The 72089-nt window shown below is 32.1% G+C and overlaps 2 protein-coding genes and 1 pseudogene across 2 annotated transcripts; 1 reads left to right on the plus strand and 2 right to left on the minus strand.

Annotated features, from left to right (window-relative positions):
- Window positions 1-24203: 24203 nt before the first annotated feature.
- Window positions 24204-27867, minus strand: LOC127279937 (uncharacterized). The gene is made up of 4 exons (XM_051302597.1): window positions 27619-27867; window positions 26229-26388; window positions 25349-25455; window positions 24204-24848 (listed from the first exon to the last, which is right to left on the minus strand). The coding sequence occupies exons 1-4, from the start codon at window positions 27863-27865 to the stop codon at window positions 24613-24615; spliced, it is 750 nt and encodes a 249-aa protein (XP_051158554.1). The 5' UTR covers window positions 27866-27867; the 3' UTR covers window positions 24204-24612.
- A 34-nt stretch (window positions 27868-27901) lies between these two features.
- LOC127279938 (uncharacterized) lies at window positions 27902-33914 on the minus strand. The gene is made up of 4 exons (XM_051302598.1): window positions 33825-33914; window positions 29629-29661; window positions 28808-28981; window positions 27902-28276 (listed from the first exon to the last, which is right to left on the minus strand). Exons 2-4 carry the CDS (start codon window positions 29647-29649, stop codon window positions 27902-27904), a joined length of 570 nt encoding a protein of 189 aa, XP_051158555.1. The 5' UTR covers window positions 29650-29661; window positions 33825-33914.
- A 2813-nt stretch (window positions 33915-36727) lies between these two features.
- Window positions 36728-38457, plus strand: LOC127279939 (52 kDa repressor of the inhibitor of the protein kinase-like; annotated as a pseudogene).
- The last annotated feature ends 33632 nt before the right edge of the window (window positions 38458-72089 follow it).

Consider the following 72089-nt stretch of genomic DNA (forward strand, 5'->3'; position numbering starts at 1 on the left):
AGTGGAGGCTTGTTAGAATTTTCAGTACCAAAATCGAAATTTGTGATTCTATTATTTAGTTCATATAAAGTAAAATAGTTTTTCTTATAAATGAAAGTATGTAAAATTGCTCTTAAAACATACATGCATACTCCCTCCAATAAGTCGTGCATTATGTCAACGGTAATGTTTTGGGTAATATGAAATCCGTTTATTTTATGAAAAGCACACAACTCTTTTATGCCAGTTTTTGATTCATCCGCTTTTTGAACGTCTTCTGCGTAGTTTTCTGAATTTCTCAATTCGTACTCATTGTAATTTACAATTTCTGCGTAATTGTCAGACGAAATTTTGCAAATTCTGCAACAAAATTTTGCTTTAAAAGATTCCACGAAACCACAGATCCCATTTATACCCAAATTGTCACCTAAAATCAAAATTAATTGGAATTTTACACGTTCAGTTGAGTTACCGTTTTTAATGAGAATGCCTACTTCTCTTAAATAATTTAATTCATCGATGAGAGATTTGAAAACTGTTTCGTTGTTGCTATTTTTTATCACTGGAATAAAAAATTGTGGAAAAAAGAATGCTATTTAAACGAGAAGCTATTCGAGGTGGTAAGCAAGCAATTGAGGCATAAATAATTCCAAACTTATTGGATCCACTGTGACTTCCTAGGGCATTCCCTACTTCTAGGTCGTCATAGAAGATGTAGAGTGGGAGAACAATTTCCTTTATAAATTGTGGTTTATAGATAGTCTTCCATAAGTCAGCTTGAATAATATTACTAATAATATTAGTTTCTTCAGAAATTTCCTTTATATATTCAATTATTCCGGTAAACATGCCAGGGATTTCCAAAAAAAGTTTTAAGCTTTCGCGAAGCTTTATCTGATAGCCAAAGACTGAAACTGAAACAAATATTTTCCTATTGCCTGCAATTGCACTTTCAAACTTTTTACCAATTGGAAATTTTTGTACTATTAAGCAAAACTGCAAAAATAAAGCATCGAGTTTCACTCATACATTTAAAAAATACTGGAAAAAATATTGATTGAATTAAACAATTAATTTAAATATAAAGTATACTTGTAATAATAACTTGAATAACACAGTTATCATATTTAATTATGGATCTATATGAATAGTAATGAATGTCAGTTTCATCTCACCTTCACATTCATTAGATGTAGATTGTCTTTTTGTATTGTCAGTCAAAATATCAGCGTCTTTCAATTCCTTCCTTACTACTTTGTAATAGTTGTAAATAGAACCTTTAGCAGATACTTGTTCTTTTCCGGATTTACTTTTCATGTACGGGGTGTAAAAAGAATCGCTGTCTTCGATAGGAAATAATTCTGCAAATTGATCCCTCAATTCCAAAAACCTTTCAGGCGTTATTCTGAAAATATAAAATATTTATAAAATAATTATTGTTTTTGTATGATAATACCATGTCACTAGACAATATTTATAATTAAAAATATTATATGCCTTATCTTACTTGTAACTAATTGGATCCTCTTTTAATTCGTTAAGCATAATTATATTCTTGAGCCTGCCATAATCTAGAAATTTTGATTTCTTGTACTTTCCGAGTACAATTAAACCCTCTAAACTAGAGCTTAACAAGTAATAAAGACCGTTCTTTTTAAAATCATTTTCTACGTTTAACGTAGCAATATCAGAATTGTCAACGACTATTGATATCGACGAGTGAATTAAAACTTCTGCTTCACATACCGAATTTTCTAATTCTACATGCAAATTTCCAGCTACCACTGATTCATGTATTTCTAATACTTCGTTTGACGGATTTTCTTCGTTTTCTACATTATGACTATTATATTCAATGCTGATTTGACTCGCACTTGCTTCAGCATGTTTTGAGACAAACTCATTTAAAATTTCGAAATTGTTTTTCAAAATTGAACAAATTTGGAATTCACTTAATAAAAAAAAATCGTCATTTCCACATGCTATCAAAAACAAAAAAAGAAATAATTATAATGAAACTAAATTCATTTTTCATAAATCAGAATTTGTGTTGATCATTTAACCTTTAAGTTCATGAAAATCAAACTACATTTATTTTGATTTTAATATATGATGAGCTCATCAATATATTGATGAGCTCTGTACCGGCATGAAATAAGGTTAGGTTATCAGGCATGGAAATTCTTACAATTTTAACCTATAATTACGGCCGTTAAACATTGTATATATAATCAATTTAAATAATACTTACTTTCAAACAGTGGTCGGAGATGTTCGAAGTTGTTATTTATAAAAAAATCTTCCATTTTTCATGAAATTTATATAGGCAAAGCCGGCTTTAAACATAAAACACGAATACTACACGTGACTACACGGTTGAGAATCCAGTATCTGTCGTTAATTGGAAGACAGATTCTGTACAAGTTAGTTCGCACCGCTGCCGCGCTATGTCATGGCAGCATTTGTATTACGGACAGACAGCAACCGAGTAAAACCAAGGTACATCTGTTAAAACACATTTCGTGCCGCTGGTGTACCGTGAAGTACAGATGCTGTACTAAATTTCTCTCAGTGTATTTGTAGAGGGATTCCCTCATTTTGTCTCGGTTCAGTTAGTCCAAACAAAAGTAAACTTCAAATTCTCTAGACCGAAATGTTGGGTAGTGTCTAAAAAAGCAGTCATCAATTCGCTCCAGTGAGGGGAAGTGACCTTCCCCCACCATGCGGACAAGGGCCTGCTTTTGAGCTTCGGAGCGAAGGTAGCTTTTTTTTAGAAATAAATAAATTTTTTAAATAATCACATTTTAAAGTTTTTTTCATGAAATTCAAAATCCTTATGTCATTACGAATTCATGCATATGTTGTTTCATTAAAAATGTTGATTTTTGAAAAGTTTATAATTAAAACACTTGTTAAATACATTTTATTTTATTCTACTCAAATAAATTGCATTTAATTCAATTTTTATTGTATTAGAAGCAAATAAATTGTATTCAATTAATTTATTTTAGTAGTGGAAGCAAATATCATTTAATTGATTACAATAATATAATAAATAATAATAAAATAAATTGTATTTAATACAATTATTTTAGTATTTGTAGCAAATAAATTGTATTTGCACATGCGTTTTGAACCTATATCAAACGTATGAACCCTGAGAAAGCTTTAAAGAGCGATCAAACGACCAGAGGAGGTAAATAATGAATTTACTCTTCCCAATTTGAGACACCAATTTTCTAGAATTTTACCTGTCTGAGCAAAAGTAACTGAAGTTGCCCCAGTCTCCTCGATTACAAAAAGGCCAAATAGGTTGAAAAGATGCACAGAAAATTAAAAGGTATTAAAATAAACTGCAAATACATGCACAGTGGTGCTGAAAATGCAGAGTATTATTTTATTTCGGCTGATCGTTGTGAGTGGCGGATTTCTGTTAGATTCATCATTCTGATTGGCGCAGAATTTATGATTGCGATTTTCAAAACTGTTTTAACATAATTATGACAATAATTATGATTAATTATATCAACAATTAATTAATAATTAATTAGTAATTAATAAATAATTAATTATATTTTTATTATTTTACTATTTGAAATTTTTTGTTCAAATTGTTATATATACATATATTAAAATTTATAATTATATTACTATAGTAATATACTACTTAAATGACTGTATTTTTCCAGATTTAATAAAAACTTCAAGATTTCTTGAATAATGATTTTATCAAATCTCAGATGCACGACTTTTTCAACTTTATCTGATTTTTCTCAATGAACAGACCTGCCGATTAAATTTATTTAATTTTATAAGGGATTTTTTCATTTTCCAGGAAAACATTCTATCAAAAAAAAGTGAAAAAATTGATTATTCTTATTCTATTGCAATTTAGGTTCAATTGGTAGGTTTTTCTCAAGGTAATATGTGTTGTTTCAAGGTGAAAAAATAATAGAGACGTGCCGATTAATTTTGTTTAATTTTATAAGGGATTTTTTCATTTTTCAAGAAAACATTCTATCAAAAAAAAGTGAAAAAATTGATTATTCTTATTCTATTGCAATTTAGGTTCAATTGGTAGGTTTTTCTCAATGTAATATGTGTTGTTTCAAGGTGAAAAAATAATAGAGACTTGCCGTTTAATTTTATTTAATTTTATTAGGGATTTTTTCATTTTCCAGGAAAACATTCTATCAAAAAAAAGTAAAAAAATTGATTATTCTTATTCTATTGCAATTTAGGTTCAATTGGTGGGTTTTTCTCAAGGTAATATGTGTTGTTTCAAGGTGAAAAAATAATAGAGACGTGCCGATTAATTTTATTTAATTTTATGAGGGATTTTTTCATTTTCCAAGAAAACATTCTATCAAAAAAAAGTGAAAAAATTGATTAGTTAGTTTTAATTAGTAATTTTTTTAAGGTAATAAGTGTTGTTTTGCAGTAAGAAAATAATAGAGACAACCTGTTTAATTTTATTTAATTGTATAAGCGATTTTTTCAATTTCCAGGAAAACATTTTATCAAAAAATATTTTAGATCATTGATTATTCTTATTCTATTGCAATTTAGTTAGTCTTATAGTCTAAGATCCCACTGCAAGATTTCTACACTCATCTCTTTTATGGATGAAATTGATTTGAAATGAAAGATTTTTTTATCCTGTTTCCGAAACGCATAGGGTGCCTAACCTTTTATGGTCCATTTTTTTGATACAATAAAAATTTCTGTGAAAATTTGTTGAAATGTTTCACTCATAAGTTTTATGAATGAAACTTGTATTAATGGAAAGAACATGAAAAAAATAAGAAATAAATGATAGGTTGCCTCATTTCCAATGGTCTCGTTTCCTGGCAGCCACTTAAAAATTTCCCACTTTCTGTTGAAATATTTCATTTATAACTTTTATGAAAAAATCCACCACCAATGTAAAGATTGATCATTTTTCTACACGATAAGAGTAGGTTGCCTAAAAGAATCTGGTCCAGAAAATTAGTTGCCACATATTAAAAATTAAAAAATTTATTTGAAAGGTGAGAAAAACCGCGCAACTAGATGACACGAACGCTGTTGTTGTGTTTCTTTGACGTATATAAATAATAAAATAATTCGTTGACAATTCATGAAATGATTACCGAAAATATTAATCAGCAATTACCACTTTTAAATAAAATTTAATAATTATAAATTTAATATGTCTTTGCATTTAGTAATATGCAAGACTTTTTAAAATAATTACAAACGACAATATATGGATTTTATTATCGCAATTTAATATGATTCTTTAATTATAAACAGTTTTGCTTTTTTTATTATTGAAAAACAATTTGTTTTTTATTTGAGTATTATATACGTTCATTTTGCATTATTCATTATCTTCTGACAAATTTTTAATATCAAATAACCTCTACGTATCAACAATTTATGATACGTTCGTCTTTTGTCACCTGTTTTACGTATATATTTTGCGCAATTTCTTCTCAACTTTCGAATAAATTTTTCAATTTTAATATGTGGCAACTAATTTTCTGGACCATATTCTTTTAGGCAACCTACTCTTATCGTGTAGAAAAATGATCAATCTTTACATTGGTGGTGGATTTTTTCATAAAAGTTATGAATGAAATATTTCAACAGAAAGTGGGAAATTTTCAAGTGGCTGCCAGGAAACGAGACCATTGGAAATGAGGCAACCTATCATTTATTTATTATTTTTTTCATGTTCTTTCCATTAATACAAGTTTCATCCATAAAACTTATGAGTGAAACATTTCAACAAATTTTCACAGAAATTTTTATTGTATCAAAAAAATGGACCATAAAAGGTTAGGCACCCTATGCGTTTCGGAAACAGGATAAAAAAATCTTTCATTTCAAATCAATTTCATCCATAAAAGAGATGAGTGTAGAAATCTTGCAGTGGGATCTCCTACTATTACAATTTTTAGATTAAGTAGAATAAAAGCAACGCATTTTATTTGTTTTAAAAATAAATCTTAGATAAAATTTAAAAAACATACTTGTACAGAATATTTCATACATAAAAATTAGCCATTTTTGAAATATTGCAAAAATATTACAATTGTTGAAGCACTCTCACACCTTTTTGGCTGCCTGCAGGTTACCATGGCATTGCATGAGAGTGAGTGCGACAGAAGATTTAAAATTTTGAATATTCAAATTTTCTGTCTCACTCACACTCGTGCGTTGCCATGGTAACCTGCAGGCAGGCAGGCAGCATAAAAGGTGTGAGAGTGCCCTTAACCACTTGAGTGTCATGGCGTCCCAATTGACGTCACGAGTGGCGCTGACAGAAGCGTCAAAAATGCATAAATGAGCACCTGGATATAATAACTCGCGCTACGCTCGACTGTACGCTCTCAAGCCAGTCAAACAAACAAAAAGGGTAAGAAAATTCAAAATTTTGAAAAGTACTACTTTATAGGAAATAAAAAGGCGCATCTTTTTCCTTTAACATTTTTTAAAAAATGAATATTTTAAATAATAAATACTAAAAAGTAAGAAATCTTGATTCAAAAATTTCATTAAGTTTTAAAACATAAATCATCGTATCTTTTACAATAATTAACGGATTTGATTAAAAATTGGTATACATACGCTCTTGGGTCTACTGAAGACGACAATATAATGACAAATTCAAAAATCACTAATTGTTTATTAATTTTTTAATATAAATAGAGATCTGTCGGACATCACGTTTTGTTCAATCAGCGACAGAAAGTCTAGAGGGAAGTTTAAAGGTTGAGATAACTTCCAGTGAGACATTTGTTTAATACTATATAAAGAAGATTTTTTGGAAAATTTTAAGCCGATTGATTGAAAACTTTGGAAAATATTGAAGTTTTAAGAAAGCGCGTCCAGCACGGTGGCGCATCATCCGACTCTGTGCATTAAATATGACCAGCTTTCCACAAGTGACGCGCTTTTGTTAAACTTCAATATTTTCCAAAGTTTCCAATGAATCGGCTTAAAATTTTTCAAAAAACTTCCTTATATAGTAATAAACAAATGTCTTACTGGAAGTTATCTCAACTGTTAACTTCCCTGCAGACTTTTTGTGACCGTAGGTAAGAAAATGTGATTTCCGACAGGTCTCTATTTATATTAAAAAATTAATAAACAATTAGTGATTTTTGAATTTGTCATTATTTTGTCGTCTTCAGTAGACTCAAGAGCGTGTGTATACTAATTTTTAATCAAATCCGTTAATAATTGTGAAAGATACGATGATTTATGTTTTAAAACTTAATGAAATTTGTGAATCAAGATTTCTTAGTTTTTGTTATTTATTATTTAAAATATTCGTTTTCCTAAAAAATGTTAAAGGAAAAAAAGATGCGCCTTTTTGTTTCCTATAAAGTAGTACTTTTCAAAATTTTGAATTTTTTTACCCTTTTTGTATGTTTGACTGGCTTGAGAGCGTACAGTCGAGCGTAGCGCGAGTTATTATATCCAGGTGCTCATATTACATGTTTACATATGAACGTTGCGTTTAGCCTTTTGCATTATCTTTTTTAATGGAGCAGTGACAGCTCTACATCTTTCCTGCATGTTGTCTTGGTAACATACAAGGGAGAGAGAGAGAGAGAGAGAAAGTGAGTCAGTGAATTAAAATTTGATACACTTCCTTTCCTATTCCTGTTGCTCCTGGCTGCGCAGGCAAGCAGCCTGCAGACCTATGACCGCGGCTTAAATGAGTCGCTTGAGTATAAAAAGATGCACTCCTCCCAACCTGCTTGAATTTGCTGCACGCGTGCAACTTTAAATTTTCTCTTCCTTTTCAACAAGTGTCTTGAGAAGAGGAAGACGACATTTTTATTTGATACCATACTATTGTTTTTAACGGTTTATTTTAAGTGCTTTGAAAAAAAATTATTTTTGTATTTACCCACATTTGGTACTTATTTGATAACATAGGAAGTGTACATACATAACTGAACATTATGTATAGAAAAAGATGTTATAAAAAAGTGTTAAATAGTGACGTCGAAAAAATATCTCGTACAACACTCTACAGAATCAAATCACGACGTGGGCATTATAGCACAAAAAATGATGTAAGTATATTTTTACAATTTTATTCTATTTAATATATTATATTACATAAATTATTATCGCCCATAAATTTATATATCAATACTGTTACTTATACGCCATTGAAAGAAATACATTTTTCGAACAAAAAAATTGAATAGGCTATTTTATTACACTGAAACCTAGGTTATACAGCCAAATGGCATGTGCGTCCGTATAATCTGAGAAAGTCACCCCAACGAAAAAGCAAAAACTTGCGGGCCCTACGAACAAATTAAAACTAATTTTTCTTTCGAAAAAATTCTTTAATGAAAATGTAAGTAATTCTAGAAGATGATTTCCATGTATACTCGTCATCGGCCACCTGGTTCTCCAAAAGTTGAGGATATTTTTCTAACCTCAATTATGAATGCCAAAATCATTAACAAATGATTCCAGCTAAATTCTCGGAGAAGATCCTTAACCACTTCACTGGCGTGGCGTCCCAAAATAATGGCGTCCCACGTTGCCTGGACCAGACTGGTGAAAACGTCGAAATGGCGTTCCTACTTAAACTCCATTTTGCTTCTTCATGGAGGAAGCTTTATACGTCGGGTTAGCGCAATAAGGTGCCTATTCAGAAAACAAAGCAAGAACGTCCCAATTCAGAAACAGAAGCAAAAAGGTGCCTATTCAGAAAAAGAGGCAAGAACGTGCCAACTCAGAAGTCATATTTTTTTTATCAATTTTTTAGTTGGCAACACCGTCAATATTTCAATATTCACTGTTTTCCTCTTTTATTAATTGCGTACATATTCTTTGAAATGTTGTTTAGGGTTAATAGCGAGTAGCAGAAAATTATTAGTAAATTAAATTAACAATTTCAAATACAAAAAATTGCTCTCATTCGGTCAAATATGCGCGATTTTAGGTTAATAAAGCTGCCAGTTTCGGCAAGTTTTTTATCTTTTTCATCTTTTTTATGAAATAATTTAATTTTGTAAACATCAAGCAACTTTGAATATATTTATTATTTAATTAAAAAGTAAAAAAATGTAAATTTATTTATTACTTTCATTTATTATATTTTATTTATTATTATATAATTTAAATATATTTAAATATTTAAATAAATAAAAAAAATTATATATGTAATAAATTCAATCATGCAATAAAGGGGCCCCATGCAATAACACACTGGGTACTTACTATAATTTTTCGCGCCTAGTGCCTTATTGCATGGAGTCCTTCAATTTATTCCCTTGATTTAATTAGTTATTATATTTGAAACAGCGAGAAATAATTACATTTATAAAGGTTTTTTCACATAATTTATTAAAAAGTAAATAACATAATTTTTAGATAACTTGAATTTACTTAAGCATAATATAACAGTATTATATCTTTATAAGCATAAGTATAACCATAGAACGTCTACAGGGGCCTACCAAGAGGCTGGGTAGCTAAATGAAATTTTATAAAATTGTTTTAAAAATCTAAAAAATATTTTTTATATAATAAATTAGGTTTTATACTTTGTACGTTTTTGAAGAGAAAATCGGTATAGTCTAGACAAAAAACAGCGAGTTTTATCGATTTTACATTAAAATCTACAAACAGTTTGAAAAATTTTGAACATGATTAAATATTATTATATTTAACAAATATTAATTAAATAATTCATTGTAAAAATAGTGAGAATCCGAAGGAATCAAGCCTTTTTCCATTAATTTTGACAAATCTTCTTTCTTTGATTTGTCTAATTGTAATCTATTTGTGTAACAAATGTCTAACTCTTGATTCTCATTGAAATTAATAAGCTTGACGTTAACTTCGTTGTCATAATCGTAAATGAATTCAATTTTCTTGTCCGGATGAACTTTCAGTTCGCTGAGAATGGAAATTTTGATTTTGTTCCAAAAATTTTTCTGAGCTAAATTTGAAAATGCAAAAATTTCGTTCTGTTGCATTTCGTGGACAACATATTTAGGCTCTTCCGTTTTTTCCTCTTTCATAATATCACACCACTGCGCTTGTGTAAAAATGGAGCGATTTCTAGCTTTTGATTCTATTCTTGAGTGCATCGAGTCTCCATCACTTTGTGTATGTCCTTTAACTAGATATCTGAAAATTTTTTACAGTTTATAAATTGAAAATTCCGTTAATAACAGTGTTTGACCACGAATTTGTGGCACAAAATACAGTTGAGACTACAAGCAAAGTGTCGTTTTAACACTAGATATGGAGTTAAAATAACAAACAAAAAATTTTATACCAAATAAAGAATAAAAATTGTTAGCTTTTTATTCTAGTGAGATAAAATAAAAACAACAAATTTTCATTCTATTAAACTATAATTTTAAAAATAGTAAATTTTAAAGTAATGCGTTGGATAAATTAGAAAAATTTTAATGTAAATTAAGCAAATATAAATACAAAAAATAGGAAAAGAACTAAGCGCAATTGCGCCTACATCTAGGGTTTCGTGGCGCTTTAAATTTTAATTAAAAAAAAAATCAAAAATAAATAATTTAAAAATAAATAATAAAATTTATTTTATAAATTTACCTAAAACATTAGGTAAAATGTCCATTCGATAATGTCCACTATTAAGACATGTCAACTCTTGGACATGTCAACTATAGAGACATGTCAACTATAGGGACATATCAACTACTGGGACATGTCAACTATATGGACATGTCAACTATTGGGACATGTCAATTACTGAGACAGGTCAAGTACTGGGACATGTCAATTGTAGGGGCATGTTAACTAATGGGACATGTAATGTCCATTCATGTAATGTCCATTCGGGAAAATGTCCATTCAGTAAATGGAGATTTGGGATCTGTGGGGTCCCAAAATTTGAATTTGGGAGCTATGGTGCCCCAAATTTTGAATTTTGTTAACTATAGAGACATGTCAACTATAGGGACATGTCAACTACTGGGACATGTCAACTATAGGGACATGTCAACTATTGGGACATGTCAACTATTGGGACATGTCAATTACTGAGACAGGTCAACAACTGGGACATGTCAATTGTAGGGGCATGTTAACTAATGGGACATGTAATGTCCATTCATGTAATGTCCATTCAGTAAATGGAGATTTGGGATCTGTGGGGCCCCAAAATTTGAATTTGGGATCTGTGGTGCCCCAAAATTCGAATTTGGAAGCTATGTTTGCCCAAAATTCGAATTTGGGATCTGTGGTGCCCCAAAAGTTTAATTTGGGATCTGTGGGGCCCCAAAATTTTAATTTGCGATCTGTGCCCTAAAATTTTATTTTAGGAGCTGTGGTGCCCCAAAATATACTACGGACAGACGGACGCCAAAGTGAAACTATAAGGCTTTCGGCCATGGGCCACGAAACCCTAAAAAATCTGACCTGTGTTGGATTATCATATTAAAATCGACAGCTGCTTTAACATACATTGAATACAAATGCAATTCCGATTTTGGCCGCCACAATTATCGCTGTAAAAGTGAAATTCTTTAATTCCATTTGCAGCCTTTTCTTTAATAAAGCGCCATAAGCAACTTCCGATTTCATTAGCGCCTCTGTTCGCATCAGTCTCATTCCAGACATTGCAAAGACCCTCTTTTGAAGCTAAATCAAAAATCGTAAAGTTGTAGATCGAAATTTTCCTTTTAAAAAAAACCGATGAAATTTGGCAATGAGGAACATTTAAAACTTTTTGCAGATCAAAAGATGCTGTGCAAATTGTATCATCAGTTTTAGCCTTTTCCTTATCTGCTACCATCAATTCCCGCGCAAAATTCTTTTTAATTATATGATTTCTGTGCAAATTTTCCATTTCGATTGGTTTTTCACCGGGTAAAAATTCAAAGGCGGCACATTCGTCGCACTGGTCCTTTTTAGGTTTATGAAAAAAAAGATTGTATTCACTCGTAAAAATATGCCTGTATCGATATTCTGAAACAACATTTGTGTCATTTCTGCTGGCCATCCATTCTTTATAATCGGCGTACATCTTTTCAATATTCAAATCGGGATTCAAGTACTCCCTAGTTGTACTATTTCTGCAATAATGGGATTCGACACGTTCATAAGTATCAATATGTTCATGAACACTGTTGGTCGCTAATTCTGATGTTTTGTTGGGCCTGTTGTCATGCTTTCCTCGCAAGTCCTCTTGAATGAATCCCCTCTCTGAATCTTTCAATTTGCTACTGATGGTCTCCAGCCAACGTTTACTGATTCCTAGTTTATAAAATATTTTATTTGAATACTTTATTGTAAATATTTTGTGATTAAAAAATCTGATTGCCAGAAAAAGTTCATTAATAATAAAAATAAAATTCTCTCACAGCAACAGATATTTTCGGACGCAGTCCTACGGACGTTCTAGGCATATCCCGAAATCAGGATATCTCTAAGATTATCTCCTGATATTCACGAATATATTCTAATTTCAAGAAGCCGCGGATATCCTTATGATGTCTGTAGGATACTCTACATATCAGGATGCTGTGAGAATTCTTTTACTTACCGAATGTTTGTAAATACATTTCTCGGCAAACTTGAATTCTTTCCATTGCAGTATTTAAAAAAAAATGACGTTGATTCAAACGTTTACTGATACATTCTTCGTTACAGTTTGCTTCCATATTTTCTTTTTGTGTGCATGAAATAGTGCGTGCAATATAGTCCCACTGTCTGCTGTGTTCTTCAATTTTCCAAAATTCGTCAAACATTTTTTTCCGATCAATAAAAGAAATTTTATTCTGGCACTTAAAACGACAATTTACGCATCCCAATCCAATCACTTTAGCATCAATAGAAGTTTTCCTTGCAGAAACACCAGCCATTCCAGAATTTGTTGCTTTTTTTGCAGGAACAGTTTTCCACTGGTCCGTATTTCTTTTTCGTTTTCTGGTTTTTTTATTTTCTACTTCATTTGCAGGTGTTTCAAATCATGTGAAATTGGTACATGGTTATCCAAATCTAATAAAATATAAATTTAAACAATTAAGAAATTTATAAGACAATTTGTATATTATTTTCACTTACCGTCGTGAGATATTCTGAAATTGTTACTAATATCAGTATAAACCCGGGGAGAATCGACACTGGCAGGGACTTGATGTTGCCCTTCAAAAGTTTCTCCTATACTGTCACCTTTTTTTAAAAAATATAAAATGTGTATAATTATATTTAGAGAAAAAATCTTTTAAGTTAATTATGATTAATATGATTAATTCTGAACTGTTTTTCTACTTACTGGAAATGACTTGTGCATTCGGTCTGTTTGATTCATTAAAGTTGCGAATAAGAATTTCTGTGCTTAGAATAAGCTGCTGATATTCTGTATCAGAAGAGAAATTATGGTCTGCAACTATGAATAAAAAACCGTAAAGTTACTATTAAAATTATAAAAATATAATAGATTTTTTATTAGCTTCAAAACTTGTAACTAACCTGACATTTTAACGTCAATGAACTAAACAAAAGAAATGCGATATTACATACTTAACTGATTTCAAGTTGATGGTATTGTTGAAAAATGTCACATTGGTTAGAAATATTTGTCAATGTAACCAATACTTTCGTAAATTCACTGCAAAAACTCGTATTGTTTTTTAAATAAATATTTCTTAAATTAATAAAAAAACATTTTTATTTTAATATAACAAAGCTTTAGAATCCAGAAAAGTAAAACATTTTTTAAGGGGTTAGGGGTAGTCAGAGGCACGAAAAAATGAGAATTTTCAGTATTTTTTTTTTGCTATTAAATAATTTTATTTTACAAAAGTAGTTATGTGGTATTTTTAAACAATGTTTTGAGTTGAAGTCACGAAAATTGTAAGAAAAAAAAATTATATTTTTGAAGTTACAGCTGTCTTTGTTAACGCAGTTCCAAAAAAAGGTCCTTGCGGTGACAATCGTAAGTCCTTGGAGATTCATCTGAAATCAATCGGATAAAGAAAATTAGTTTTATAAATAAATAATCCTGGGCCTGATCAAAGGATTTTTTTTTTTTCAAAAATTAACAAAATGGCGGCCTCAGGAAATTTTTGTCTAGATTTTTGGGAAAAAATCAACATTTAATTGGTCTTAAAAAATCGAAATTTTCAAAAAAAAAAATCCTTCGATCAGGCCCGAGTTTATTATGTATTCTAAAAGCTGTATAAATTTCATTAAAATCGACTGAGCGGTTTTCGAGTTATAGTTGTCACCAGTTCAAAAAACATAGTTTTGAGAAAAACGCGTTTAAAGTTTCATACTAGATTTACGTACAAAAAAACGAATTATTAAATTACTTACATCGAGTCATCTATTCCTGGGCCATATAATAGTTCTTCAGCCATTGTGGAAGTTTCCAAGACATCAATTTGCTGTTGCCTACGACGCATTCTGCCTTCCCGAGTGTTGTCGTTGGCGCGCTGATCTGCCACTTTCACACGTGCAGCATCCACTTTTTCAGCATACCGATGGGAATTAGACCCACAATTAAGTCCCAGGGTATCCATAATCATTAATAATGAAATTGTACCTTCATTAAATATACAAGTAGCTGTGTATGCAGCAATTTGTACGATAGTATAACTAGTATTCACGGTTTTTGGGCATATTTTCCACACTAGTTGTTTGAAGCTCTCATTATTATTCTGATTGAATCCACCTACACATCTTGAAAGTAAATTATCATCACTGAGATTAACGTAAATCGGTTTAATAGCTTTTAAAACATCAGGAGGTAAGGGAGAATAATCTTGAGTGTAGGTATCAAGCTCTCCACTTGCTTCAGCGCGCTGGTAAGAGCACCAAGAATCTTCGCCTTTGGGACACATATCATGATTCGGTTTTTTATCAGTCGAACCGTAGTGGTAAAAAAGTTGCCATAATAGCAGATTTCATATCTTCAATAGAATCGCAATGACGACGTATTGCTAAACCATAGTACACAGTTAACTTATCTATTACTTTTCCTGTAAGCCTGCCTCTACCACCAAGACCTTTTTGTTTAGTTTTCAGAGTACGCAGTCGAGTCCCCTTCCGCTTCTGAACATGGCCTATACATTCCTTTTTATTTATGGTTGTATTTTTGTAAGGATTTGCTTTGATAATTCCAGAATAGGTTTTCGAATCACCATCGCCAATGTAGTTTGTATATTTAACTCCATGTTTTGTTTCAGACTGCTGAAACATTTCAATCATCGCATCCACCTCCATTTTCCCCGAAGACCCCTTGTGATTAGCACTACACTCATTTTCATGCGATTCATACCATTCCTCGAACTCAACCGTATTTCTCTTCTTTTTCCAAAACTCACATAGCTTACAATAAGCACTTTTTATGTTTATATCAAGAATCTTTCCAATATAATAGCCAATTATAGAAGAAACTCCAAATGACGATGTAAATCCCCGTTTTTGCCAGGTTCCATCTCCCGATACAGTCAAATCATTATTATTTTCATTTTCACTTGTCACTTCTTTTTCTTGATTCACAGCTTTTTTCATCAAGGCTTCTGCAACGTTTTTACTACAATCTAAAATGTGCTTCAATAATATTGTATGCGTACCTTTATCTAAAAAAGGCGGCATGTCCATCAGGCCACAAAACTTGCACAAACTTTCGTATCCTAAGCCTAGTATTCTCATCACAAAAATAAAGCGTCTATTTATTTCATAAGAATGCCCAATGAAAGAGCAGGAAGGAATATATTCACTGCCACAGTTATTACATGAAACTACAATTTTAAATCCCAGCCCACGTGTACTAGCTGTTTGAAATTCAATGTTTCCATCACATTTCTTGCATTTCACAAGAGCAGAAATGGCAGTGAATACCGTAATAAAATTAATTATTCGAAATTCAGAGGTGCAACTTTCGGGTACATCGTTTTCAGTATTTTGTTTCAGTTTTTTAGACGATGTACTCCGAACACTTTCATCACGTTCCGCCGTTTTTGGATTAAATACATTTTTTCGTTTCTTTGAATACGACTTACGGACATTTTCAGATTTCCGAACTTCTCTCGAAACTTTTCTCGTATCACGTCCCATAATAAATAACTTCGAAAATAATATTTTTTTGTAACGCACAACTATCGACTGCTCTTTGCAACTGCCACAGCAGGCCCGGTCAACTCCATTGAATAGAAATGGCAATGATCAGCGCCTCTACAACCAGCATAGGAACTAAATTTTACCCAGCCTGTATATCTATATCTATTGTATATATAAATTTAGGTACTACTACATATACCCAAGTCTGAGTTCATCGATGACAATAGAACCCTGAAAGCCGGTTTCTTGCAGCTGCCGCTAGCTACCTGCTCCCGAGCGCTTTGAAAGGCCCGAGCTCTCTTTGTTATTTGTCGAATAACTTAAAAACGAATTATCGGATTAACTTGAAATTTTCAGAGATTATTTTTAAGATATTATACTTAACGAAAATGCAAAAAAGAAAAATTTGATTTTTTGAAAATTCTGACTACCCCTAACCCCTTAATCAATTTTATATTTTTTAAAATAAAAAAAGGAATTTTTCTCCATTTCTCCATCGTTTGAAAGAAATTTTTCCGGCACATAATCATAAATAAAATTAAGCAGTAGAAAGTAGGAAGGCAAAACAGATAAAAAAAGAGATAAAAGAAAGAAAAAAAAGATCCAATCTTGTAAATAAATATCCCGATCAACAAATAAAAATTTTGAACTACCTAACGTTTGTGCATAAAAATAGTATGCAAAAAAGCTGTTAAATTTTTGATCTAGAATTAATCAAATAATTTAATTCAATAATAATAACATAATGAAACAAGAAGGGGGGTCCTTCTTTATAAAAAAAGTAAATTGCTTCCTCATGAAGGAAAAATTGTGTTCATGCCATGAACACTTTGCTTCCTCATGGAAATGTTTAAAAGAATAATGCAAAACAGTTAAGTTTTTCAAAATTTTGAATTTTATAAATGTCAATAACTTTGAATAGAATGAATGAAACGATTTTAAAAATTTTAAAATTTCAATAACTCTGGATAGAAAGCATGTAGAATGCTCGCTAAGGGCTTAAAAAACGCGTCTTAAAAAACTCTACAAAATAAAAGAAAAACATTTACTGGTGTCGATACATTTTTTTAAAGTTAAAGGCAAAAAACGATTTTTTGAAAATTTTTAAATGTAAAAAAAAAATTATTTAATCTTCATTAATTTAGGTCAAACTACTTTTATTATTTGTCCGCCAATGAGACCTATAATTTAAAAAAAATTAGCCCTTTAGCTTTTACTATATTCGAGCTATTGACGAAAATGTGATGTTTATATACACACACACACACACACACGGAATGACATTTTTTAAAAATGTGATTTTTGGACTCCTGAGGTCGCAAAACATAAAAATACATCAAAAAATCAAAATCCAAAAATTTCACGAAAACAAAGCTTCCTCCATGAGGAAGCAATAGGTAAAATGTGATTTGAAAATGTTCAATTGGATCTTATTCGGTAAATTGTACAGAATTATAATTGTGGCTTGTTTGAATGTCAATATTGAATTATTGACAGTGTTGCCAACTGAAAAATTGACAAAAAAATATGACTTCTGAGTTGGCACGTTCTTGCCTCTTTTTCTGAATAGGCACCTTTTTGCTTCTGTTTCTGAATTGGGACGTTCTTGCTTTGTTTTCTGAATAGGCACCATATTGCGCTAACCCGACGTATAGTCCTTTCGTTTATAAAAATTTGTAAAGTGGCGGAAACAAATTTCTCTCTACATAGAAACATGTATGAGATCCTGATCATTTGTCCGGATGTATGCATGTGTGTGTGGATCCCTTTTTTTTTAGACAATAACTTTAACAGGTTTTAATGAATTTAGATAAAATTTAGTAGGTTTATTTATCATATTAATATCGCAAAACTGACCAAAGGATTTTAAAAAATACGGAAAAAAAATTTTATCGTTTTTTTCCAAAAATTTTTTTTTACTCGTAAAATTTTTTAAATAGAAAAATTTAAGATTATATATAATAAAATCGTACTCCTTATGTCAAAACAAACCGATCGGAATGTATAAAATATAAAGTATGAAGTATAATTTTAATTTAAAGAATTAATGAAAGTTAAAAAATCATAAATTCACATTTTGGCCATAAAATTTTGTGATTATTTAAATTTAAGATTATCACCCAAAAAAAAGTAATCTTAAATTTAGAGGAAAATTCCTCTTCTAAAATCCTCTGAATATTTCCTCTTAAAATGGGGGATCTCGGGTGAAGTGATCAAAGTAAAAAAAAATTTTGTCTCAATTTCGCTCAAACTGGAGTAATTTGTACTTCTATTGGGTGGTAATTTATCGTAAAAAAATTTTTCAATTTGGACCAATATTTACTCGGGGGGAGGGGGTTGAAGTTTATGGGTAGCGTTTTCTTTAATAATTTTTTTTTCTTGAGTATCAAAAAAAAAATTTTTATCAACATCAGTTTCGATAGCTTTTTTAATGCTCTTTCGATTGAGAACATGCATTTTTGAAAAAAAAAATTTTTGAACCAAAAAAAATTAATTACAAAATTTTTTTTGACTTTTTCGGGGTAAAAGGTACGATTTTTTTTTTTTTTTTAAAGGAAAGCTGAGATTTTTTCCTGTACGGACATGTAGTTGAAAAAATGGGACAAGAAAGATTAAACCTTGAAAATTAACATTTTTTATTCACTTTAGCGCTGCGCTGCGATCTACCACGTGACACATTAGTAGTATGGTATTTGGAGAGAAACATTAATGCTCTCTGCATTTTACAGGGTTGAAACTGTTATTGAGTAAATACCTGTATATCATCAACGTTTAAATTTGGATAATAATAAATGAATAATAATTATATAAAGTGGAATCTTGGAAATTATAAAATCGGTTCAAAAATAAATGTAGCATACTAATAAGAGTTTACTTTATTATAGTAATCAGTCTTATCAAATAAATACTCATTTATATCAATTCATCATTCATTTGGTTATTAATTTATCCATTTATTCGAATATTTGACTGCAATGAGTCTTTATTTGACTAAGAAATAATATAAAATGAATATTTTTTTCATTAAAGTTTTCTTCATAATTCATTACTTACATTATTATTGATGGAGACGACTGCTTTTCCCCGAAAGGACAAAATGTCGAATGGACGAAATATCGAAAAGCCAAACTATCGAATGGACAAAATGTCGAAAAGTCAGGACGTCGCATAGTCAAAACTTCGAAAGGTCAAAATGTCGAAAAGCCAAACTGTCGAACGGACAAAATGTCAAATAGCCAAAACATCGAACGGACAAAATATCGAATCGCCAAGACGTCGAACGGACAAAATGTCGAATAGCCAAAACGTCTAATAGCCAAAATGTCGAAAAGCCAAGACATCGAAAAGTCAAAACTGCGAATGGACTAAAGGTACATTTACACCTTCGGTAAAAAAGTTTTTTTTTTTACTTACAAGATTTCGTTCACACGCCGCTTTTCCAATGAGATAGGAAAAACTTATTTTTTGCGGGAATTTTGAATTTTAAGTTTTATTTTAGAAGGTGAAAGAATGTTCGTATTGATAAAATAAAATTATTATTAGAGAAAGACAATTTTCAATTTAATTATATTATAATATAAATAAAGAAGAAGATTTTGTAATTTACAATAAAGTGAATTATTAATAGAGTTTCTCGAGCTCAGTCGATTCAGTTTGTTCTGGCCACGAGAATGAAACACGATGATAAACAGTTTTACGTTCATCGTCAATAATAATTCTCGATAGTTTGTAAGTAAGTATATTTTTAAATATTATTAAAAATAAATCTTGAACTTTTTATTTACATTGATAAATAAAATGTATTGTTTTTGTAGTCTTTTGAGCACGCAGTGTTTTTAATGCTTGACAACATAACCTGTACATATGTATTATATTATTGTAACATTAATGTTTTTTATGAAATAAAAATAAAAAATGTTATTAAACTTCACACATTTTTATGAACTATTATTATTTAAAGTATATATGGTAATTCTTTTGTACTGTTAAACACTTGTTTAGATAATTAAGCTTAATATATACGTATTCGGTTTGTCGTCAAACATCACGAAGGATTAATTTTGCGTGTTTAAATGAAATATTAAAATTTTTATATTTTTGCAAGCAATCATTTAAATAAATCATTAACAAATTTTCTTTTCTTTATTTAATATTATATTATATATTAATATTACATTTATGTGAATAAATCAGTAATATATTTTCTTTTCCTTATTCAATATTATAGTTGTCGGACAAAATGGATTCTAATTACCAAGGAGTAAGTTGTATAAAATAAAAATTATATACATTCTTTAATTAGTATTCGTTTTTAATTTACATCAAAATTCATTTTATTTTATAAATATTTTAAAAGGTTATAAATTATGTGGAAGATGAAGATGAATTTTTATCGGATACAAGTGTGGATGAGGACATTCAAATATTATTATTACTCAGGCGAAAACGTAAGCGAATATCTGAAAGGAGATTTTGGGTTCATCCTTTGTGGAAACGGCGAAAAGAACAAGGTAAAATAAATCATATAATTTTTGTTTAAAGTGTTCAAAAATTGAATTTTTAATTAATTGCTCCCAGTGCACTGATTTATTGAATATTCTGTAGACGTCCTAGGGATATCCAAAAGGTTTCGGGAGTTTGAATATCCATATAATGTCCCAGGGATGTCCATGGACACTCTTTGGACATTTTATGGATATCCGACTGCTGCGAGAATGAGCCGGTAATCCTTGAACGTCCACTGGATTTCATGAATTTTCTACTGCTGAGTAAATATGAAATGTAATCATAAAAGTTCATATATTTTCTGTTTATGAGTGATTCTTATAAATATGAGCTCTTGGATGTTCCGATTAATTTTTTAAAACACACTTAATAATAATTATTGTCAATTTACATTATTTACTTGCAAACTTTAGTAAAAATTGTGTAAAGATTTAAATCTCTCACTTAAATAAATGTTTATCGTCAAACTTTCCTGAACATTTAAATTAAATTTTCGCCTACTCTATTATTTCTTATTTCTATTTTATTCCTTAATATTATAACTTAAGTCTTATAATTGTATACTCATAATACAAGATACCTTAAACTGGCAATCACTATAAGATTTACCCCTAATTGATTCTTAAAATACATAGGTGAAATAGAAATTGCAAGATATAAATTTCACTACTTTTTAAATATTTTTTTCCTACACATTTTCCATCTTCTGATTTAAGATAATGATGCTGACGCTTATTTATTCTTATTTAAGTTTTTATACATCCTAATACTTGGTAAATTTATTTAAAGATATAATAGATATCTTACTAATTTTTCATACAGGTATTCACGATAATCTTTACCTTGAGATGGCCTTTCTTGACCCATTAATGTTTAAAGAGTATCTACGTGTAAGTGTGGTTCAATATGAAGAACTCTTACAACTAATTGGACCATATTTGATAAGTGCTCCTACAAGAAGAGATGTTATCACTCCATCGCAGACGCTAATTATCACTTTGAGGTATTATACAGAGAAATATATTTTAGGGGTAAGTTGTACATCTTGTTTTCACTTCATAAACATATAGCTTTATAATAGGAGATATTTAATTTCTTCATTATATTAATTTTTAGGATGCCTAACGTGCATTGAAACTTTGTGAACTAGTAGAGTGACGTAAAATTAGTTATGTCATAAAGAAATTGCGAATTCACCTTGACTTTTTTATCACTGAAATATTAAAGGATTAATTGTTTCTAAAAATTAACAGTCCAAGTTTTTTTAGTGTGAAACTAAAATTAAAATGTGATAGATTTTTGGCCTACATTGTTGAAAAAATTTTTTTTATGAAATATTGAATTTTGAAACAGATTTTGAATGAAAGTTTACAATCCTTATTCAAAAACAATCTACGATTTTCAAATTATAAGAGTGTAGAACGTCTAAAAATTGTGAGTTGTTTAGATTTTTATTTAATGTTTTTGTGAAATAGAATTTTTAAAAGTAAAGCAAGTTGCATTGCAAAGATATTAAAATCGCTCTCTAACGATCAATATATATATATATTTATTATTTTTCCTAGTAATGAATCACATAAATTTTAATATTGTATTGAATAAACATTTATTGTTTAGGTTCTTGGCAACTGGAGAAAGCTTCAAATCTCTACAAGGACAATTTCGCATAGGGATTTCTACAATTTGTAATATTGTACACAAAGTTTTGAGATGCATTTGGAACATACTACAAGAAAAAGTCTTAAAAGCACCAAATTGTCCTGAGGATTGGAATCAAGTTATTAGGGGCTTTGAAGAAAAGTGGCAATTTCCTCATTGCTGGGGGGCAATGGACGGGAAGCATGTAGTAATGGAGGTAACTGTTGGTTAACTTGCTAAAAACTCCTTTGGAGGATTTTTTTCATCATTCTTATACAATACTTATACAATTACCAATTACAAATACCCAGTGGGCACAGGGACATAGAATGTCTTTGGGATGTCCCTAGGACGTCCTAAAGACATCCTTTGTCTCCGTGCCCACTGGGTAGCATACAATAGCAATTGGTAATTTTTTGTTTTCCATCAATTCATATTATTTTAATAAGAAATTAAAAAATTTGTTAAATTCATTTTTGAAAAATAATTTTAAACATGAATTTTATGAATAATTATCATCGCCTATTGTAAGCATTAGTGTCTCTCTTATCGTGTTATTTGTAATTAAATGTAATTATTTCAACTGCGACTATAAGTAGATTTATAAATTTAGTAAAACTTTGTTTTAAAATACGAAAATTTAGATGCAACAATTTGTTAGATAGCTTATTATTTTTACATTGTTTTTTAAACTTCGAGACTGTAGTATAATAATACTAAGTATATATTGAATAGGAGATAAAAATTTAAGTAAACTTTATTCATGAAGTTTAATATTTGCTTTATTATTACAGGCACAACCGAATAGTGGTTCCAAAAACTACGACTACAAAGGCCACCACAGTCTACATCTATTAGCCCTTTGTGACGCAAACTACAAGTTTTTAATAGTTGATGTTGGTGCCCATGGGAGGCAAAGTGACGGTGGTGTTTTTGCCAACAGTAACTTGTGCAAACGATTAAATGATAATTCTCTTCATCTTCCCCCTTCTTCTGCATTAATTCCAGGAGGACCTCTTCTTCCCCACGTGTCCGTAGCAGATGAAGCTTTTGAATTAACTTGTAATGTGATGCGTCCTTATCCTGGAAGATCTACAGGAAACTTACCAAATGATCAGCAAATATTTAACTACAGACTGAGCCGTGCTCGACGTATTATTGAGAATACATTTGGCATATTGGTTGCTCAGTGGAGAATATTCCGCAATCACATTAAAGGAAACATGGAGTTGGTAAACTTAATTATACTAGCAGCAGTTTGTTTGCACAATTTTTTAAGAATCAAGGAAGAAAATTCAAATGAATTCGAATGTCATTATTGCCCACCCACTTTAATAGACAGGATTGATCAGAATGAAAAGGAAATTGATGGAGACTGGCGTCATGATTTCAAAATGGATGCTTTTACATCTTTTCAAAGTCGTCGTGAAGAAAAACTTGCTGCAATGTACATCAGGGATGAATTTACAAAGTACTTTTTAAATGAAGGGAAACTCTCTTGGCAGCAAAGGAGAGTTGACGAAGGATCATTCTAAAATTATCTCGAACATACATACTCTTTATGGTAATTTGATTAAGTTAACTTGCATTTGACTACATTTTTATTTCAATAAAATTTAATTTTAATCTAATTCAAAGATTATCTGACGGAAGTAGCTTAGCATAAATTCGAAATTAATAAATAAAAACTTCATTATTTTTTACATGTTAATTTGAAAATACTCTAAAAAATATTCTTTAGACCATGTTACATTAGAAATTTTAGATAAATAAATATTCTAACAATGGAGAATTTGTTAAATTTTTATTCAAGCTAATTCTATTAATTGAAATTGATATTAAATGATTATTCGGTTATATGGATTCCTGTAATGAAATTTTTAAGAGAAAAATATATGTTTAATAAAGAAGGTGATCTGTTTATTAACTACATATTAAATACATATTTATTTAATATCACAAATATTGAGACGTAGTATATATACTGTTCCCAAAAACAATAGTTAATAGTAAGGCATTGGTCGTCAGATATTTTTTTTCTTTTTACACGTATAATCATAAAATACATTACCGCTTAGTTTGTACTTCAAATTTTTTTCAAACAAAAAAATATTAACAGTATTAAGAATACAGATTCATTTAAGCTACAAAACAATCGCTTTTGAAGCAATAAGAATCTGGAACAACTCTTCACGCTACTTATAAGTATATAGTTCAAGACTAGAACAAATTCCATAACTCAGTCTTTGCAATATAAGTATCCCAAAATGCAATTCAAAATAAGTAACAAAATTTAATATATAACGAAATTAAAGTAACCTTGGAATAGGTTAATGAAATAGAAAACATCGTTAAAACGATAAAGATATTTGAAATACCTATTAAAGTAAAAACGAAGTAAAAAATTCAATATTAAAATTCGTTGTTAAATACTGAAATCTTTTTTTTCTCAAAAATGTAATTAGTGATGAAGGCCTGAACTTCAAGCCTATCTGTGGGTGAAAAATTCTGTATTTCTTGACTCATCCATTGACCCCATTGCTGAATTTCGTTCAAACTTTTCCGTGAATCACGCTGCTGTGTCATTTTATTATTAATGTTTTCAATTAAGGCTTCCTCCAAAGGGTCTAATGGTTTCCTTCTTTTACCTGTAATAATATTCTAATCTATTTAAACAAATCTATTGATACATATTACAGAATAGTATTTTATACTCATGACGTAATTTTAAATGCTTTAAAATGTCATAATAAAATGTACAAAATATCATTCAATATATCATTTTTCATTTGACGAAAAAATTCAAACATGAAATAATATAAAATGAACATTGATTCTTATATGGCGCAGAGACACAATAAATAGTAAGTTATTGGTAATTATGTATTTACAAAATGAGATAAGAAATTATAAGTTACATTATTATTTGCAATAACTAAAATTTAGAATATGTAATTATATTTCTGCATAGTAAAAATAGAATCATGTTACAACTTTAAATTCAACGTACTTGAAAAAAAAGTTTCATTCCATGGAAAATGATAAAAAGATTCATTGAGAATTTTCTATTATTTCTACTTAATAACAATGATGACATAAATGGAATAATACGTATAGAACAATATTATAAAATATTAAAGTAACTCACTCGATATAGGAGATTCATTAGATTCTTTCTTCTCGAAACCTAATTTTCGAATATTTGCATGGACAGATTCTTCAGCGATTTCCGAAGAAGAAATGTTGGAAGTCGTGCTATAAAATATGAAGAGAGTAATATCATCAGCTAATTGTCAAACATCTGGATAAACAATGTGAAGCTCGAGTTGTTAACGACTTCTCATTAATAAAAAAGATTATGTTATATGTTTGTTATTTGTTTTGCACAAAATATGATCTATATTTTACTTGTTTCTATACATCAATGAATTGTCACTTAAGGTAATGATATTTAGTGGTTACGTACCCCATATACTTTAAAGTATATGGGGCACGTAAAAATGGAAATGTAGAAATATTGCCATGGTCCGGATCGGGACCAGACCGGGCTTCCCTATTAGGGAATGAAACGCCGCGCCCGATGTGGCCCTGGTCAGGAAATCGAGGTCCTGGTCTGGCCCCGATCGGGCGCGGCGTTTCATTCCCTACTAGGGCCCGGGTAGGGAAATTTCTGCATTACACCTAATAAATACATTACACCTAGTAACTTGACCTTAAGATAAGGGCGCAAATAAACTCTTAAGAACAGAGTACTTTCTTGGAACACGCTTTTTGGGCAATACTTAATTTCTACATCAAATCACTGTTCTTGTATTTATTGCAAAATTCATGTATCGGAATGACGCTCTTAATTAATATTTCCAAAGGGCAGACATAATCAATGTTGACGCAATGTTGTCTTAACATTTTTCGTCAATATTGGCAATATTTTCAAGCAATGTTAAAGCATTATTGAGTTCAAATTGAGTTTTATTTAGGTTAAAATAAGATTTTTTCAATTGTGTTTATGTTTGCCATTTAATACTTGCCTACTAGGATTCATTACTCCTCTAAGGAACGAAAAGTGTTCGTCAAAAATCCAATATTTCTTTTGTTTACCCGCTGCTCCACTCCGAGGTTTAACATTCCTGCGTGTAAAAATATTTTTCAAATAATTGTAATTATCCTTGGCTATTTTAGGTGTCCATCCTGTAAATGTTAAAAGTGGTTGAGTAAAATATGTAAATTTTTTAGATACATGAAAATTTAAGAAAGCTTTTTAGTAATATATTTATTTGATTTTTAAAAATGAGTTTCTTTTTGCAAAAATATCTTCCCACATAGCACCGAAACTTTCCTAAAAATTTATTAAAGATTTACTTGCAAACTTTAGTAAAAATTGAGTAAAGATTTAAATATCCCCCTTCAATAAATGTTTATCGTCAAACTTTCCTGAACATTTAAATTACATTTTCGACTACTCTATTATAAGTAAAAATATGTTATGAAATTTTCAGGAAAGTTTGACGATAAACATTTATTGCAGTGGGAAAAAATCTTTACACAATTTCTGCTAAAGTTTACAAGTAAATAATTCCAAGTTTGCAAGTCAATTTTTAATAAATTTTTAGAAAAGTTTCGATGCCATGTGGGTTTTAATTTTCCGACATATTATGATCCGAATTTCCCGGTTTGTAGCTTGTAAGGGAAAATTTTTATCTAAATACCATTGAATAATATGAAAACTATATTATATAACGATTGAAATAAGTCCAAGAACGTTGAAAAACAATCTCTTCTATCAGGTGTCATTTTTTCATAATTTCATTAGTTTTTAAGGAAATAAAAGGAAAAGTTTCTTTTTTGTTTATTTTCAATGTTTCACCATTTTCAGCTCAAGAAAAAAGGGATGTCCATTCAATTATAGGTGGTACTGTTAAGTGCAGGTATTACATACATTTTGATGGTTCTTATGAACAAGCATGAGAATAAATGTTTCCATTTATAGCATATTAATTTTTATTATTATTAATATTAATTATTAATATCATATTAATAAAAATTAAAATGACATTGTTTTGAAAGCTGTATTCAAATTTAAAAAAAAATTTTTTCTTCTATCCATAAATGTTAACAATATAAATTAATTGAAATATTCATTGAATGATAAATTAACTTAATATGATTAGAGTACTCTATTTCATTTCATAGCGACCAAGAATGAATGACAAAATAAGTTTTTAAAATTTCGTTACAAAATATTTCAGATAAAATTACTTTTTTTCTATTCGTTTTTGTAAATTATGGTGTTTTCTATATTTTCTCTCACAAAAAACGAGTTTTCATAAAGTATTCACCCAAATATATAATCAATAAAATTAGCAAACTGCATATTTTACATAGGATCCTATCTAAATGTCCACAATTTATTTAACTTACCACTGAACTTTTTGGCTATATTAAACCACGCGTTGCCAATTAAGTGTGAATTGCGTTTTTCAATGGGCAATGTAAAATTCCATAAGCACTCATTTTCCTTTACTAATTCCAACAGCGTGATCAAATTTTTTTCAGTTGCCTCAGCAATGCCCATTTCGTTCAATTCGATTTCATTCCTATTTTCTTCATCAACAATCGGTTGGATTGGTGGTGAAGAGATAGTCTCCCCAGTTTTTAGATTCATCATTCTATTTTTCGAATAAGATTGATTATTTTCAAGAGATTACTCTGCTATTAAATTAGGATTTTTTAGTACTGATGAAGTTATCAAGTCATGAGAATTAATTTGTGTGGGAGCAGTTGGTGGTAAAGAGATAGTCTCCCTAGTTTTTAGATTCATCATTCTATTTTTCGAATTAGGTTGATTATTTTCAATAGATTCCTCTGCTATTAAAGTAGGATTCTTTAGTACTGATGAAGTTATCAAGTCATGAGAATTAATTTGTGTGGGAGCAGTTTTAACGGTCCACATTTTTTGAGAACCTATACTTGTTTTATAAGTAGCAAAATCTACAGATTCGACACTTTTGACAATAGGAAGATTTTTGCCCTTAATCTTAACTGGATTGTTAATTTGGTTCATATCTGCCTGTAAAACCTAAATACAAGAAACAGTTCCATATTAAGTAAGCTTTTTAATGTTTATAGCTAAAAAATCAATTTTATTTGATTTAATATTGTTTTACATCGCTTTAGTTACTTTTTAAACAAAGATTTAATTATGTAAATAGAAAAGTGCCTTTTACACAATTTGATATCATAGGAATGAACAAATTCGTTGCTTTCATTTTTAAGATTGCGTAATTCGATGCATAAAAAAAATATTCTCTCCTCAATTCTGCTCCTTTTTTATTTAACATCAGAATGACTCAATTGAGCCAACTAGAAGTCAAAATTTTTAACAACATCGTTGGTTTTATAATTACTTGAGTCGTGGAGCAAAGCTTTTATTGGTGAATTACATAAAATTTCAACAATAAAACACTTGATATAAAAGTTTGAAACAATTAGAATCAAATTTACAGACAATAAAAAGTCTCTCTTAAAAAATGTTTACATTTTAATGATATTTTAATATATTTTGAATAAATCATGTAGATTCATTATTTATATTTTCTAAAATACTAACCTCCTCTTCATCTTCATCCAAAAACTCAAAATTATCATAATCGCTTTGGTTAACAATAACATTTCCAATACATGTTATTTTATCAAAGTCTATATTTTGAAAACACCCATGTCTCCATCCGTCTTTATAAGGAACTTTTTCTTTGCACATTTCGCAATAAAGATGTCTCAATACCTAATAATAAATAATTGAAAATAATTAATAGTGTTATTATATGCGTATCTCTAATTAGATTTTTAATGCGACTAATCTTTTTTTCAATTACAATACAATTATTATATTTTATTTATCAAAAATGACATATTTTGCAATTTTTAATTATTAAAAATACGAGATGGCAATTAACATTAATTAATTTTTATATTGATGAAGCCTGATGCTTATTTATATTTTTACCGTTATTTAAAAAAATTTTCATAACTTCAGAGAATTATTTTTGCAACTATAATATTTTTAATATGCTGAAAAAGTTTTAAAATATAATTTAAAAATATATTTAATCTATTAAAATGAATACATCAAAGACAAAATGAGAGTAGAATAATCGTTAGATAATAATGTTACAAAATTATTACATGTTTTATTTACGGTATATTTATAATTATAATTACAGTAGGGATTCGATTATTCGTTCACTTTGTACTTTTATCGATTATCTGAATACATGCCTGCATCCATTTATCCGGATAATTGAGTTTCTACTGTACATGTTATTTAAAAAAAATGTTATTTATGATTTCAGATTATTTGTAAACGTTCTTATTAAAAAAACTTTTAAAGTAAAAAATGTATATATATATTTTTCATTTTATACAACTTACTCCTTGGTAATTATAGTCCATTTTGTGCGGCAACTATCATATTAAATAAGGAACAGAAAATTTGTTAATGATTTATTTAAATGATTGTTTGCAAAATTATAAAAATTTTAATATTTCATTTAAACACGCAAAATTAATCCTTCGTGATGTTTGACGACAAACCGAATACGTATATCACGGTGAGCTTCGTTTAGGTTCAACCTAAACTGCATGACCCTTCTCAGGTTTTTTTTTATATCAATTCGGTGATGCCTCACGATCATTTTAAGACGAAAATTAAAATAATCGTTGGAGGGAAACTCAAATTATATTGATTTTTAAATTCTTTTTCTAGGTTATTGAAGATATTTTCATTAAAATACCGTTTGGTAAAATACTTATTTCTTCAAAAGCTACAATTTAACATAAAAATAGATTATATATAATAATTAAACCATTTTGATACATAGAATTAAGAAAATGTTTAAAAATAGTCGAAAAAACTGAAATTTTTCTAATTTTTTAAACTTTACTCCTTTATTTAACGTTATTTCAATAAAGTCATGTAGAAGTGAATTAAAGTACATAAAATTTCCTGTAAATCAAAAAAAAACTCTTCTATCTATTACTGTTACAAAAATATGGTCATTTGAATTTTAAATTTAATGGATAAGTAGTTAAAATTTAACATTAGGTCTAGATTATTTGGTAAAATTGTTTTCGCAGAACCTCATCTCAATTCCATAATATAATACGTATAAGAAGGTTTAATCTTGAACAGTTTCAAATTGAAAAAATTGATTTATCTCACTTACATCGAAAGTAACATTGGTTTAAAGAATGTCTATTTCTATAAGAGAGATTTCAGTAGGTTTTAAAAATCCGTTTATTTTGAAACTTACCATTTACTTTTTAAAAAAGTAAATATTTTAAATATGATTATGTTGCATTTTTCTAAATAAACGGATTTTTAAAAACTACTCAAATCTCTCTAATAGAAATAGACATTCTTTAAACCAATGTAACTTTCGATGTAAGTGAGATAAATCAGTTTTTTCAATTTGAAACTGTTCAAGATTAAACCTTCTTATACGTATTATATTATGGAATTGAGATGAGGTTCTGCGAAAACAATTTTACCAAATAATCTAGACCTAATGTTAAATTTTAACTATTTATCCATTAAATTTAAAATTCAAATGACCATATTTTTGTAACAGTAATAGATAGAAGAGTTTTTTTTTTTGATTTACAGGAAATTTTATGTACTTTAAGGGGTTAAACCACTCTAGAATTTTCAAAAAATCAAAAAAAATTTTTTTGCTTTAAAAGGTGCCTAAGGATGTATAGAATAAGAAACAATATCAATTATAAGTCGAAACACTTTTTAAGTGATTGAACTTGGGCCCGATCGTGGTCCTGTACTGCGCGCGTTGGCACTTAGTTGTCTGAATCTGCAATTTTCTGTTCAAAATCCCCTGGCGGATTCGATTTACCTAAAATCGACCCAGCTGGGTCGAATCTAAGTCGAATCTAAGTCGAATTTAGGTAATTATCAAAAAAAAGCTTTAAATTGATGAAAATTTATAAAAATTAGTATTGTGAGGTTAAATGAACATTCATAGAGTTAATTTTTGTAAGAATTTTAATTATTAACGTGATAAATAATAAATAATTACTTGATATGTGCAAGTGGTAACTGTAGATTTTAACTCGTTGTCAGTTTTCATAATATTTTCAGAAATTAGTGTAAAATGTGTGAAAAAATAATTTATATTTAATAGAAATTGCAAATTTTATTAAATTATTTTATTATTTAACAATCACATTTCATAATAATTGCAATTTAATTAAAAAATAACAGTTTTCTTAAAAGTGACAAGAACTATATTAGTTGCAGACGCCGTTAGATGGCAGCAGCATGCAGGGAGCACAAATTTCCAGCTATCCTATTACTTAAAATTAGTTATTATTACCATTAATATAAATAAATGATTAATTTTTTTATAACTTGTATTAAAAAATAATTTCATTAAAGAATTGTGAATATGAAATAAAAAATCTGCAACTTTTTTTAAAAAAAAAAAAAGAATTTTGTTAAAAAAATGTAATTGTTAAATAAGTTTTAATGTAAATTTTTCTTATTTTTATGTCTAAAAAATTATATTTTTGTTAAAAAATTATGATGGCAAAATACAAATTTAACTAAATTTTTTGATCTTTTATTTAAGAATTTTTTAAAAAGTTATAAGTAAAAATTTAAGAAAAATATATCAGCTTAATTTTTATTATTTTAACAAAATTCTAAAGTTTTTTTTATAAATAAAGAAAAAAATTGCATATTTTCTATTTAATGAATGTTTAAAATTTGTAACTCTTTTCAAATCTTGGCGCGCGTTCCGCTGTTCCGTGTGTGGTCGGTATAATAGAGTTCTTGTCACTTTTAAGAAAACTGTTATTTTTTAATTAAATTGCAATTATTATGAAATGTGATTGTTAAATAATAAAATAATTTAATAAAACTTGCAATTTCTATTAAATATAAATTATTTTTTCACACATTTTACACTAATTTCTGAAAATATTATGAAAACTGACAACGAGTTAAAATCTACAGTTACCACTTGCACATATCAAGTAATTATTTATTATTTATCACGTTAATAATTAAAATTCTTACAAAAATTAACTCTATGAATGTTCATTTAACCTCACAATACTAATTTTTATAAATTTTCATCAATTTAAAGCTTTTTTTTGATAATTACCTAAATTCGACTTAGATTCGACTTAGATTCGACCCAGCTGGGTCGATTTTAGGTAAATCGAATCCGCCAGGGTCAGTTAAAACCAACAAATCTTAACCGATTTTAATGTTTCTCGGTTGAAAATATCCATTAGAAAAGAAGAAGAACAAGATAATATTAATTTGGAAGGTCAATTATACGGCGCAGGCATTGCAGATTGAAGGTATATCCAAAAAGTCGTAAGTAAAACTTTAAACTCGTTTTTCTCAAAACTACATTTTTTGTGCTGGCCGGAAACATGACTTTTACAAATCTCAACCGATTTACTTAAAAATTAAACTGTAGCTTCTCAATAACATTATCTAGAGAAAGACGTACGGATTTTTTTATGTTGCATATTTTTTTTGTTATAAACAATTTAGTGTCAATTTTTTAAGTAAAAAACTCGGTTTTTCCTTAAAATGTTCGCCATTTTTGCAAAAATCAATTGAAAAAAAATCCCCTACGTCTTTCTCTAGCTTTTAAGATGTAAAAATAGAATGAAATTTGTTTTTTGTTCTAGGATGAAAATTGGAGCTAAAACCTTTCCGGCCGCGACGTGATTCCTCTCAGAAAGGGTTCCTATCACGCACCTGTAAATTTGATATTTAAAAAAAAAAATTAATGAAGTATATTTTTTTTCTCTTCAAAGTGTACCTAATAAAGATATGTAAACATATTTTTCAGTACATTTAAACTTTTCTTGAAAAAAATTTCTAAAATTAGGCCTTTTTTTGACGCTCTAGAGTGGTTTAACCCCTTAATTCACTTCTACATGACTTTATTGAAATAACGTTAAATAAAGGAGTAAAGTTTAAAAAATTAGAAAAATTTCAGTTTTTTCGACTATTTTTAAACATTTTCTTAATTCTATGTATCAAAATGGTTTAATTATTATATATAATCTATTTTTATGTTAAATTGTAGCTTTTGAAGCAATAAGTATTTTACCAAACGGTATTTTAATGAAAATATCTTTAATAACCTAGAAAAAAAATTTAAAAATCAATATAATTTGAGTTTCCCTCCAACGATTATTTTAATTTTCGTCTTAAACTGATCGTGAGGCATCACCGAACTGATATAAAAAAAACCTGAGAAGGGTCATGCAGTTTAGGTTGAACCTAAACGAAGCTCACCGTGATATATTAAGCTTAATTATCTAAACAAGTGTTTAACAGTACAAAAGAATTACCATATATACTTTAAATAATAATAGTTCATAAAAATGTGTGAAGTTTAATAACATTTTTTATTTTTATTTCATAAAAAACATTAATGTTACAATAATATAATACATATGTACAGGTTATGTTGTCAAGCATTAAAAACACTGCGTGCTCAAAAGACTACAAAAACAATACATTTTATTTATCAATGTAAATAAAAAGTTCAAGATTTATTTTTAATAATATTTAAAAATATACTTACTTACAAACTATCGAGAATTATTATTGACGATGAACGTAAAACTGTTTATCATCGTGTTTCATTCTCGTGGCCAGAACAAACTGAATCGACTGAGCTCGAGAAACTCTATTAATAATTCACTTTATTGTAAATTACAAAATCTTCTTCTTTATTTATATTATAATATAATTAAATTGAAAATTGTCTTTCTCTAATAATAATTTCATTTTATCAATACGAACATTCTTTCACCTTCTAAAATAAAACTTAAAATTCAAAATTCCCGCAAAAAATAAGTTTTTCCTATCTCATTGGAAAAGCGGCGTGTGAACGAAATCTTGTAAGTAAAAAAAAAAAAACTTTTTTACCGAAGGTGTAAATGTACCTTAAATGTCGAAAAGTCAAGACGTCAAATGGTCAAAATGTCGAATGGACAAAATATCGAGACGTTATTTTGCTCTGAGTTTCCCTTCTATATAATGCACACTAGTTTAACTGCTTAAAATTAAAAGTTTGTATTATTATTATTATTACACTATAATAATTACTTTACTACTACTATTATTATTATTATTATTATAAAAAAATGTAAAAAAAAACATTAAAAACAATACAACTAGCGATATCTATAGAGTGTTAAACGCAACACAAACTAGTGTGCATTATATAGAAGGGAAACTCAGAGCAAAATAACGTCTCGATATTTTGTCCATTCGACATTTTGACCATTTGACGTCTTGACTTTTCGACATTTAGTCCATTCGCAGTTTTGACTTTTCGATGTCTTGGCTTTTCGACATTTTGGCTATTAGACGTTTTGGCTATTCGACATTTTGTCCGTTCGACGTCTTGGCGATTCGATATTTTGTCCGTTCGATGTTTTGGCTATTTGACATTTTGTCCGTTCGACAGTTTGGCTTTTCGACATTTTGACCTTTCGAAGTTTTGACTATGCGACGTCTTGACTTTTCGACATTTTGTCCATTCGATAGTTTGGCTTTTCGATATTTCGTCCATTCGACATTTTGTCCTTTCGGGGAAAAGCAGTCGTCTCCATCAATAATAATGTAAGTAATGAATTATGAAGAAAACTTTAATGAAAAAAATATTCATTTTATATTATTTCTTAGTCAAATAAATACTCATTGCAGTCAAATATTCGAATAAATGGATAAATTAATAACCAAATGAATGATGAATTGATATAAATGAGTATTTATTTGATAAGACTGATTACTATAATAAAGTAAACTCTTATTAGTATGCTACATTTATTTTTGAACCGATTTTATAATTTCCAAGATTCCACTTTATATAATTATTATTCATTTATTATTATCCAAATTTAAACGTTGATGAAATACAGGTATTTACTCAATAACAGTTTCAACCCTGTAAAATGCAGAGAGCATTAATGTTTCTCTCCAAATACCATACTACTAATGAGTCACGTGGTAGATCGCAGCGCAGCGCTAAAGTGAATAAAAAATGTTAATTTTCAAGGTTTAATCTTTCTTGTCCCATTTTTTCAACTACATGTCCCTACAGGAAAAAATCTCAGCTTTCCTTTAAAAAAAAAAAAAATCGTACCTTTTACCCCGAAAAAGTCAAAAAAAATTTTGAAATTAATTTTTTTTGGTTCAAAAATTTTTTTTTTCAAAAATGCATGTTCTCAATCGAAAGAGCATTAAAAAAGCTATCGAAACTGATGTTGATAAAATTTTTATTTTTGATACTCAAGAAAAAAAAATTATTAAAGAAAACGCTACCCATAAACTTCAACCCCCTCCCCCCCGAGTAAATGTTGGTCCAAATTGAAAAATTTTTTTACGATAAATTACCACCCAATAGAAGTACAAATTACTCCAGTTTGAGCGAAATTGAGACAAAATTTTTTTTTACTTTGATCACTTCACCCGAGATCCCCCATATATTATATTAACAGAAATATTTCACACTGTCACACTGGTATAAAAACTCCTCAATAGCAAAAAAAATTGAGTTGAAAGAAATGAGGAATTATTTTGTTGTTCAAAGGGTCGAGTCGGCCACTCTAGAAATAGTTTATAATAATAATTTTTTATTTTTTTACGTACAGGATATTCGCAATAATTTTGATTTAATAAATTAGCAAGATATCAAGTGATAAAAAGAAACCGTCTGGTTTTGAATTTAGAAAACGAAAAGCGGAGAAAATTCAGCAATTAGAACATGATAAAAAGTTTATGGATATTAAAAAATATATAATTCAAAAAGGAAAAGACGTAATCCCTGAAGACTGTATAAAAGTTCCTTCTGAATCAAGTATTTCCGAAAGTGTTTCCACGGAATTAGTGAATGACATACATGAAATTGAAAATAAAGAAATAGATTTAAATAGTGTACAAGATACGAAAAACGAGGATATTATTGACAATTCACAAGAGATTTTCCAGTTGTCTGATTGTGGAAATTGGCCTACCATTCGAAATAATAGTCTTATCGATGAGTTGATTAAAGGTGGTCCAAATCAAATTAAAATTGACAATTACCCTCAAAATGGAGAAGGTCGACATTTTTCAAACTCATATTATACTAGAAAACTTTCAAATGGCGAAGTACTTTGCAGACGATGGTTAGTGTACTCTCTTTCGCGAGATTGCGTATTTTGCTTTTGCTGTCGACTTTTTGACAACAAATCTATTTCAAAATTCGTTGGTGATGGATTCAATAAATGGAAAAATTTATCAGAATATATTTCAATTCATGAGAACAGTCTTTCTCATAAAAAAGCTTACCGAATGTGGATAGAAACAGAGATGAGGCTAAAAACAGGAGAAACTAGCGATAAAGAGAAATTAAAAATTATTAAAAAAGAGAGTTTGCGATGGCAAAGTGTTTTGTTTCGGCTGTTGAATATTGTTTTATATTTAGGTGTAAATAATATGGCTTTCCGAGGTAATTCAGATAAACTTTTTACGCCTAATAATGGTAAATTTCTGGTGTTAGTGCAAACGATTGCAAAGTTTGATCCTGTCATGGAAAATCATTTGAATCTTGTTGTGGATGGCAAAATTGTTGATCATTTTTGTGGGCCAAAGATACAAAATGAATTAATAGATTTAATTGCTGAAAATGTAAATGTTGTAATTAAAAATAATGCTCTGTCAGCCAAATATTATTTAATCATTGCTGATTGTACGCCAGACGTTTCGCGAAAAGAACAACTTTCCCTTACTATTAGATTTGTAGATGTAACTGTCGATACGGTAGAAATAAAAGAACATTTTGTGGGATTTATTAATGTCAATGATACGACTGGTGCAGGTCTTACTGAATCAATACTTCAAATGTTGGAGACATTCGGACTTGAACTCGAAAACTGCAGAGGTCATGCATATGATAACGGATCTAATATGAAAGGAAAAATTGTTGGCGTGCAAAGAAGAATATTAGATGAAAATCCGTTGGCTGATTTTGTATCTTGTGGATCCCATAATTCAAACCTCGTAATTTCTGATGCTGCACAATCTTCAGTCAAGTCAGTAACTCTTTTCGGTGTACTTCAGAGATTGTTCACATTATTCTCTGCTTCAGTCAATCGGTGGAAAATTTTGACTGATCACGTTGAACTATACACGTTAAAAAAACTATCTGACACACGTTGGGAAGCTAAAATCAGTAGTGTGAAAGCAGTTCGATACCAAATCGGTGGAATTCATGACGCTTTAGTGGCTTTATCTGAAATTCCAGGTGGCGATAGTCATACAGCACATGAAGCTATTACTTTAGCCGAACAATTAAAAGACTTTAGCTTTCTTGTCTCACTGATTGTCTGGTATGATATTCTTTTCCAAATAAACATAGTCAGTAAATCGCTTCAAGCAAAGGATATGGACATCACCGAATACGTATAAATGTTAAAGAACTGCTGCAACTTTTTAGAAGACTATAGAAAAGAAGGTTTTAAGGAGGCCATTGTTACAGCAAGAGAACTAGCAGATGAGCTTGAAATTGAACCAATTTTTAAAGAAATAAAAAGGGTACGACGTGTTAAGCGGATGTTTGATGAAAAAAACAGAGACGAACCAATCACTTGCCCAGAGAAGAAATTAGAAGTTGAATTTTTTAACCCCTTGATGGATACAGTTTTATCATCAATAAAAGAGAGATTTCAACATCTTAATGAATTTTCAAATTTTGGGGTTTTTTGTATAATGTTGATAATCTGCCAGATCGAGACGAACTTTTAGAAATGTGTAACAGTCTTCAAATTAAATTAACAATAAATTCAAAATCAGATATTGAAGGTAGACAACTTTGTGATGAATTGTTGAGTGTCAAAGGATTTCTTGTCGATAAATCTAAAGTCAAAATTACTCCACTAATCGTATTAAACTTCATAAAAAAACATGATTTGCAAGATTTGTATCCAAATATATGGATAGCCATGCGTATTTTATTAACAATACCGGTAACTGTAGCAAGTGGTGAACGCAGTTTCTCGAAATTAAAGTTAATTAAAACGTACCTAAGATCGACAATGTCACAGAATAAACTTTCAAATTTAGCAACTTTATCTATTGAACACGATATCGCCGAAAATCTAGATACCTCTGTTCTAATTCAAACTTTCGCTGAGAAAAAGGCTCGAAAAGTTGATTTTAGGAATTAAACTGAGTTAAATATTTTTATAAATTTTCCATTTCTGTTTAAACATTCGTCGTAATGTAAATTTTTACATAAAAATTAATTTGTACTGTGAGGTTATATTTAATCTTTGAATCTTACTTAATATTATCCATATGCTTTTTTAAATAGAATTCTTACAAAAATACATAAGTGCTTTTATTAATTTCTCATTTTGAAATACAATAGGAAATTAATCATTGACAAAAGCTTCTAAATCCCATAAGAAATAGCAAATGATTCGTTAAAATTTATACTGAAAATAATTGTCAAATCATTATCATTATCATTATCAAATTTTGGACTATTAATAACAACTAATATTGGTTCACTTTTCTGAATTTCCTTTCCATACGAGGGGCGCCTGGAAAAATTTGCCCAAGGGCGCAAGGCCGGCACTGCTCCTAAATAGTGGTCTTGTTTACAAAGGGAGCATTGTTGAGGTTTCCGTAGTGGCTTCGAAGCGGAATTAGTGACAGTATGAGCCTTGACGGATTTTTTCGGTTTGTCTGATTTGTTGTTAGGGTTAGAGTTTTGAGCATTTGCATTTGATGTATTAGAAGTATTAGCAAGGGACTCGAGTGTACGAATGCGAGTAGACAAGAAAATTTTTAGGAGTTCAAATTCTGGTGGATGCGTGTCGGCTCCTAACGAGTTTTCCCAATCTCGACGGGTTATAGGATCTAATCTTTGAACAGTGATATAAACCAACCAATCATTCCAGTGATCAACAGCGCGTTCAAGGGTCCCAAGGAAACCAATTGCGTCATTAGTAGCGTTAAAGAGCGCTTTTAGTTCATTGACCGATTCTTTAGTCATGGGCTTCAATTTACAAAGAGTGGCAATTTGAACATTTACCAAAATCCGTAAGTTTTGGTACCGTTCTGTCAAGATTGTCTCATGGTGTTCCTGAAATGTGACCCATTTTTTTTCTAAATTCTCTAATCTAGTTTCGCATGCCCCCATAGTCATAGCAGCAACCCCGAGTTTTTGAAAATTTAAAAATGCTCTAGAAATATGACCGCCAATTTTGATTTGAGATTCAATTAGACTAGTAATTGTAGGAGGTGCCATTTTGTCAGCAAATTAGGTCCAACTCTCTTACAATGATTGTTTAAATTGACATGGCAAAACATAAGAAACTCAAAAGAATAAAATATCTCAAGAAATTTTCGTTAAACATTAATTCGAGAACTAATTTAAATTTTAAATAAATGTATGTTCTATTTTAAATATAGAAAATTAGGTTCTTAGATCCTTTAACGCAAATAGATTTAATACAAATTAAAATTGTAAAATTCTTGATTTGGAAGTTTTAAATTTAGAATCCATGATACGCATTACATAAATGTCGAAATAATAAACAAAACTGACATGTCAAAAGTATGGAACGAACTCACATAATAGTAAGATGAATTTCAACCGGTGTAATGATCGTAGATACGGGTGTGTAGAGTATTGAAGTATACTGATGAGAGAAGACGACAGTCCAGGGCAGCAACTTCAAATTAATTCGATGTACTCCTTGATGTAGAAGAAGATCATTTTCTGGCCAAATCCAATGATATGTATTGAGTTCAAGCGGGAATCCAAGGGAAATTAAAAATCCAAGGTATCGATTTTCCATAAATCTCGATGAATTTTAATTAATAAAAGGCCTTGTGATTATTGTAAAGGCTATAGAGTCTATCGCTCATGTGTGGTATTGCATGTATAGATGTGTGTGCAGGTGGAAGAGTGCATGCAGGCAGGCTGTCTGTGACAGTAGTAGCAGTTTGCAGTAGTCAGGCGGCTCTACAGTAGTACAAGGGCCAAATTGTCATCTTTCATCAGTGTGCAGAGAGGATACTGGTGTGCGAATAGAGAAGAAGTAGCACACAGGTACAGTGTGATTCACCAAAGAATCCTCGTATATTTGGACACCTGTGTTAAGGTCAAGCAATGAAGGAAAAGAAAAACATCGACACAACTTGGTGACGACAATTATCGATTTCAAGAGAATTTTGATACACTTCAAAACTACACGAAATAAAAATCCAGAATTGAATTGTTAATTAAAAATTAACAAACATTGCAAAAATTAAATTAAACAATGTTTTGCACTCAGGATAATTTTCTCTTTCAGATGGTGTGATTTCCAAAGAGATAGAGTCATCCTGATTAACAGTTTGATGCAAGTTTTTCTTTTTGTAACCGCACTGCACTTTCCACTGCACTAAAGTTCACTGCAAACCACTTTGAACTGCACCACGTAATCCGGCTCGAAGGACCAAATATTCCGGGATTGCGTGTTTTCGAAATAAATTAGACACCAAAATGTTTGTTTTAACTAATTAATATATAAAAGTTTATTAATAAATATTCAAATAAAGGAGTTTTTACATCACTTGTATACCTGAATTTATACAAAATGATAAGGTTCTGAAGATTAGAAATGTGGTGCGACGGTATTCGCAGTAAGCGATAGACTAACTCAATTCAGAGCTGAGACGAACGAAATCCCTAAATTTAGGCAACCGATTTTACATATGTGTAATTGCGTGACTAATTAAATACTAATCTAAATTAAGATTTCCGAACACTAGTGAATTAGAGAGAGAAAGAGTTATAGTTGAATCATTGGTCAGTCGCGGTAGAGAAAAATTTTAATTCGCACATGAAAAATCGTGCGCCCCTGTACAATCGTGGGTGGTTACAGGGCCGGATATACAAATTGAAATTTTATTTTTCAATTTTTGTTTTTTTTTGCGTATTCTTTCGCGAATTCAAAATTTATTTGAATTTTTAATTATTATTATTAATTTATTTAATTCTCTCGTGTCGATTAAATTCAATTAAAATAAAAATGACCAGAGCGATCGACGAAATGCAGGCGTACCACGAGCGAATGAGAAGGCTAATGGAAATTCCAGAAGCGAATCGGGCCTGGGGCACAATTGCGTTTATGCCACCGGGACAAGTTGTAACAAAATTGTTGTTGCACCATTGCTGTATTAACGGTACAGAGCAGGTGCTTAAAGAAAGATTATTCCGGATAGAGTTGAGAATGTCCCTCGATCCAGAGATTGATGCCCCATTTAGCAAACAATATGATTGCGCGTCTACTGATAAAATATTCCTCAAGGAAGCATTGTCAGAGCCACACAGCAGCCCCTTTCCAAATGTCTCTCAACGGAGAGGGGGGAAGAAATTATCGTTAGACGAGACCGATTCTGAAGAGGGGGGAAAAGAATTTTTAGGGCGTACATTGACCGAGAGTGGGAATACAATGGCGGGTACGACAACACCGGCGGAAGATAGATTGTACATTAGAGACAATCCGACCATCAATCTATCAACACCACAGTTCACACCCCCCCTTTCATTAGTCTCAACGGCAATAACTACCAACACTTCCCCCACCACTTCTATGGCACAGATAGGGATGTCGACCATGGTAGTGTCAACCCCCACCCAATCCATAGTATTCCCGACTATGGCCCCTAATGTAATAAAGGAACACGAAGCGTTCAGGAAATTAAATTTGTCACCCGAATTTAAAAAACTTATGCGGGCGGTCGAACTAATTGACAAACATTACTCCGAGGGGGGGTGGGAGTTTCAACAGAGCCAATGTATGGCCGAAATCGGACAAGGGTATAGTTTGACCCACCATCAACACGCGAGGATTTCGTCCCCTCAGAGAAAGACAGCGAACCCAAGCGAATCGCCGATAGCTCAAAATGAACCGAAGCGAATAACTAGCCCTACCCCAGAAAATCTAGCACAAAACTGCTATTCTACTAAGGAAAACGATGATTGCCAACGCGTACCATCAAAGGGGCAACGGGCCATAGACTTTGAATCGTTGGGCAGCAAAAGCGAGAGAAATAGCGAAGTAAGGAGTAGGACAAGTAGGGGTAACGTTAGTAACTATAACGTTAGTGGTCAGTCTGGGGACAGCAGAAGCTATAGGAGTCAAGGGGACTATGAATTTACGGAAGTAAGGAGAAGGAAAAATCGGGACAGAAAGAACAAAATAGAGTTGTAGTGAGAATGGCCAGAGAAAGAGAGAGATTAGGGAAAAGAGAGTCAACAAAAGAGATAGTAGAGTAGATAATAGGGACAGGAGGAGGGGACACAAGAAGTCGGAAGAAAATAAGAGAAGAAGGAAGAATTTTTCTGATTCTTCCAGTAACTCAGAATCCGAAAGTGATTCTCAGACGAGCCAGAGCGAGGATAGAAGAGAGAATGTAGTAGAATCTATCCGTAGGTCGAAAGTTCTTAAAACTTTGAAAGAGTGGGATTTAAAATTTAAGGGGTACGAGAATGAGAATGCGGAGGTATTTCTAGAAAGATTGTCGGATTGTAGGGATTGTGCCACACTCTCTGACAAGGATATACTCCAAACACTCCCAATTATTTTGCAAGGGGATGCGATTATTTAGTTCCGTACCCTACGTCATGAATTAAAAACGTGGAGAAGTTTCAAACGGGCCTCTACAAACGAGTACTTGGTGAAAGTCGATGACGAACTAAAGAGTAGGATCCAAGGAAAGGACGAAAGAATTTCTTCATATTTTCGTAGCTTTCGAGTCATCCTGGGACACATGAAGTACCCACTCGACCGTAAGAGGCAAAATAAAATCGCTTTCAGAGGATTATTACCCGAGTACAGGCGCCATCTAGATCGCCAGAAGTACGACTCACTTGGCCAGATGGAGAAGATTCTTAGGAAATTCGAGAAGACGAGAAGTTTGGACGAGAAATATGTGCCCCCTCCACCAAAAGAGAAAATGCTTTTCCCATCGGCCGCGTATAAAGGAAAATCAGAGAAAAGGGCCGGATATAAGAGTGCGAAGAGCGAGAAGGTAGCAGCACTCAGAAATGAATCGGGATCAGAGAAAGAGTCGAGTGGGAGTAACCACTCCACTAAGAAGAATAAAAAGAAGAGTAAGGTTAAGAAAGGCAAGAAAAATGAGAAAGCTCAAGGTCAGGACGCGGTGGACGCTATAAAAAAGGTAGTGACCCCCACCCTTAGCGCTCAAGGGACCAAACGCAGCCGCAGTTTGTTTCGGTGCCGATACAAACGTTTGCAGCTATGATAGCAAGAGGACCCAGACCTAGTTTCCCCAAAGAATTTGGACAAAAAGGGCGAAAAACGGGGCAAGCAATGGGCTAGAGTGGCGCTCCAACACTAGCAAGTCCTAAACAATTCTTGGGACCTTGCTACAACTGCCAGACGGTGGGACAACGTGCATCGGAATGTCCCAAACGCGTTTGTTTCGCTTGCCAACAACAGGACATCATGCGAAGAAATGTCCTATGAGACAACCTCAAGTGGTGAGTTGTCTAGTGTGTAAAACCCCGGGAGTGACGTTCCTAACCTGTACAAGTTGTGCAACACTTAGGGCATGTTTGGGAAACGGCACGTGGGGGGCACAACACCCTTTTGTAACCCCCCTCTCCCCGAAGGGATCTTAGGCCAGTGAAGAGTAGAGAAGGTTGAATATCCAATTAACGATGGTGCGACTTGTAGTCGATGGTTATGTACTGAAGTTTGAGGTCATGGTCATAGAGCCATTGACACCTGACGTCATACTGGGGGTTGATTTTTGTAAAGCCTGGAAAATGGAAGTCCAGTTAGGCCAGGGTTTATGGAGAGTATTCGGTGGAGAGTGGCACGAATTTGACAAGAGTGAAGACACAGACAGTGGAGGAATAATTATTGCAGAGTGTGCTGGCATCTCCGTATTGGATGATGAGCAGAGACAGATTGTCCAAGCCATAGTGGATCGTTGGGTACTGCCAGAAACAGACGAACTTGGAGTAACCAACCTAACAGAACATCACATCCGTGTGACGGATGAGACACCTGTCCAACATCGGCCGAGACGGATGTCACCGATCATGATCACATGGGCGCAGGAAAACACGCAGAAACTTTGGAAAAAAGGTATCATCGAACCGTCTGCGGCCCTGTGGAGAAGCGCGCCAGTTATTGCCAAAAAGGGAGAGAACGATTTTCGGCAGTGTATGGATTACAGAGACGTGAACAAGGTCACGGTGAAAGATGCGTACCCCATACCGACGATCAACTCCATCTTGGATAAACTCAGAAGAGCAAAATACATGTCAAAAGTTTGCGTAGATAAATTGAAAAGAGAGATAAAGTGGTTAGAATCAATCCAGACGAGTGGATAGATCGGGTTAAGAGATTAGATGCGCTGAGAGATTTAGTAGCGAGACTAATTGACAAAGAGCGAGAGAGGCAAACCAAATATTATAATAAAGGCCGTAGAGAGGGTATATTTAAATCAGGAGATATGGTGTTGCGTAGAACACACAAACTGTCTAGTGGTACCCAAAGGTTCGCAACTAAGTTAGCACCCAAATTCGAAGGGCCCTATGAGATAGTCGAAGTGTTATCGCCCACCGTATTCGTGTTACGCGCCGGAGACAGCCGTAGAATCCCTAAAGTTCACGTGACTGACTTAAAGCGATATCTCCCACCAAGGGGATAATAGTGACATAACTAATTGTATTTTGGTTTGCAGAGAGACGTAAGAGAGAGCAGAGAGGCCAGAGAGAGGGACAGAGAGATAGACGAAGGAGAAAAATGCCATACGACCGCATTGGACAGAGAGGGATGGAAAGTGGCCGACATCGTCCATCGACGGACTTCAGTGTGAAACCGCGAGGTCAAGGACGTATGACGAGAGGTCGGAGTCAACCCGCCCATAGGCCAGGGGGAGAGTTCCAACCGGACACGACGGCTACGAGAGGGGCATCATTACTGATGTTCCCTCATAGAGATGTGCCGCTTCCCAACCCGTTGGAACCGGTGAGACCAGGAGAGGTTAAAATAAAGTGGCCAGAGAGAGAGAGTTAGGAACGGAGGAAGGTGCAGTGGGTGGAGTAACAGGCCAAGGAAGAATGGAAGAGAGACGGGAGGATCTCCTGGGAATAGACGGGTTCGAGAGACAACAACTCGCCGTCTCGCACACTCGGAACAAAGCGGAGATCGTTGTCCCGTATACTTGGCCAGCAGAGAGACGCAAGGGGGAAAGCGAAGAGGCATACGAGAGCCGCTTTGCAGATCACGAGTTGGAGAGTTTCCTCCGTCACGGGTCGGTGTACCCGACGAGAGATTTAGCCCGGCTAAAAAGTCGCCAAAGTGAGGCCATGTCGGTCAGACAGAAGCCAGCTCTCAGGAAAGAGGACATGGAGAGCACTGCACCGACCCCGAGGGAAGCGCGTTCGCACTCCCCACATCCCGGACCGCTTAACCGTCGGGAACCTATAAGGAGGGAAGCGGTCAATGCAATGAGCACTCAGTCTTCTCGGGATTCCCGAAGTGCAGCGACACAACGGCCAGAGAGAGTAGAGGAGAAAAGAGGTAGAGAGGTGGGAACAAGGAGGGCACCGCTGAAGATCAAAACTTCAGGGGTGATCTTCGGTAACTTAAAGGCAATTCCCACGGTGAGCGCAATCGACCCCCCGCCATATGCCTGTTTCCAGTGTTGGAGGTTCGATCATAAGTTGGAGGCTTGTTCGAACACCAAAAGATGGCCATATTGCCTAAATTGTGGTCGTCGATTGGTGATGGTCGAGACTTGTCCGCGTTGTGCAGAGGCATACGCAAAGAGAGGGCGAGAGGTGGTTGACCGAGTCGAGCGGGTCAACTAACGAGCGCGTAGGTTACACGAGGCGGACTCGTGGAGGAAAATATATATAGTGTGATATATATTGAATTGTGTGTGTATAACAGGTGTCCATTTTTTACTGAATAAAGTGAATATCGAAGAGAACTGTGTACGGTGTATTTAATAGTAGCTGTTGAGAACCATTGTGTGGATCTGCTGAGAAGTTGAGAAGCCCAGACACGTGGTCGGGTATACATCGTGGGTAAGTCGTTTATTTGTCCAAGTCGTGTCTTGCCGCTGGCTTTTCCGCTTGCCGGTGTTTTAGCAGAATTCCCTCTGGAGATTGAGAGCATCTCAGAGGTGTTGTTTCGTTGTTGTTGAAATGGATGGTAAAATAGTTTATTAATTATCTTTAAAATTAATTGGCGCCTGACGGCGAAAATTTATATAATAAATTTTCTTATAATTTTTATTAGTTGAGGCCAGTGATTTTGATGTTAAGCAGATTAATTTAATTTATTAAATTTATACGTCATAATATATATATATATATATTGTAAGGATATTATTTATTTCATTAATTTTTCTCAGGGATGTTTTTTTTTGTTTTTGTGGTATATCGTGAAATTATAATTTGACAATGCAAATATGCTGATATATAAATTTTTATTTAGTTATTGAAAATTCGTCTGGCAAATTGTCACTCCGTTTAATTACAAAGAAAGAATTTTACTTTTCATACAAGTACGCTGACGCCAACATACACTCTAATTTTGATCCGTGATAATAAAGAAAATATAAAAGAGAGACTTTCGTGTTTTACACTTTAATAAAGCTTGGAGAGTTTACTTAGCTGATTTTCTCGGCGAGATGTAATGAGGCCCAATACTGACGCGATTTAGAATTTAGATCCGGAAACTCCGTCAATTTGATTATAATTTGTACATATGTCCACGAGGCGTGGATCGTTGAAATAATTCAATGATTTGGATTTCCAATTGGATCGATCGATTTTTAGTGGAACCACGTTCCCTTTTGCGTTATAAAGTTTGTCCCCACTACCGAAACTATAACAATTCATCGAATGTTACACTTTATATTCTTTTTCACATTAATTAACAATAAATCAACTTACCCCAATATGGGTTTCGACCTCGTTCGCCAACCTCTCACACGAAAGTGACGAGTCTCTACACTCATTTCGGCAAAGCCGAATGACAAATCACGAGTTTGCCCGAGAACGACAAAATTGTGTCGGCGCGATATTTAAAATTCGTTACATTCAGCCCCCTTATTACAATATTAGGCATACTGACAAATGTTGTAATACATCGCAGCGTCGTACAACAATTTTTTGATTTACATATTCGATAAAAGCCAATTTTCTGAAGTTTGTTACAACGACGTTATACGATGACTACAATTTATTTTATTCGCTCCACACATCATATGATTAACCAGCAATCCAGCACAGATACAATGACAAGTCGAAAACCGAGATCAATTTAATTATTACTCGCGAATTTACATTGTAAATCTTCGACTATCAGGCAACTTATGATTACACAGCAGAGCGCTCATAATATTTACGCAAGTTTGACCGATTATAGGTACCCTTTATTTTCAAATGTTCTTAGTTTTCGACCAACACGAAAGCATTATGTCCATTTCTCTGATGGATTTGATAAGGACCTTCATACAATAAAAATAATTTTGAGATCTTTCTCTCGGCCGCATCTGACAATCGTGGAACTCGAAGCAATACCAAGTCTCCGACTTGCAATTCAACAGTACTACCCCCGTTTTGCTGCTTCGCACGACTCTCGAAAGCCTTGCGCAAATTATCATTCGCGAATTCGATCTGAAATTTGCGTTCAACTGACCTTGGCTTGAGGAAATAGTTGGAAATAGTTCATAAATTTTTTCGTAAACCGGTTTCCCATAATGAAGTTCGTAAGGGACTTGTTTTGTTCCATGATGTGTTGAGTAATTCAAACAATCTTCCACGAATGGTACCCACTTTGCCCACGCGGTATGCTTGCTAAAACGGGATTTGATTGTGGATGTCTTATGGACGAAAACAATACTTTTATTCCCTCAGATTCCAGAGTCGCTCGCCACAAATGGGATGTAAACTGAGTCCCATTGTCAGCTAGAATTTTCTTCGGTTTTCCGAACTGCCCGAAATAATGATTTACCAATTTTCCGAGACAAACGTTCGTGATTGCGCGTTTTATTGGATACAATTTGATTATTTTTGAAAATGTATCCTGAACCACAAAAATATATTGAACACCTCCGGTTGACATGGGCAGGGGACCGAAAAAATCAACAGTCACCAATTCGCTTGGACCACTCGCCGCAACGCAATGATACGTTCCCTCCATGCTATAGTTCAAATATTTCGATCGTTGGCAAAGATCACAGCTTCGCGTGAAACTCTTTATATCTTTTCTCATATATCGCCAAAAGAAAAATCGCGAAATATAACTATGCATCTTGAATCCCCCGGCGTGACCCAATTGCTCATGCACCGACAACAATATAGATGGAACCAAACTACGAGGAATCATCAATTTCCAATCTGAACAATTATCAGATCGCCAATACAAGACCCCTGCTTCCTTACTAACTTTCCCCGAAGCCGATGATCCATTGGTCATATTCATGATGATCTCATCTTCCTTCTGAAGTTCCGGCAATAATTGCAAATCGCCCAAGATTTCCCCTTTCATCTGAATACTAGCAATCAGTGAATACGCTGATTCCTCGGACTCAGGACTCGACACGTCCAGCACATCCTCGACAATCACCTTTTTCTCAAGACACAATCTGACCAACTCCCGAAGAAAATGATCACAATCACGCGAATCCGTGCTAGTCCTATTCCCAATATTCCTACTGAAAAAATCGGCAGTAACGTTATCGGAACCTTTGCAATGTTGTATCTCGTAATCATATTCTTGCATAAACAGGACCCATCGCATTAGTCGCGCATTATGGTATGGTGTTTTTAGCAAAAACGTCAAGGCCTTGTGATCTGTAACGATCTCAAAATTTGTGCCTAAAAGATAGCGTCGAAATTTCAACAGCGAATAGACGATCGCCAGAGTCCGTTTGGTACAACACACCACTCACCCCCAAATCACTAGCGTCAGTCTGCAAGCGGAATTTACTATCTGGCAAAATGTGACTTAACACAACCGAGCTTAGAAAATTTTCCTTTACGTTCCTAAATGCAATCTCGTGATCCTCCGTCCATTTCCATCGAATATTCGGCTTGAGCAAATCTCTGAATGGCGAGATAAAGTCCGCATGACTTTTCACGAATTTTCGAGAGAAACCACAAACACCAAGAAAGCCCTGAAGCTGTTTCCGATCCTTTGGGGTGGGAAAATTTTGAATTGATTCTATTTTTTCAGGATCAACCCTCACTGCCTTTCTGTCAATGATAACACCCAGGAACTTAACCGACTCACAAAAGAACTTGGATTTTTTTAGACTCAAGGTGAAACCGACCTCGATCAATTTTTTGAACAAGCAGCCCAGCAGGTCCACGTGCTCCTCAAATGTCTTCGACGCCATGAAAAAATCATCGATATACTTTTTTATACGTGCGCGCAAATCTGCGCCTAATGCGATACTCACAGCCCGTATGAAACCTGCTCCTGCAGTTTTCAATCCAAATGGTACGCGTTTGAACTGATAGCACGTGCCATTGTAAAGAAATGCGGTAAATTTTCTCGATTCTATAGCTAAGGGGATCTGCCAGTAACCCATGACGAAATCGGTAATTGACATGAATTGAATTCCGTCGGTCTCCTGCAACAAATCATCAATTTTTTCCGGAGACTCATTATCGGATGCTATATATTTATTTAGAAAACGCGCATCTAGACAAATGCGAACCTTTCCGCTTTTCTTTTGAACTAAACGCAATGGATTACAAATCTCGGCTTCACATCGTTCAATAATGTCCAGCCTTTCCATCTCTTCAATTTCAGCATCCGCCTCGTCCCTCATAGTCAATGGAATCGGATATGATTTCCGTACAAAAATCTTTTCCTGAAGAGGATGGATCTGATGCTCATACACAGTAGTTTTACCCGGGTTCTCAGAAAAAACCTTTCGATTTTCTTTCAAAAGCTTTTTTACTATTGTTTTCTGTTCTTCATTGAGAATTTTTATTGATTCGACATATTGATCGACTTGGTCGTCAAAATCATCGTAATCTTCTTCTAAATTGTCAACTGAACGAACATTAAAACAATCATCTACTTTATTAGCGTATGACCATTCAGCCCCCTTTTCCGGCTGCGATTCGGAAATATCCTGATTGAAACACCCTATTTGATGCACATTACTTCCACCTTCTATGCCAACAGATTCGGATTCACTCGGCGAGAGTTCTTTCGAAGAAACATTTCCACCTGATCCTCCCTTCTCGAAACCTTCATACCACATATCTTGTATCAACGTAATCGATCTACACGCCCTAATCGAATTTTCGGTCTTTCCCACATGAAAAGTGACGTTCGATTCGGCTAAATATTCTCCTTGAAATTTAACAGCTTTACGTTCATAATCGATAATCATAGCAAATTTCGACTGCCAATCCGACCCTGCAATAAGTGGAGCAGACAAACCTGGAACTACTAAGAACGGGAAAATAACTTCATTATTTCCAACCTTAAGAGACAATTGAACCTGTTTTCTAATTCTTGTTGGTTTGTTACCGAGTGCACCATACACTGACACATTATTTACGGGCAGTTAGATTAATTTTAATTTTTCAAATAATTTTTTATAGAATTTTTCCGCGATACATGTGACGTCACTACCGGAGTCAATTAACATATTATAATTATTTTCAGCAATTGTTACCACCATTTGTGGACTCACCACCCTGGCTGGCATAATCGCTTCATCCTCATCGGGGTCCGGTTGAATATCCCAGCATAACGCGTCTATAAAATTCGTATCTTTTTCGATATGTACACTACCGTCCGAAATTGTGCGAACTCTGCTTTTTCAACAACTATAAAACTGTTCAAATCTTCAAAAATATTAAAACTAAAATTTTTTCCTCTTTATTTTATTAAAGCTAATAAAATTCTGAAAGAAATGACACCTTGACAAAGAGAATATGTTAATTTTTCAATTAGATATCTAAGAAAAACCCAATTTTCAATGTTTTTACTATTTTTTTTATTTCTCTGGCAAAAATTAATATTTTTAAACGTTCTTGGGCTCATTGAAATCGTATTTTGTTATGCAATTCAAATTATATAAAAAAATTCATGTACACATTCTTCCCTAGCGTATGCAAACCGTGAAAGTTGGCTCATAAAATGTCAAAAAATTTTGATTAATATTTATATGACAAAAAATGATCAGTAAAATGTATAAATCTTAAATTTACTTACATAAATCAGAGAAGTTTAGAATGATATATTTACTTGATTTTTAAACATTATATTTTATTGTAGAATTAAATTTAAATTTTTTGACATTTTATGAGCCAACTTTCACGGTTTGCATACGCTAGGGAAGAATGTGTACATGAATTTTTTTATATAATTTGAATTGCATAACAAAATACTATTTCAATGAGCCTTAGAACGTTTAAAAATATTAATTTTTGCCAGAGAAATAAAAAAAATAGTAAAAACATTGAAAATTGGGTTTTTCATAGATATCTAATTAAAAAATTAACATATTCTCTTTGTCAAGGTGTCATTTCTTTCAGAATTTTATTAGCTTTAATAAAATAAAGAGGAAAAAATTTTAGTTTTAATATTTTTGAAGATTTGAACAGTTTTATAGTTGTTGAAAAAGCAGAGTTCGCACAATTTCGGACGGTAGTGTATACCACGTAAATCGCGTCGCGTATTTCTGGAATTATCGTTATTTTTATTTTCACACGATTTTTGATCGTTATTTTCGTCCCTAGCATTATTACGTTCTCTAGGTAATCCTTGATTGCGATTTATTTGATTCGATTCATTACCACGATCACGTGTCGCGTTGTTATATCGATTTCTATAGTTTCTATCCCTTCTATCGCGCCAATTTTCACTCAGGCGATTTTGTCGATCATTATTCTGTTGACCATTTTCGCGATCTTCTTGTCGATCCCGAGGTGCGTTATTATAATTATTTTGATTCGAGCGATAACTGTGAGGACCACCTGCTGTTCTATCCTGGGCACCGGCCCCAGATAGATCCAAACGCGCTAGTGCTTGAGCTATCTTTACGCTATCACTATACTCGATTGTCGCGAGAATGTCTCGAATACGCGAAGGAAGTTGATTAATGATGATAAAATTGACTTCATGCGTATCCATTTTCGGTACGGATATTCTCGCCATCTTTATTTGTTCATTATAAAATGCCTGAAGTGACTTATCCTGAGCGCGATATTTACGGTTTTCCCACTCCGATTTTGCTTTCATACGAGCTTCCAGCGAAAAGAATTTCTCGAGAAACTGTGTTTTAAAATCTTCAAAATTGCAAAAAGGAACAGTAACCGTCTCAAACCAAATACGCGAAATGCCCTTTAACGAATCTTCTATTATTATTATTTTTTGATGTTCGTCAATATTTTTTCTTACGCAATATTTTTCGAAATTACGAATAAATTCTATCGGGTTCGTACGCTCTGGTTCAAAATTCGGCAAGTCAATATTAACCTGGAGAGCTTGAAATTGCCTCAAAATTCCATTTATCAGTGTATTATTGTTTATCATGTAATTATTTTCGTTATTCAAAATAACCGGCTGATTGATTAATCTACCTTCTTGCTCGACCGTGTTTACTAAATTATCTCTTCCCGAATTGCTTTCGCGTGAGTCACAACCCGACGATTTTTTGATGTATGTGTTATCGTTACTAACACTCTGTACACTTACGTGACAAGTTGGCACATTTGCCTTACGCGCAAGGCTCTGCTGTGTCATCTTGTTGATGTCCTCAAGTCTCTTGATTTCAGCTTGAAGAAATCCGTTTTCCTGGATATTAGATCTCTGTTCGGTTCGCAGTTTTTCGATCTCGCCTTTCAACTCCTCAAAGCACTGCTGCGTGAACTCTAGGTCCTTTGTTCTAGTCGTCGGAGCCATTTTATTACAAAATAGACTTTTTCTACAAACAGTTCAAAATGTTAATGAAATTTATCAATTTATATTATATAACAGCAACATTAACAATGTACCAAAAATAATTGCCATTAGTTGGGTGCCAAAAAATGTAAGGATATTATTTATTTCATTAATTTTTCTCAGGGATGTTTTTTTTTTGTTTTTGTGGTATATCGTGAAATTATAATTTGACAATGCAAATATGCTGATATATAAATTTTTATTTAGTTATTGAAAATTCGTCTGGCAAATTGTCACTCCGTTTAATTACAAAGAAAGAATTTTACTTTTCATACAAGTACGCTGACGCCAACATACACTCTAATTTTGATCCGTGATAATAAAGAAAATATAAAAGAGAGACTTTCGTGTTTTACACTTTAATAAAGCTTGGAGAGTTTACTTAGCTGATTTTCTCGGCGAGATGTAATGAGGCCTAATACTGACGCGATTTAGAATTTAGATCCGGAAACTCCGTCAATTTGATTATAATTTGTACATATGTCCACGAGGCGTGGATCGTTGAAATAATTCAATGATTTGGATTTCCAATTGGATCGATCGATTTTTAGTGGAACCACGTTCCCTTTTGCGTCATAAAGTTTGTCCCCACTACCGAAACTATAACAATTCATCGAATGTTACACTTTATATTCTTTTTCACATTAATTAACAATAAATCAACTTACCCCAATATGGGTTTCGACCTCGTTCGCCAACCTCTCACACGAAAGTGACGAGTCTCTACACTCATTTCGGCAAAGCCGAATGACAAATCACGAGTTTGCCCGAGAACGACAAAATTGTGTCGGCGCGATATTTAAAATTCGTTACAATATATATGGGACGTTTCACGTCAACCGGCCCAGAGCTCCATCCAAAATTCTAATCAACGAAAATCAACTTATTACGGCTCAAAATAATCGTTATCCCATACTGCTTCGAATAAAAAGTGGCGAATTAAAAAATTCAAAATGGCGTCTTTACTGTACCATGTTTTGCAAATTTGTTTACTAACTCAGCAAACAAATGTATTAATTACCTTGAGAAAAAAATTGCAACTTGTTGGATAATGGGTCACTCTTATGTTTTTGGGGTCGCTGATTACGAATCTGAAGTCTGATTTTAAAAATTTTTGGACATTTTTATTAAAATTTGATCAGATTTGCTTGAAACTTGCTACTCGGGGGTTTTTGGAGACGCTCATTACGAATCTAAAGTCAGATTTTAAAAATGTTAAAAATGGCGACCAAAAATTTTTTTAAAATTATCAGATTTACTTGAAACTTGTTACTCGGGGATTTTTGGGGTCGGTGATTACGAATTTGAATCTGGATTTTATAAAATAAGATTGGCTAATAAATAAAATAAATAAATAAATAAATAAATGGCTAATAAAATATTTAAAAATTGGATGCATTTGCCACCCTTAACTCCATAAACCACCCCTTTCACATTATTCAATTAGTTGTTTTAAATTTTTCTTTCATACAAATTGAGGCTTTATTTAAATGATCTTAAATATCATAAAAGTAATTTTTCAAAATACTACCCTTAATCCCCAAAACTACCCCTTAATATAGAAATTTAATATTTTTTAAAATTTACTCTACATAAATCTTTTATAATTTTATCTACACTACCGTCCGAAATTGTGCGAACTCTGCTTTTTCAACAACTATAAAACTGTTCAAATCTTCAAAAATATTAAAACTAAAATTTTTTCATCTTTATTTTATTAAAGCTAATAAAAGTCTGAAAGAAATGACACCTTGACAAAGAGAATATGTTAATTTTTCAATTAGATATCTAAGAAAAACCCAATTTTCAATGTTTTTACTATTTTTTTATTTCTCTGGCAAAAATTAATATTTTTAAACGTTCTTAGGCTCATTGAAATAGTATTTTGTTATGCAATTCAAATTATATAAAAAAATTCATGTACACATTCTTCCCTAGCGTATGCAAACCGTGAAAGTTGGCTCATAAAATGTCAAAAAATTGTGATTAATATTTATATGACAAAAAATGATCAGTAAAATGTATAAATCTTAAATTTACTTACATAAATCAGAGAAGTTTAGAATGATATATTTACTTGATTTTTAAACATTATAATTTATTGTAGAATTAAATTTAAATTTTTTGACATTTTATGAGCCAACTTTCACGGTTTGCATACGCTAGGGAAGAATGTGTACATGAATTTTTTTATATAATTTGAATTGCATAACAAAATACGATTTCAATGAGCCCAAGAACGTTTAAAAATATTAATTTTTGCCAGAGAAATAAAAAAAATAGTAAAAACATTGAAAATTGGGTTTTTCTTAGATATCTAATTGAAAAATTAACATATTCTCTTTGTTAAGGTGTCATTTCTTTCAGAATTTTATTAGCTTTAATAAAATAAAGAGGAAAAAATTTTAGTTTTAATATTTTTGAAGATTTGAACAGTTTTATAGTTGTTGAAAAAGCAGAGTTCGGACAATATCGGACGGGAGTGTAATTTGAGGCTTTTCAATAGCCTTAAATTAAATTTTGAAAAATCTACCCTTAACTCCAAGAACCTCATCCTTTAAATATTTAAATTACTTTTTTAAAATTTTTTCTTTCCTTTAAAATTTTTTTCTATATCATTTTTTAACAATTTAAGCACAACTGAAACTTTCAAGTATTCTCAAATTGAATTTCAAAAACTGTCCTTAATTCTAAAAACCTTAACCTCAAAAATCAGCATCATTACATTTAAGTTTATAAATGTAAACAAATTTTACAATTTCATCCGCCATATTGGCTCCACCATTTTAAATTTTTAACAACTTTTACATCAGAATCGTGATCTGTGACCTGATTTTTAAAAGTTGACGTAAGATTCGTGATCATCGACCCCAAAAATCCCCGAGTAACAAGTTTCAAGCAAATCTGATAACTTTTAAAAAATTTTGGTCGCCATATTGGATCCGTCATTTTCAATTTTTAAAATCTGACTTTATATTCGTAATCAGCGACCCCAAAAACCCCCGAGTAGCAAGTTTTAAGCGAATCTGATCAAATTTTAATAAAAATGTCCAAAAATTTTTAAAATCTGACTTCAGATTCGTAATCAGTGACCCCAAAAACTAAAGAGTGACCCATTATCCAACTAGTTGCAATTTTTTTCTCAAGGTACTTAATACAATTGTTTGCTGAGTTAGTAAAAAAATTTGCAAAACATGGTACAGTAAAGACGCCATTTTGAATTTTTTAATTCGCCACTTTTTATTCGAAGCAGTATGAGATGACGATTATTTTGAGCCGTAATAAGTTGATTTTCGTTGATTAGAATTTTGGATGGAGCTCTGGGCCGGTTGACGTGAAACGTCCCATATATGTAGTCGTACACATTTTCAAAAAGTCTCCGCGAGTTGAAAACAACTCTCTCGCAAGGTCATAGCCTATAGACACTACAGTACACTCGCTTCTCTCTCTCACTGCTGTAGAATTGTCGACTCTCTCTTTTATACACATTTTCGCTAATTCGCCTTTGTTTTGTATCTACATTATTCTACGCATTGCTACTTGCTTCGCTTTGTAATTTTTATGCCAAATAAAATGCTTCGCTTTATTTTTTAAAATTATTTTTGCGCTTTATTTAAATAAACAAATAATGTAACTTTTACCATTATTAACTGAACAAGTTACTTCTATTTACTGCGCATGAGCAATATATCAGTTTGAAATGTCTTTTTACATGACAATTATTACAAAATGGTATTTTTATAATTAAAAAAAATCTTTTGCGAACAATTTTTCTTTATTAAATGTTAATCACCCTAAAACATTAGATAATGACTACCATGGAAATAAATTCCTTTATTTAATTTCCAAATATATTAAAATTATTTGCTTTTCAAGATACATTATCTCCAACTTGAATAGCAAAATCAAAATAATAATATACAAATAGTCATACTAATAATTCTATAGAAAAACTTCGCGTCGAAATTGCAGATAACATTAGGGACCTCACAACAAAGGTGTCACAACTCCAAACGAAACATGCGCAATGTCCATGGCATGATTCTCGTTGGGAATATGACGTCAGTGGCTATCACATCGCGCTAAAAACTTGCTTACCCCCCACTTCAAACACTAATACAATTACATTAACAGGTATCACCTCGAGTACAACTCAACGTGCAACCACAGTTACAGCGCAAACGCATCCCCCACTCTCGTGCACAACACCTTCGCAACAAGTCCCTTCCGCTAACCGTACTTTGCAATTTTCCGAAACAACAAACTCTATATCACAAACAACTTCTAATGCAAATTACTCAAAAAATCGCGAATTAAACAACCCTCCTGTAAATATAGCCCTTAACGCTTCTTCCGCGCATCGTACACAAGTTCCAATTTTGCACAAAATTATCAAATCCTGAGGACAAAAAATTTCCTGGAAAGTTAGATGCTAACGAATTTCTAGACGAATTCGAAAGAAAAATGAACGCATCAGCAATAGATCCTGATGACGCGCTTCCAATTTATTCTAAAAACTTAAATGAAACAGGATATTCTTGGTTTAACATGTTTCGAAACCGAAACTAACGTCGAAACAAAACCAAAGCAAGCGAAAAAAGCCAAACAAAAAGAGAAACCCGAACCAGAACAAAATTTAAACAAAATTGATATGTACAAAAAACAATTTGATTCACTAAAACAAAAATTAAATATTAATGATTCAGACAATTCTAAGCTAAACAAATCGAAAAATGCATTAATCGACCCCACCACTTCTTCGTCTTCTCATCGATCACGCAAACGCTCAACTTCTGCCTCTTCTAGCTCCTCAGGCTCCGCCTCGTCGCAGAAAGGGGGGGAAAAGCGTAGATCGCCTGCGCACAAAAAAGATGACAAGCACGAAAAGTCACGAAACTACAACGGTCGAGGCGGCAATAACCAAAATAATCGTGGACACGGTTACAAAAATGGATGGAATGGTACGGTCGCGGTTGGAATCACAACTATGATTATTACCATAACTTCCCTCACTCTTCGCAGTATTTCCAGCTTGACTGCCAGTGCAGTGCGCAAACTGTGCGGCCACCTTTTCCTTTACACGCGCCTCCACAACAACCAATGCAGCCCCCTTGGCACGGCAATTACAACCGCGATTTCCCACCAAATTTCAGCCAAAATGCATACAACAACAATTCTCAATCAAAAAACGACAGAGATGCTAGGAGAAATTAGATCTCCCAGGCGAAATATCAATAAATTCATGCGATAGATTACCGAAAATTATAAAAATAAATAATCCTGACTAAATTAATACACGTCCAAACTCAGAAAGCATTCCTATCGCTAAAGAATCAACGTATAATCCTCAAATAGCATCAACGCTTAATAAAGCGCATGCAGGTAGGATTGATACTAGTGATTCTGAAAACGATTACGACGATAGTAGTATAGCTATGGTGATACTACCCCAGGTTCTGATCTCGGCTAAGTTACCCCCAGTTGGTAAGGTAGATTCCTACTTTATCAGCAGCCGGTAAGTGAGAGCCGAATTCAAACCTAGTTCGTAAATTAGGAATCTGTTTTACCGACCGAGTTAATATACCAACCATACAACAGATGGCGCCACTTGTAATTAGCCCAATTGGACTATATGAATATTTAAATTTGTCGGGAAAATGTTTGTTGCTTCCCTGTTTTACCGACCGTGTTAGTTCACCGGCCACCTAACAGATGTCGCCACTATCGATTAGCCTAACTGGGCTATATGAATTTTTAAATTTTGGCTGGAAAATTATTTATTGTTAATAGGGTGCTTTGTTTTACCGACCGAGTTAGTTCACCGGCCACCTAACAGATGGCGCTACTATCAAATAGCCCAATTGTGCTATGTGAATATTTATATTTCGCTGGAAATTTAAAAACTTATTCGACCATTTAAATTGGCTTGGTCAGAGAGGTATCCATCCCTGTTTTACTCACTGAACTACATAGTCAAGCGTAGATGTAAAAAGTCAAAGTAGATGGCGTTGTTAATTTGTCAAATTTGTTAACTATTAATTATTTATTAATAAATATATTTATTAGGAATTATTATCTAAATGTTTATTGCTTATATTTCATATTGCTCATAACTAATTATTAATATGTTTTCCAAGGTAAGTTGTAATTGATTTATTAATATATTTTAATTGTTTATTAAGGTAAGTTTAAAATATATACACATTTATTAATTAATACTACTTAAAATTTAGGTACATTATTTATTTCTTAAAATTTTTAAAGCAATTTATTAATTAAGGTAAGTTAAACCATTAATTTATTTTATTATTATTTAACAAGCATTTTGAAATTCGAATTTCGCGCTGATTTTGTTTTCAATACTCTCGAATCGATATTCGACTAGCCCTAAAATCCTCTTAAACGCCGGATTCAAGGAAAATTTGGATATATTGCCATTGCAGTAGAGAAAATTGTAAATTTCGAACTCTCCAAAGAGAAATTGTAAGCAATATTTATTGTATAATTGAAACACATAATTTAAAGTATGTAATTCATTACATTGACATAACATTAACTCCTTTTTTAAGCATAAATCTGTGTAATATTTATTAATTAATAAAAATTCTAAAGTGTATAAATACTAATTAAAAATTTCGAGGTTATCTTGAGTTTATTACTGTCAACAATCTTATTATTAAAAGTTAAGTATATTCTTCATTAAATTAATATTATATAGATTTTTTTTGGAAAAAGTAGTTAATGATATAAATCATATCATTTTCTCACAGACTTATGCATTTTTTTCTTATAACATGTCATATTAACATTGTGATGTTCTTTTCAGAATGAAATTGAAGTAGCGATGGCGCAATGCGCAATATGACATACAACCCTTTAGAGCCAGATTTGTTTATACGCGGATCAAAGACCATCAATGATTCCAAAGCAACCGGATCCAATGGATGATAAAACATGCCAAAGGATAAAAACAAACCCTTAGCTAATAACATCAGATTCTTAAAAATCTGGAACTTCCTCACAAACCTCGGCACATATTCAACAAATTCCAGATTGTGAAGAATCTGAAAAATACTCAGTACCAAAAAACTACGTGTATCACACATATCATCCTTTCAAACAGCTCCACGTCGCGAAATACCAGAAGCGGCTCCGCGACGTACAATTGAAATTGCTGCTCGACCGCTCAGGGGTACACAGCGTCAACGTATAAGAAAGGCTATGTTAGCATGTGCTACAGCCTCTTCAAAGAAGAGGCGTTAAGTTATTTTTTTCTCATTCTTATTTCTTTTTTTTTAATTAACATTATTTTTCCATTGCACGTTTTTTTAAATTTTGTTTCATTTCACATTTTGTTTTTTTTAGTTTTTTCAATGTCTTTTACTTCTATAGCGTGATTTTAGTCAAAAAATTTCTTCTTTTTTTCTTTTCCTTTTATTTTCATTAAATTTATTTACTATATTTCATTTTGTATATTATTGCTCCATTTTTTTGTATAGTAAATGTATAATAAAAAAAGGTTTTAGTTTGAATCTATACAATACATATTAAATATATATTCAAACTGAAACCTTTCTTTTGACACATTTAATCTACAAAACAAATAAATAAACAATAATATACAAAATCGGATTCTTTTTTCATATTACCAGATATTTTAAATTTTTTTTTGGAATCCATTTCATTCCATAACGGTTACATGTAGCACAATTTTAGTTTGTATAATATTGTTTATTCATATTTTTTCATTTTGTATATTATGGTTTATAAATTCTTTTTTTATTTTGTATATTATTGTTTATTTATTGGTTTTGTAGATTAAATGTATTAAATGAAATGCATTAGTTTTATATATATATATTTATTATGTATTGAATATTTTTCTTGTTTTAAATAATCTTTTCAGTGTTATATCACATTTTACTTGTGTAATATATATTCTCTATATAAAAAAATATTTCAAGTTTTAATATTATATATCATTTATTCATATGTACATTTTAATTATTATTTTTCATAATAAATTCATTTTTTTTATTTTATATAATTTGCTGCGTTATATTTTGATTGCATGTTTTAAAGTTTTTTTACACTGCTAAGACTTTTGCTGTACAAAGTTGCATTTGCTGTTCCTTTTATTTCTATACTTTTATAATTTTGAACACTAGTTTCATTTTGCATGCTTTATTTTTGTGTAAAATTAATTTCATATTCATTATAAATTAATGAAATATTAATTTTATATACTCTCTTTTCATTGTACATATTCTTATAATTAATCTATTAAGGTAAGTATAATTATTTACAATTAATATATTTCATTTTCAATAAAGTTAAGGCCAATAATAAATAACTAATTTTTAATATTCATATTTTTTAATAAATGTTATTACTTATAGATGATTTAATATTAATTATTATTTATAACTATTTTATCATTATTTCATCTTTCTTATATAACTTTGAATATTAAATTCAGTAATAAATTAAACAATATTAATTTAATATATTAAGTAGGTATTATAAATAATAGGAATAATCATACAAATTAAATTTCGCGCGTTACCAACTGCGCGTTTGAACCGTAGGAGCTTCACTTAGCCGCCGCTCACACAAGGTGATGAGAGCGCGTGGTGGGAGTATGGCACTTTATTTCTACGAGCTGAGCGGCAGTAGCTCATTTGCAGCGACGGAGCGACCTAGAGAGTTCGACATGGAACATTGCTGCAACTGCTATCCATGCCACGTGAAAAAAGTGTCAATACACAATGTAAGTATTAATAACATATATATAATATAGTATAATGTATATATATTAATATATAATAATGTATTATATATATATATATATATATATATATATAATGTTAATATGTTTTAGTTGCAGAATCCAGGTATGGAGGTACCGTTCCCGACAACACCTCCAGAGCTCAGGTCGCCCTCACCAGGCCCAGAGAGCGGGCAGCGACGAAGGCATCGTCGTCGAGGCGCGATTAATATAAATATTTTTATTAATTTTGAATAAACGTACTTATTTTGTATATCACCGTCCGACAAGATTTTTCACACGAAAAAATCAATGATTTTCAGAAACTAGGACCAAAAAAAGATACCCGTGTCTGGCCGTTTTGCTAGATCAGGTCATTTTTTGCTTTAAGGGGTTAAAACAACCCTTAAATGAAAGGTGATAGGAAATCTTGTACAAATTAATAATTTTTAATGAAACCTGGTATCTCGAGGTTTTCCGGGTCGCTGATTACGAATCTGATGTTATATTTTCAAAATTCAAAATGGCGGATCCAATATGGCGGTCGAAATTTATAAAAATTCACCAATTTATTTGAAAGTTGTTACTTAGGGGTTTTTGGGGTCGCTGATAACGAATATGATGTCAGATTTTGAAAATTCAAAATGACGGATCCAATATGGCGGTCGAAATTTATAAATATTAATTATTTTTTGTAAAACTTGGTATCTAGGGGTTTTTGGGGTCGCTGAGTACGAATCTGAAGTCAGATTTTTAAAATTCAAAATGGCAGATTCAATATGACGGTCGAAATTTATAAAAGTTCATCGAATTCACTTGAAACTTGTTACTTGAAGGTTTTTGGGGTCGCTGATAACGAATGCGATGTCGGATTTTCAAAATTCAAAATGGCGGATCGAATATGGTGGTCGAAGTTTTTGAATGTTATTAGTTTTTTATAAAACTTTGTATCTCTGGGTTTTTGGGGTCGCTGAGTACGAATCTGATTGTAGATTTTTAAAATTCAATATGGCAGACTCAATATGAGGGTTGAAATTTATAAAAATTGTTAATTTTTTATAAAACTTGGTATCTAAGTGCTTTCGGCGTCTCTGAGTACGAAAATGATGTCAGATAAGAATAATAAAAACGCCAAATCTAATAAAGGTGAAGATCTCAAATTTGAAAAATAATTTGGAAAATTTAAATGTTCGATCAATTTTTTGTTAAAATTTGCAAGCCAACATTTTAAAATTTTTATTTTAAGTGAGTTTTAATAAATTAAGTTTCTATTAGAATTAATAAATTCAAAAGGTTATAATCAAAATTTATTAAACAAATATAATGCAATAAAATAAAATTAATAGAAGCATTTCATAACAACTCTTGTATTACGTTTGTGTAAATTTTGGACGCTTATTTTTACGATTTAAAGATTCGACCACCATATTGGATTCGCCATTTTGAATTTTAAAAACCCGACATCAAATTTGTAATCAGCAACCCCAAAAACCTTCAAGTAACAAGTTTCAAGTGAATTCGACAAACTTTTATAAATTTCAAACGCCATATTGAATCTGCAATTTTGAATTTTAAAAATCTGACTTTAGATTCGTACTCAGCGACCCCAAAAACCCCTAGATACCAAGTTTTACAAAAAATAATTAATAGTTATAAATTTCGACCGTCATATTGGATCCGCCATTTTGAATTTTGAAAATCTGACATCATATTCGTAATCAGCGACCCCAAAAACCCCTAAGGAACAACTTTCAAATGAATTGGTGAATTTCTATAAATTTCGACCGCCATATTGAATCCGCCATTTTGAATTTTGAAAATCTGACATCAGATTCGTAATCAGCGACCCGGAAAACCCTGAGATACCAGGTTTCATAAAAAATTATTAATTTGTACAAGATTTCCTATCACCTTTCATTTAAGGGTTGTTTTTACCCCTAAAAGCAAAAAATGACCTGATCTAGCAAAACGGCCAGACACGGGTATCTTTTTTTGGTCCTAGTTTCTGAAAATCATTGATTTTTTCGTGTGTGAAAAAAAGTTGAATTTTGTCGGACGGTGTAATAACAGACATTGTAGTTATTATTGCTTCCTCACAGGAAGTTTTACAGTGATAATAATTTTCAAACTTTCTAAAATAAAATATTTTAATAAATTTTTAACTAATGTAGTTAGTTTTTAAAGAAACCTAAAATTAGGATTTCATTGTTATTGAAAAGAATTTATTTTACTATTTTTCAGTAATAATCCAAGTTTTCATCACATTAAAGTTATAAATTATAGTTGATTATAGGTATTAAAATATAACGAAATTACGATTTAGTACCCAAAATCGTTCTAAAATGATACTTTACTGTTTACAGTGCACAAAGTAATTACTCGCAACAATTATTATACTAATTCTTCTTCGCAAAAAGGGCTGTACTAGAAAAGCATTTTTCTTATATTTTATATAACCTACCCTCCAAAGTCTAATTCCTCTTTCGCGAAGTAAATTATCTTTTTCCTTCGAATGTCGTTTGGTTTGGTTTTTTCCCCTAAGCTAATACCTTTCATCAGATTTTCAAGGCGGATTTCTTCATCTTTCAATACTTTTTGCATTAGAACTAAAGAATAAGTAAAGTTTATATACGAAAAAACTTTTCTCAAAAAAATTTACTAATTTTTCTAGAAATCAGATGATTGATCTTAAATTTTCCGTCTTACAGTAAGCTTACACTGTAAAGTTACTGTGAGCTTAGAGTAACATGAAAAGTTAAGTATAATTATATTATAATATATGTTATATTGGGTTATATCATACATTTTCAGCAAAAATTCGCACGTATGCCCTTCCACAATCCGGCGATTCAATCGCTCAAATATTTTATTTGCCTACCTACAAATTTCCAAATGGTTGGATGCTTGCCAACTAATCTTGCCTTCAATCGGCTGTTCTATGATTCGCAAAGATTACACAGCCCCACAAAAAAAAGTGTCATGTACTTTTGACCGGAATACCCTAACCCTATGTATTTTGGCTCGCTGAACACGAATCCGAAGTCTGTTTGCTCCATCACGTCAGGATTTTTTTCTAACCTCAAAAAACATGTTGAATTTTGAGAGGTAGGCGATTTTTAGGGTTTCGTGGCCCATGGCCGAAAGCCTTATAGTTTCACTTTGGCGTCCGTCTGTCCGTAGTATATTTTGGGGCACCACAGCTCCCAAAATCAAATTTTAGGGCACAGATCCCAAATTAAAATTTTGGGGCACCACAGATCCCAAATTAAACTTTTGGGGCACCACAGATCCGAAATTCAAATTTTGGGGCACCATAGCTCCCAAATTCGAATTTTTGGGCCCCACAGATCCCAAATTCGAATTTTGGGGCACCACAGATCTCAAATTCAAATTTTGGGGCACCATAGCTCCCAAATTGAAATTTTGGGGCACCACAGATCCCAAATTCAAATTTTGGGGCACCATAGCTCCCAAATTCAAATTTTGGGGCCCCACAGATCCCAAATCTCCATTTACTGAATGGACATTTTCCCGAATGGACATTACATGAATGGAAATTACATGTCCCATTAGTTAACATGCCCCTATAATTAACATGTCCCAGTAGTTCACCTGTCTCAGTAATTGACATGTCCCAATAGTTGACATGTCCATATAGTTGACATGTCCCTATAGTTGACATGTCTTAATAGTGGACATTGTCGAATGGACATTTTACCTAATGTTTTTGTTTGTGAATCAAAAAAGATAAATGATAGAAGAAAGACCTCCACTCCACAGCCACGCTTTCTTTTTTCTTTCATTTACCTTTTTGAATTTTGATTTTGCCAATTTTTGATTTTCTTCGAATTTACTGTCTGGGGGAGAATTAATTTATAGAAATTAATATTTTATAATTTATAATTAATTTATAATAAAAATTTTGCTAAATAAATAAAATTTAATAGTACATAAAATTTATAAAATAAATTTTATTATTTATTTTTAAATTATTTATTTTTGATTTATTTTTTTTAATTAAAATTTAAAGCGCCACGAAACCCTAGATGTAGGCGCAATTGCGCCTAGTTCTTTTCCTATTTTTTCAAAAATTGATGTATTAACTTCAAACTTGGTATCTGGGGGTTTTTTGTGTCGCTGATTACGAATCTGAAGTTAGATTTTCAAAATCCAAAATAGCGGATCCAATATGGCGGACGAATTTTAAAAAATTTTTAAGATTTACTTCAACCTTGGTATCTAGGGGTTTTTTGGGTCGCTGATTACGAATCTTATGTCAGATTTCCGAAATTTGATATGTCTGATTAAATATTAAGAAATTATTTTGAAAAAATTGTCAGATTTTTATAAAATTTGGTATCTACAGGTTTTCAAAGTTGCTGACAAGTAACACTAAGGAAGTGCCGTACGCCGTTTTTTCTAAAACTTGGCAGTTTTGTAGTTTTATGAAAACAATTTGACACGTATTTTTTGTTTTTCCCCAAAAGCTGATTTATGGGGGGGAAATACCCCTTGAATTTTTTTTTTGGTAAGGGGACATTATTTTACGAAATTTTTAAAAAATTAATGTGCAATAGGGTATCTGAAGGTTTTTGGGTCGATGAGTACGAATCTGATGTCACTTTTCAAAAATTCAAAATGGCATATCCAACATGGACTTCTGTCGGCCATATTAGATACGCCATTTTGAAATTTTAAAAACTGACATCAGATTCGTACTCATCGACCCAAAAACCCCCAGATACACTATTGCACATTTATTTTTAAAAAATTTCGTAAAATAATGTCCCCCTACCCAAAAAAATTCAAGGGGTATTTCCCCTCCATAAATCAGCTTTTGGGGAAAAACAAAAAAATACGTGTCAAATTGTTTTCAAAAAACTACAAAACTGTTAAGTTTCAGAAAAAAACGGCGTACGTCACTTTCCTAGTTTTACTTGTCAGCAAGTTAGAAAACCTGTAGATACCAAATTTCATAAAAATCTGACAATTTTTTAAAAATTATTCCTTAATATTGAATCAGACATATCTAATTTCGAAAATCTGACGTCAGATTCGTAATCAGCGACCCAAAAAACCCCTAGATACCAAGTTTCAAGTAAATAAATTAATTTTTTTAAAAATGGCCTATCTCTCAAAATCCGACATGTTTTTTGAGGTTAGAAAAATATCCTGACGTGATGGAGCAAAACGGACTTCGGATTCGTGTTCAGCGCGTCAAAATATATAGGGATAGGGTATTCCGGTCAAAAGTACATGACACTTTTTTTGTGGGGCTGTGTTATTTGTTCTTTGGGGCAAGTGTCCAATGCACAGTTTTTCTTTCTCATTTCCCCAATAGTTTCGAATGTACATAACGAACCGTAAAAGTCTGTCTTTCAAAAAATCATCGTGTTCTTTAATTTTATTTTTCAAAATTTCAACCCCTTCTTCAAACCTTCCTGGCAGCGCTAAGGCAAGACAACATGCGAAATCCAAGATTTCGCTTTCAAGCCCCTTCAAACCATGGCCATTCCAGTATTTATTGATACTCTTTAAAAATAAAATTAAAATATTGATAAATATATAATATTGAATCAATATAATTTGTCAAAAGTTATATTCAAAAATGTTCGTTATATTGAAATTGAAGTTTCCTGAAACCTCCCAGAAATTTTAGAATGTGTCCGATTCACACCGCTGGAACTCGGTTGTCAATAAGCCGGTTGTACTCAGGAGAGGTTTTCTACAGTTTTCCTACTCCTCTGGCGGGAAAACCCATTACGGGTGGTCCAGGCAAATGCGAGTACTCCTATCGTCGAAAGTCGTACTGTAGGCGCACTAGGTTAATAATTTAGAATAATTTTCAGGGTTATGCTTCCAATCAAAAAGTATTCCTCGGGGACTCTTGTCGAGAGCATTAGGCCAATAGGACAGGAGTATAAATTGAAAAAAAAAAAAAAAAAAAAATTTTGTATATTTTTATGGTTCATCAACCATTAACTCATCTGTGACTAACAATTTGGCCATTTTAAACTTATAAATATTTTAAATTATGTTTCTTAGAATAATAAAAAAAATTATAAATAACTAAAACAATGAAAGAGGTTTAAAAAAAATTGTAAATGTTCGACTTGAATTATTTAATTTTAAATTAAAAAATAAAAATAAAAAATATTTTATCAAATGTCATTTAACTAACATATAAATAAAATTAAAATAAAATATAAGTTTTACCGATGTTTAATGATCATTGTTTAAGTAAACAATAAATTGTTACCTTCGTTGTGTGAAACCAACAGTAAAACGAGAATGCCTTTGGAAATAATGACGCTATAGTGGAATGTACAGGTGTTTCACAATCTGCCATTACTTGTTTCAATTTGTCTTTTAAACATTTGCATAGTTCTTGCAGTTTTGTGAAAACACCTGAGTAAAGTTCAATCGTTCGACGGGTCATTAAAATGAAAACTGCTCTTATGCTCTATAAATATTAAGCACTATTTAATATTTATATACAATTATATTATAAGAAGTATAATACTTTAAAAAGTATTACAATTTTCTAATTCCTTTGAATTCTGTTTTTGTCAAATGTATTTTATTTTTAAACGATTTACTAAAAAAATAAAATTTTAATTTTTTCTATAAACGCACAGTAAAAACTAGAACATAATATAACCCCAGTTAATATATTTACAGTTCGTAGAAAGCGAAGAGGAACAAGAAGTATTCGAAACACCAGGCAAGGAACAAATAGGTAATACATATCCGAGATCAGATCGATTACTTAGAAGGAAATCATTAGTTAAGTTAGGAAGGCTGTGAAATAGGGTAAGGTTAGAAAAGTTTTTGAGTTAGGGTTTACCAGGATTCATAGACAATTGGATCAAGTTGGCAGGGGGTGAGAGGTTTCCCGAGAAGAAAGACGAGGGAAAAGACAGTACGGATCCTACGGAGGAACAGAGCGTAATCAAGGCAGGCTTTGGGACGAAAGATGGGCGAGGAATCGAACAGTAGTTTAGATGAGTTAAAGAAAGAACTGAATGAAAATAGGAAAAAAGTAGAAGAAAGAAGCTCAAAGACAGATCAGAGATTAGAGAGAGTTTAGTCAGAGGTAGGAAATCTGAGAGAGATGTGGGGCAAATGGGAGAAAGCAAACAGAAAGGAGAAAGAGATGGTATGTGAGCGAAATTGAATAGTTTAGAGAAAGGATATGTAGAAAAAGAGGAAGAAATATAATAGAATTGAGAAGAAAGTAGGAAATCTGAGTAGATTGGAAAAAAGAGTGGAAGAATTAGAAAAGAATGAGGTAAGCAAAAAGGTAGAAAGGGAAAAAGTGGAAGGGGATGCAGATTTGAAAAGGAAGTAACAGATTTAAAGAGGCAGGTAGAAAATTTGGAAAAGATTAAAAGAAAGCGAAATATAATAGTGAAGGGTATACAGGTGGAAAGGAAGGAGGGGAGGAAGGAAATTCAGAGTTTGCTAAATGATTTAGGCGCAAAAATTAACATTATCGGATCAGAGGAGTAGGTGTAGAGATTGACGGGAAAGTAAAAGGCATGGGTCATCGATTGAAATACTAAGGACGAAACATGGAAAGTCATGGAAGTGAAAAGAAAAGCTGAAAGGAAAAAAGGTATGGATCGAGGAAGACAAGACATACAGAGAGAGAAGAGTTAGGTAACTGCCGAAAGATAGGTAAAGATAGGTTCTTCCCATTTACAATAATTTTACGGAAAAACAATAAAAATCAATGAATAATAAGAAAACTAATGCCATTTTTTGGTTCACTCAATGGCCGCAATTTGTCAACAGCAGGCATTATGGCGCCACGTTCTGGGCACATGATACACTTATACTCGTCTGTGTGCTCGCCGCCATTTTGTTTTTTCGAAATGCACAATATTTCACATTTTCAACTACTTTTTTCAATACTTTAATTGAAAATCACGTAAAAAAACTGAGAACAGCGCGCTCGATTCAACTCTCCCCTATTATCCCTGAAAATCTTTGCCCTCTCTTTTCTCATTTCAAAGTGGCACGTATTCTACGAAACCACTTTTTTGTACAGGTGCCGCTCATTTTCTCCCACATGCCGTTAACAATACAGAATGGTTAAATTTTTATTATTTTTTAAATCTATCCTTCTTATAAAATATTAATGTTTGTCCAAATTCATATACCTTGTCCATTATGCGCATAACGATTATGTACAATTGGTGGATTTTAACAAGTTTTGGAGCAACCTTTTAATAAAATAAAATATATATTATTTATTAGTTAAACAAGCCTTTAATTTTTAATAAATCTGTGATAATTAAAAAAATGAAATAGAGCAACATCAGTAGGGAAAAATATAAATTTTGCCAAATTTTATATAATAGTGATATATTTATATAACCGTAAAATGAGGTAAAGTCGGCGTTTGAGGGTAAAGTCGGCCGGCGCTTTAAATCATTTTAAAGTTTAACTATTACTTTTTTCCAGAAGAAATCCGAGCTTTATTAAAAATGTAGTTAGAATTAATGTAAATTAATAAATGAAATACAATATTTAAGTGTTTAAAGCGCCGGCCGACTTTACCCGCAAACGCCGACTTTACCTCATTTTACGGTACATCAAACGTTCCATCCATGAACAATTCTGTTTGTTTATTCAATTCCTTCAAGAGAGTTTGACTTGTAAATAATAAGGCTTCATCTTCCTCCACCCGTACTACCTCAACAACTATGTCGTTAAATTTTTTTTTTATCAGTCTGTTCAAATGCTTTAAACTGTTGGGTTGACGATAGCCGTGTTTCCTTCTAATTCTTATTATTATTTGCTTAATGCATTACCAATTCATAGTAACAGTTTTTTTATTATTTTTGAATCTAATATATTACAAATTATTTTTTTATTGTAAAATAATAATTACTTTTTCAATTTCTAATATTATTAATGTAAGAGGTATAATAGATGAATCATCGGCCCTTAGTCGAATATAAGAAAAGCTGGAAAAGTAATCAGTTTGCGACGAGCTACGGTGTTGTATGTGTCATATAATAAAAGTATTAAACGTAATTCTAGTCTTTAGTTATTTTACAATTATCAGATGTGGGATATTAACAAGTCGCATTGCCTACTTTAATTTCGTATTTTAATTTTAATTTAAAAAGTATCAAATTTTAACTTTTCCTTGTTTTGCTCGTCGTCGTGAGTTTCGAGTTTCGCGAATTCGTAACGCTTCTTGTAAAAAAGAAAACTTAGTTCCGCTTCAGTCGAAGGAAATGGCGAAAGTTCGCAATTCCGGAGTATTTTAGTGTAGAAAATCACATTCCGAACGTGCCAACGCCACGTAGGCTGGCACTTGTGGTGATTTTCTGCTAACCGTGTGATCAAAATCTCTCGTAACCCTTCTGGATGGTTGTTAAAAAAAGTGCATTCTGAGTGAAGGTGAATTTTAGTGTTGTGAGACTTTCTGATCGCAAACGGTGAACGTTTTAAATTTGTAATAGGGAAAATTTGAAAATAGCGATCTATAAGTGGGTCAATTAGTTCTCGGAAGTGAACGTGGTGCTTCATCATAATCAGATTAATTGCGCGAGACTCGGTTTTGATTACGTCGACTACGCAATTTAAGGCCGTCCCTGTGATTCCCTTGTGGTGGGAGAAGCCTCACTGCTAGTGTACCCATGGATACTTGAAGGCCGTAAGCCGAACTCTTGGAATGTCAAATGCAGGAAAGAAAGCAGAAGCTATTAAACGCTTAAAAGAGTTCGATCCTACCGATGGATGTACGCAGCAGGCGGAAATTGTGCTGAACGAGGGAGCAGAGTCCCCAAAAGACGTAGAAGATCAGGCCGATGCAAATGCTGTCGACGGAGCAAATAGAGAACTGGACCTCTTCAGACGCGAGCATAAGTTTACACGACGCGAGATGGAACTGACAAGGTGCGGGCTAGAGTTGCTACGAAACAATCCAAACCCATCAGATCAAGTTGTTCAACAACCCGCACCTCACATGAATTTAAGACATACCGGCGCCTGTTTCAAGTGTTTTGAAATGAGCCACCAGTCCCAGGATTATTAGAATAAGAGGATTCAA

The sequence above is a fragment of the Leptopilina boulardi genome, unplaced genomic scaffold (genome assembly GCF_019393585.1).
Source record: "Leptopilina boulardi isolate dan_hultmark-lab unplaced genomic scaffold, ZJU_Lbou_2.1 LbouV2_227, whole genome shotgun sequence".
Lineage (NCBI taxonomy): Eukaryota > Metazoa > Arthropoda > Insecta > Hymenoptera > Figitidae > Leptopilina > Leptopilina boulardi.

Excerpts from the sequence above, each read along its gene's own strand:
- LOC127279938 (XM_051302598.1), bottom strand. The coding sequence starts at position 29,649 with ATGGACTATAATTACCAAGGA. Across the intron at positions 28,982-29,628 it reads TGGACTATAATTACCAAGGA|GTATTGAGACATCTTTATTG; the intron begins GTAAGTTGTATA and ends ATTTATTATTAG. Across the intron at positions 28,277-28,807 it reads TGGATGAAGATGAAGAGGAG|GTTTTACAGGCAGATATGAA; the intron begins GTTAGTATTTTA and ends TCTTGTATTTAG.
- LOC127279937 (XM_051302597.1), bottom strand. The coding sequence starts at position 27,865 with ATGATGAATCTAAAAACTGGGGAGACTATCTCTTCACCACCAATCCAA. Across the intron at positions 26,389-27,618 it reads TATAGCCAAAAAGTTCAGTG|GATGGACACCTAAAATAGCC; the intron begins GTAAGTTAAATA and ends TAACATTTACAG. Across the intron at positions 25,456-26,228 it reads GGAGTAATGAATCCTAGTAG|CACGACTTCCAACATTTCTT; the intron begins GCAAGTATTAAA and ends CATATTTTATAG.